The sequence below is a fragment of the Leptodactylus fuscus genome, chromosome 7 (genome assembly GCF_031893055.1).
Source record: "Leptodactylus fuscus isolate aLepFus1 chromosome 7, aLepFus1.hap2, whole genome shotgun sequence".
NCBI classification, from domain to species: Eukaryota; Metazoa; Chordata; class Amphibia; order Anura; family Leptodactylidae; genus Leptodactylus; species Leptodactylus fuscus.
In genome coordinates this window covers 128,293,003-128,365,091 of record NC_134271.1, presented here as the reverse complement: position 1 = coordinate 128,365,091, position 72,089 = coordinate 128,293,003, and the positions used below count along the sequence as shown (strand labels likewise).

At 44.7% G+C, this 72,089-nt stretch overlaps 1 protein-coding gene across 2 annotated transcripts; it reads right to left on the bottom strand.

Annotated features, from left to right (window-relative positions):
• Nucleotides 1-27,200: 27,200 nt before the first annotated feature.
• BMF (Bcl2 modifying factor) lies at nucleotides 27,201-64,383 on the bottom strand. Of its 2 annotated transcripts, none has more exons than XM_075283089.1 (4): nucleotides 64,211-64,383; nucleotides 48,214-48,515; nucleotides 46,426-46,580; nucleotides 27,201-28,151 (listed from the first exon to the last, which is right to left on the bottom strand). In XM_075283089.1, the coding sequence occupies exons 1-4, from the start codon at nucleotides 64,252-64,254 to the stop codon at nucleotides 28,053-28,055; spliced, it is 600 nt and encodes a 199-aa protein (XP_075139190.1). In that variant the 5' UTR covers nucleotides 64,255-64,383; the 3' UTR covers nucleotides 27,201-28,052. The 2 variants fall into 2 exon arrangements, with proteins under 2 accessions (XP_075139190.1, XP_075139191.1); XM_075283090.1 differs by having other exon boundaries at nucleotides 48,214-48,512.
• Between the last annotated feature and the right edge of the window lie 7,706 nt (nucleotides 64,384-72,089).

Here is a 72,089-nt window from a genome sequence, read left to right as displayed (position 1 = left end):
CAGCAGAGAATCTCGAGCTGTGTATCCACGACGGGATCAAGCAGGACGCTTGTTTTTTCAGCATCTTGCTGCAATCTCTGTCTCCCATTAAAAACAGAATCTGGGCAGAATCCACCCCCAAATCAGCGTCAAATTCCTATGAGTGAACGCCCCTTAAAGGAGTTATATCATGAAAATCATTTATCCCAGTGGCGGAACTAGGAATAGCGGGACCCCGTGGTGAAGTTTTGACATGGCCCCCCCTCGACCGATGCCAAAGACCCCAACCGACCCTCCCACCCCCTCTCTGCATTCCTGCACGTTCTAATATGCCCCATAGTGGCCGCTGCACACATTATTATTGCCCCATAGTGGCTCCTGCACACAGTATTATGCCCCATTGTGGACACACATGAACAATTATTATAGTCTAGGATCTTTTCAGACCTCTGAGTATAATAATCGGAGACCCAGGGGAGGATACAAACATACAAAACACTGTTACTTACCTCTCCTTGGCTCTGATGCAGTCCCTGCTGATGTTGGCAATCTTCAATGATGTACGGGACATCACTTGACCCAGGTCTGCGTCACGACACATAAGGACGTAGGCCCTGGCCATGTGACATCAGGGATGTCACTCAAGTAGGCTTGAAGCCTGCCTGGAACCCGGAGAGTTAAGTAACACTGTTTTTTATGTTCCCTCACCTCCCCTAGGCCTCCAATCATTATACTCGGGGTCTGAAAAGATTCTGTCTCCTGCTGACAGCGGCTTCTCAAAAGGAGAAGCGGAGGCAGCCGTGGCCAGGAACCAGGATGGGTATGTAAATAGGGCCCATTACTGGCCAAGCACCCTATTGTCCCGGGCCTTGTGGCAGCCGCTACTGCTGCTACCCCGGTAGTCACGCCCCTGATTTATCCCCTAGGATCCATAATAAATTGCTAATCTGCAGCAGTCTGACTGCTGAGATCCCCCCTAATCCCGAGAATTGGGGGGATTTTACCCCCATTGTCAATGTTACAACGGGTGCAGAATGATCCATTCAATATTTCCGTAGGGATGAGTATCCTGCACTCACTGCTACATTCACATTGGGATGAAGAATCCCTGTTCTTGGGATTAGCGGGGGTCTCAACAGTCAGACCCCCACTGATCAGTAATTTATTCCCTATCCCTTTAATTACTATGGCATAACCCCATGGAAATATAAAGATTTCCATAAAGACTATAAGACAAAGACGCACAGTGCATAGCAGCCTCCCCTCCCTCTCCTGCGCGCTCAGCTTCTCACTTCTCCATTATCCTGACTTCTCCAGATTGCAGTAAGTCCGGGATGACATGTGGTGATAGTGGTGTGGCAGGCAGCCATACCATTACTGTGGCTAAAAACCACTGCAAAAACTGTATATTCAATGCTGATTAATTCCTAAATGTATATTTATAGTGGTTGGAGCTCTGTGGCTCTGATACAGAATTTACAATTTACTGCAGATACATAATCCACTACTAGTTAGCTGAAGGATATATGATGTTGTGCAACAGGCACAGCGCCGTACATTGCATAGTGGCTGAAAACGGTATTCCTGCTCTCTCCTATTCATCTCCATGCTATCTTCTCTCATGGGTGGCACCAGTGGTGTAACTAGGAATGGCGGGGCCTCGTGGCGAACTTTTGACATGCCCCCCACACACACACACACACAACTGACACCGACGTTGAAGACTTCGACCGACCCCCTCCTCCGCACTCTATTATGTCCCTTAGTAAGCCCTGCACACAGTATTATGTCCCTTAGTGGCCCCTGCACACAGTATTATGTCCCTTAGTGGCCCCTGCACACAGTATAATGTCCCATAGTGGCCCCTGCACACAGTATTATGTCCCATAGTGGCCCCTGCACACAGTATAATGTCCCATAGTGGCCCCTGCACACAGTATTATGTCCCATAGTGGCCCTGCACACCGTATTATCCCCCATAGTGGCCCCTGCACACAGTATTATCCCCCATAGTGGCCCCTGCACACAGGATTATGTCCCTTATTGGCCCCTGCACACAGTATTATCCCCAATAGTGGCCCCTGCACACAGTATTATCCCCCATAGTGGCCCCTGCACACAATATTATGTCCCTTATTGGCCCCTGCACACAGTATTATCCTCCATAGTGGCCCCTGCACAAAGTATTATGTCCCTTATTGGCCCCTGCACACAGTATTATCCCCAATAGTGGCCCCTGCACACAGTATTATCCTCCATAGTGTCCTCTGCACACAGTATTATGCCCCATAGTGGCCCCTGCACACAGTATTATCCCCCATAGTGGCCCCTGCACACAGTATTATCCCCCATAGTGGCCCCTGCACACAGTATCATCCCCAATAGTGTCTCCTGCACACAGTATTATACCCCATAGTGGACACCCATAAACAATTATTATACTCTGGGGTCTTTTCAGACCCCAGAGTATAATAATTGGAGGCCCGGGTGAATAAAAACATAAAAAATTACTGTTTCTTACCTGTCCCCTGGCTCCCACGCTGTCTTCTCCACTGGCGTCCTTATGAAATGACGTCAGACGTCACATAACCCGGGACGCAGGCCAGATTCATGTGACGTCAGAGACGTCAGAAAGGAGGCCTGGCAGGATCGTGGAAAGGTAAGTAACACTGTTTGATACATTCCCTTACCTTTCCCGATCCGCCGATCATTATACTCGGGGGTCTGCAAAGACTCCCCGAGTATATTGATATTATTTGTGGGGCCCTTGTGTCACTTGCCGATCCCGGCCCAGCCATGACTGGATGCCGTTGCAGTGTATTTACTTTCCATTGCGGCATCCCACTCCTGATTAGGCCCGAATGAATGAGGAGTGCGTCTTGAGTCGCAGTCACTACGGCGGACTCAGCCATGGAATCCGCGGTAAGATAGGTCATGTTGCTTCTTTTTTCCGCTACTAGCTAGTGGGAAAAAAAAAAGCAAACGGCTCCCATTGAAGTCAATGGGAGCCATTTTTGCAGGCGGATATCCTGCACTAGATGCCAGTTATGTGCAGGTTAGGCATCTTTTCTTCTTTGATGAAATGACCCAAGATCAAAATGACGTCTTATCTACCTTGTTCCAGCCTCAATGGCCGAGTCACAAGTAAAAGGGCAGTGGTGATGTCCAAAGAGGACACGACCAGGTACTGCACACAGTATTATCCCTCATAGTGTCCCCTGCACACAGTATTATCCCCAATAGTGTCTCCTGCACACAGTATTATCCCCCATAGTGAGCCTGCACACAGTATTATTCCTCATAGTGGCCCCTGCACACAGTATTATCCCCAATAGTGGCCCCTGCACACAGTATTATCCCCAATAGTGTCCCCTGCACACAGTATTATTCCCCCATAGTGGCCCCTGCACACAGTATTATTCCTCATAGTGGCCCCTGCACACAGTATTATCCCCAATAGTGGCCCCCGCACACAGTATTATGCACCATAATGGCCCCTGCACACAGTATTATCCCCCATAGTGGCTCCTGCACACAGTACTATGTCCCACTGTGGACACCCATAAACAATTATTATACTCTGGGGTCTTTTCAGACCCCAGAGTATAATAATCGGAGACCCAGGGGGAAAAAAACATTAAAAAAACCCCTCTGTCACTCACCTATCTCCCGGCTCCTACGCTGTCGGCCTCCAAAGTAGTCCATCTTCAATGATGTCAGGCGTCACCTGACCCGGGCCTCCGATCATTATACTCGGGGGTCCGAAAAGACCCCCGAGTATAATGATAGCAGTGGTAGCGGCTGTCACCGGGCCCCTAATGTCCCGGGCCCTGTGGTAGCTGCCTCTGCTGCTACAGTGGTAGTTACCCCACTGCAACTACTGAAGACTTCTCTCAAAAATTTTTTATTGGAGGGGCTATAAATGGGCAGTCCTGGGCTACTTTAACAATAGGGCCCTATGGTAGCAGGACCTCCTTGGGACAGCAGAACAGTCCAGCATTTAGAGTGCCATCATTTGTGGTGGGGGCAAATAGGGCAATCTCTCAAGACCCTTGTCCTCAAAACACGTTCAGGAACCAGACTTTGCCTGATGACTGATCGGGGTCTCCACACCGACACTGTTGAAGGCTACGACAGAGGTTGTAAAGTCCCTGCTTTGACATAGAAGACTCAGAGTGATGTCTCTGCACCGTGGACAATATTATAAATAATAGTCCCCACTTATAATAGTTCCCCTACTTATAAAGAGGAGGCTGTTATAAGTGGGGACTTATTTAATAGGGGGAACTATTTATATAAGGGAGCACTTACGAATAAGTGGGGGCAATTCCATACAAGAGGGAACTAGGTAGAGAGTAGAGATGAGCGAACACTAAAATGTTCGAGGTTCGAAATTCGATTCGAACAGCCGCTCAATGTTCGTGTGTTCGAACGGGTTTCGAACCCCATTATAGTCTATGGGGAACAGATACTCGTTAAGGGGGAAACCCAAATCCGTGTCTGGAGGGTCACCAAGTCCACTATGACACCCCAGGAAATGATGCCAACACCTCTGGAATGACACTGGGACAGCAGGGGAAGCATGTCTGGGGGCATCTAACACACCAAAGACCCTCTATTACCCCAACATCACAGCCTAACAACTACACACTTTACACACTCAATACCACCTCTCTGACAGTAGGAAAACACCTTGAAACATGTGTATTTGGCACTTGCAGTGAGGAGAGCTTGTCACCAGCAGTGAATTTGGCCCTTGTAGTAAGTTGAGGTTGGCACCAACATTTGTTTTGAAAATCAGGGTGGATTGAGCCTCTAACCAGCAGAGTTTGGGCAAATTCATGGTGGAGGGAGCCTCTAAACACCCCAGTTTGGGCAAATTCATGGTGGAGGGAGCCTCTAAAAACCCCAGTTTGGACCAATTCATGGTGGAGGGAGCCTCTAACCAGCCCAGTGTGGGCAAATTCATGGTGGAGGGAGCCTCTAAAAAACCCAGTTTGGACCAATTCATGGTGGAGGGAGCCTCTAAACAGCCCAGTTTGGGCAAATTCATGGTGGAGGGAGCCTCTAACCAGCCCAGTTTGGACCAATTAATGGTGGAGGGAGCCTCTAAACAGCCAAGTTTGGACCAATTCATGGTGGAGGGAGCCTCTAAAAACCCCAGTTTGGACCAATTCATGGTGGAGGGAGCCTCTAACCAGCCCAGTTTGGGCAAATTCATGGTGGAGGGAGCCTCTAAACAGCCCAGTTTGGGCACATTCATGGTGGAGGGAGCCTCTAACCAGCCCAGTTTGGACCAATTAATGGTGGAGGGAGCCGCTAAACAGCCCAGTTTGGACCAATTCATGGTGGAGGGAGCCTCTAAAAACCCCAGTTTGGACCAATTCATGGTGGAGGGAGCCTCTAAAAAACCCAGTTTGGACCAATTCATGGTGGAGGGAGCCTCTAACCAGCCCAGTTTGGACCAATTAATGGTGGAGGGAGCCTCTAAACAGCCAAGTTTGGACCAATTCATGGTGGAGGGAGCCTCTAAAAACCCCAGTTTGGACCAATTCATGGTGGAGGGAGCCTCTAAACAGCCCAGTTTGGGCAAATTCATGGTGGAGGGAGCCTCTAACCAGCCCAGTTTGGACCAATTAATGGTGGAGGGAGCCTCTAAACAGCCAAGTTTGGACCAATTCATGGTGGAGGGAGCCTCTAACCAGCCCAGTTTGGACCAATTAATGGTGGAGGGAGCCTCTAAACAGCCAAGTTTTGGGAAATTCATGGTGGAGGGAGCCTCTAACCAGCCCAGTGTGGGCAAATTCATGGTGGAGGGAGCCTCTAAAAAACCCAGTTTGGACCAATTCATGGTGGAGGGAGCCTCTAACCAGCCCAGTGTGGGCAAATTCATGGTGGAGGGAGCCTCTAACCAGCCCAGTTTGGGCAAATTCATGGTGGAGGGAGCCTCTAACCAGCCCAGTTTGGACCAATTCATGGTGGAGGGAGCCTCTAAACAGCCCAGTTTGGGCAAATTCATGGTGGAGGGAGCCTCTAACCAGCCCAGTTTGGACCAATTAATGGTGGAGGGAGCCTCTAACCAGCCCAGTTTGGGCAAATTCATGGTGGAGGGAGCCTCTAAACAGCCCAGTTTGGACCAATTCATGGCGGAGGGAGCCTCTAAAAAACCCAGTTTGGACCAATTCATGGTGGAGGGAGCCTCTAAACAGCCCAGTTTGGGCAAATTCATGGTGGAGGGAGCCTCTAACCAGCCCAGTTTGGACCAATTCATGGTGGAGGGAGCCTCTAACCAGCCCAGTTTGGGCAAATTCATGGTGGAGGGAGCCTCTAAACAGCCCAGTTTGGACCAATTCATGGTGGAGGGAGCCTCTAAAAAACCCAGTTTGGACCAATTCATGGTGGAGGGAGCCTCTAAACAGCCCAGTTTGGGCAAATTCATGGTGGAGGGAGCCTCTAACCAGCCCAGTTTGGACCAATTAATGGTGGAGGGAGCCTCTAAACAGCCAAGTTTGGACCAATTCATGGTGGAGGGAGCCTCTAACCAGCCCAGTTTGGACCAATTAATGGTGGAGGGAGCCTCTAAACAGCCAAGTTTTGGGAAATTCATGGTGGAGGGAGCCTCTAACCAGCCCAGTGTGGGCAAATTCATGGTGGAGGGAGCCTCTAAAAAACCCAGTTTGGACCAATTCATGGTGGAGGGAGCCTCTAACCAGCCCAGTGTGGGCAAATTCATGGTGGAGGGAGCCTCTAAAAAACCCAGTTTGGACCAATTCATGGTGGAGGGAGCCTCTAAACAGCCCAGTTTGGGCAAATTCATGGTGGAGGGAGCCTCTAACCAGCCCAGTTTGGACCAATTAATGGTGGAGGGAGCCTCTAAACAGCCAAGTTTGGACCAATTCATGGTGGAGGGAGCCTGTAACCAGCCCAGTTTGGACCAATTAATGGTGGAGGGAGCCTCTAAACAGCCAAGTTTTGGGAAATTCATGGTGGAGGGAGCCTCTAACCAGCCCAGTGTGGGCAAATTCATGGTGGAGGGAGCCTCTAACCAGCCCAGTTTGGACCAATTAATGGTGGAGGGAGCCTGTAAACAGCCAAGTTTGGACCAATTCATGGTGGAGGGAGCCTCTAAAAACCCCAGTTTGGACCAATTCATGGTGGAGGGAGCCTCTAAACAGCCCAGTTTGGGCAAATTCATGGTGGAGGGAGCCTCTAACCAGCCCAGTTTGGACCAATTAATGGTGGAGGGAGCCTCTAAACAGCCAAGTTTGGACCAATTCATGGTGGAGGGAGCCTCTAACCAGCCCAGTTTGGACCAATTAATGGTGGAGGGAGCCTCTAAACAGCCAAGTTTTGGGAAATTCATGGTGGAGGGAGCCTCTGACCAGCCCAGTTTGGACCAATTCATGGTGGAGGGAGCCTCTAAACAGCCCAGTTTGGGCAAATTCATGGTGGAGGGAGCCTCTAAAAAACCCAGTTTGGACCAATTCATGGTGGAGGGAGCCTCTAACCAGCCCAGTTTGGACCAATTAATGGTGGAGGGAGCCTCTAAACAGCCAAGTTTGGACCAATTCATGGTGGAGGGAGCCTCTAAAAACCCCAGTTTGGACCAATTCATGGTGGAGGGAGCCTCTAACCAGCCCAGTTTGGGCAAATTCATGGTGGAGGGAGCCTCTAAACAGCCCAGTTTGGGCAAATTCATGGTGGAGGGAGCCTCTAACCAGCCCAGTTTGGACCAATTAATGGTGGAGGGAGCCTCTAAACAGCCAAGTTTGGACCAATTCATGGTGGAGGGAGCCTCTAACCAGCCCAGTTTGGACCAATTAATGGTGGAGGGAGCCTCTAAAAAACCCAGTTTGGACCAATTCATGGTGGAGGGAGCCTCTAAACAGCCCAGTTTGAGCAAATTCATGGTGGAGGGAGCCTCTAACCAGCCCAGTTTGGACCAATTCATGGTGGAGGGAGCCTCTAACCAGCCCAGTTTGGGCAAATTCATGGTGGAGGGAGCCTCTAAACAGCCAAGTTTGGACCAATTCATGGTGGAGGGAGCCTCTAAAAACCCCAGTTTGGACCAATTCATGGTGGAGGGAGCCTCTAAACAGCCCAGTTTGGGCAAATTCATGGTGGAGGGAGCCTCTAACCAGCCCAGTTTGGACCAATTAATGGTGGAGGGAGCCTCTAAACAGCCAAGTTTGGACCAATTCATGGTGGAGGGAGCCTCTAACCAGCCCAGTTTGGACCAATTAATGGTGGAGGGAGCCTCTAAACAGCCAAGTTTTGGGAAATTCATGGTGGAGGGAGCCTCTAACCAGCCCAGTTTGGACCAATTCATGGTGGAGGGAGCCTCTAAACAGCCCAGTTTGGGCAAATTCATGGTGGAGGGAGCCTCTAAAAAACCCAGTTTGGACCAATTCATGGTGGAGGGAGCCTCTAACCAGCCCAGTTTGGACCAATTAATGGTGGAGGGAGCCGCTAAACAGCCCAGTTTGGACCAATTCATGGTGGAGGGAGCCTCTAAAAACCCCAGTTTGGACCAATTCATGGTGGAGGGAGCCTCTAAACAGCCCAGTTTGGGCAAATTCATGGTGGAGGGAGCCTCTAACCAGCAGAGTTGGTGGAAATCAGGGTGGAGGGAGCCTAGTATTAGCAGAATTGTGCAACGCTTATGGTGGATGAGTATGAGGATGCGGAGGAATTGGAGAGGTTGAGTACAGACATGGAGTTTCATGTTGGGGTGCTTTACACAGGTGGGCACAAAAATGACGGCTCTACCCAGTGGTGGTTCATTTTTATCAAAGTGAGCCGGTCGGCACTCTCAGCTGACAGACGGGTGCGCTTGTCAGTGATGATGCCACCGGCTGCACTGAACACCCTCTCAGATAGGACGCTGGCGGCAGGACAGGACAGCACCTCCAAGGCATATAGGGCAAGTTCAAGCCACAGGTCCAACTTCGACACCCAATACGTGTAGGGCGCAGAGGGGTCGGAGAGGACAGGGCTGTGGTCGGAAAGGTATTCCCGCAACATGCGCCTATACTTCTCACGCCTGGTGACACTAGGACCCTCCGTGGCGGCACTTTGGCGAGGGGGTGCCATCAAGGTGTCCCAGACCTTAGACAGTGTGCCCCTTGTTTGTGTGGACCGGTGAGAACTTGGTTGCCTACTGGAGGAACTGCCCTCCCTGCCGCCAACGTCACATGCTGGAAACATCTCCATCATATTCTGCACCAATTGCCTGTGGCAAGCATTGATGCGATTGGCCCTCCCCTCTACCGGAATAAAAGACGAGATGTTGTTTTTATACCGGGGGTCAAGGATAGCAAAGATCCAGTACTGGTTGTCCTCCATGATTTTGACAATACGCTTGTCGGTTGTAAAGCACCCCAACATGAACTCAGCCATGTCTGCCACAGTGTTAGTTGGCATGACTCCTCTGGCCCCACCGGAAAGTTCAATCTCCATTTCCTCCTCATCCTCCATGTCTACCCATCCGCGCTGCAACAATGGGACGATTCGAAGTTGCCCGGAAGCCTCCTGTATCACCATCACATCATCGGACAACTCTTCTTCCTCCTCCTCCTCCTCCTCCTCCATTAAACGCAGTGAAGCGGACAGATGTGTGGACCTACTCTCCAGCTGTGACGGATCGGATGCTATCCCTAACTCCTCTGTGTGATCTGAGTTATCCCTGATGTCAATCAGGGATTCTCTCAGAACACACAAGAGCGGGATTGTAAGGCTCACCATCGCATCCTCAGAGCTCACCCTCCTTGTGGACTCCTCAAAGACCCGTAGGATGTCACAAAGGTCTCTCATCCATGGCCACTCATGGATGTGAAACTGAGGCAGCTGACTTTGTGGCACCCTAGGGTTTTGTAGCTGGTATTCCATCAAAGGTCTCTGCTGCTCAACCACTCTATTCAACATCTGAAACGTTGAGTTCAGATGTTGAATAGAGTGTGGGGACGTCGCACAAAAGCCGGTGTTGTGGCACATGCAGGCGTTGCTGGAGAGATTTTAAGCTAGCAGCGGCTACTGTCGACTTGCGAAAGTGGGCGCACATGCGCCGCACTTTCACCAGTAGCTCTGGAACATTGGGGTAGCTCTTTAGGAAACGTTGCACCACTAGGTTGAAGACGTGGGCCAGGCATGGAACATGTTGGAGTCCGGCAAGCTCCAGAGCTGCTACCAGGTTCCGGCCGTTATCACAAACGACCATGCCTGGGCCCAGGTGCAGCGGCTCAAACCATATTGCCGTCTCATCGAGGAGGGCATCCCTCACCTCGGAGGCAGTGTGCTGTCTGTCCCCCAAGCTGATCAGCTTCAGCACAGCCTGCTGACGTCTACCAACGCCAGTGCTGCAACGTTTCCAACTCGTAGCTGGGGTCAATCTAACAGCGGAGGAGGAGGCGGTGGCGGAGGAGGAGGCGGTAGAGGAGGAGGAGGAGGGGGGTGTTCTTCTCGTGTCCCTGCCAGGAATGTTAGGCGGGGAGACGAGGTACACCGGGCCAGTTTGGGAAGCAGTCCCAGCCTCAACTACATTCACCCAGTGTGCCGTCAGTGAAATGTAGCGTCCCTGTCCGCATGCACTTGTCCACGCGTCGGTGGTCAAGTGGACCTTTGTGCAAAGCGCGGAACTAAGGGCCCGCCTGATGTTGAGTGACACGTGCTGGTGCAAGGCGGGGACGGCACACCGGGAGAAGTAGTGACGGCTAGGGACGGCATAGCGAGGTGCCGCAGTTGCCATCAGGTCCAGGAAGGCGGGAGTTTCAACAAGCCGGAACGCCAACATCTCCTGGGCCAGCAGTTTAGCGATGTTGGCGTTCAAGGCTTGCGCGTGTGGGTGGTTAGCAGTGTATTTCTGCCGCCGCTCCAATGTCTGAGAGATGGTGGGTTGTTGTAAAGAAACGCCTGATGGTGCCTTTGATGGTGCAGGAGAAGGAGATAAGACAGGACCAGGGGAGGATGAGGTAGAAGTCAACAAAGTGGCGGAGGCAGATGAAGTGGTGTCCTGGCTCGTCCTCTGGAGTGCATCGCCAGCACAGTCAGCAGTGGCAGTGGCAGAGGCAGAGGCAGTGGCAGTGGCGTGAACGGCAGGCGGCCTTTGTCCTGCCGTTGCTGCCTGCCACTGATTCCAGTGCTTGGATTCCAAATGACGGCGCATTGAAGTGGTGGACAGGTTGCTCTTCTCAGAGCCCCTAATCAATTTCGAGAGGCAAATTGTGCAGACAACACTATATCTGTCCTCGGCGCATTCCTTGAAAAAACTCCACACCTTCGAGAAACGTGCCCTCGAGGTGGGAGTTTTTCGGGGCTGGGTACGAACTGGAACATCTTGGGAGATTCCGGGTGTGGCCTGGCTTCGCCTAAGCTGCTGACCTCTGCCTCTAGCTACCCTTTTTGGTGCTGCACCTGCCTCAACATCCACACTACTTTCCCCGCTTGACATCCCCCCTGTCCAGGTCGGGTCAGTGTCCTCATCATCCACCACTTCCTCTTCCAACTCCTGTCTCATCTCCTCCTCCCGCACAATGCGCCGGTCAACTGGATGCCCTGACGGCAACTGCGTCACATCATCGTCGATGAGGGTGGGTTGCTGGTCATCCACCACCAAATCGAACGGAGATGGAGGAGACTCTAGTGTTTGAGCATCTGGACACAGATGCTCCTCTGTTAGGTTCGTGGAATCGTGACGTGGAGAGGCAGGTTGAGGGACAATGAAAGGAGCGGAGAACAGCTCTGGGGAGCAGGGACAGTTTGGGTTATTGTTCTGTAAAGCTTCGGAATTTTGGGAGGAAGGAAGACAAGACTGTTGGGTAATAGGAGGAGAGGAGGCAGAGTCTGACTGGCTGCTGGACAATGTGCTGTAAGCGTTCTCTGACAGCCATTGCAAGACCTGTTCCTGGTTCTCGGGCCTACTAAGGTTTGTACCCTGCAGTTTAGTTAATGTGGCAAGCAACCCTGGCACTGTGGAGTGGCGCAATGCTTGCTGCCCCACAGGAGTAGGCACGGGACGCCCTGTGGCTTCACTGCTACCTTGCTCCCCAGAACCATTCCCCCGACCTCGCCCACGGCCTCGTCCACGTCCCTTTCCGGGAGCCTTGCGCATTTTGAATTCCTAGTTAGAAATTGGCACTGTATACCAGTAGTAAAAATTGTGGGTGCACGTAACCCCAATATATTCTTTGAATTCCCAGTCAGACACTGGCACTATATGGCAGTAGCAAGAAATGAGGGTATTTATAACCCCAATATATTCTTTGAATTCCCAGTCAGACAATGGCACTGTATACCAGTAGTAAAAATTGTGGGTGCACGTAACCCCAATATATTCTTTGAATTCCCAGTCAGAAACTGGCACTATATGGCAGTAGCAAGAAATGAGGGTATTTATAACCCCAATATATTCTTTGAATTCCCAGTCAGACAATGGCACTGTATACCAGTAGTAAAAATTGTGGGTGCACGTAACCCCAATATATTCTTTGAATTCCCAGTCAGACACTGGCACTATATGGCAGTAGCAAGAAATGAGGGTATTTGTATTCCCAATATATTCTTTGAATTCCCAGTCAGACAATGGCACTGTATACCAGTAGTAAAAATTGTGGGTGCACGTAACCACAATATATTCTTTGAATTACCAGTCAGAAACTGGCACTATATGGCAGTAGCAAGAAATGAGGGTATTTGTATTCCCAATATATTCTTTGAATTCCCAGTCAGACAATGGCACTGTATACCAGTAGTAAAAATTGTGGGTGCACGTAACCCCAATATATTCTTTGAATTCCCAGTCAGAAACTGGCACTATATGGCAGTAGCAAGAAATGAGGGTATTTGTATTCCCAATATATTCTTTGAATTCCCAGTCAGACAATGGCACTGTATACCAGTAGTAAAAATTGTGGGTGCACGTAACCACAATATATTCTTTGAATTACCAGTCAGAAACTGGCACTATATGGCAGTAGCAAGAAATGAGGGTATTTATAACCCCAATATATTCTTTGAATTCCCAGTCAGACAATGGCACTGTATACCAGTAGTAAAAATTGTGGGTGCACGTAACCCCAATATATTCTTTGAATTCCCAGTCAGAAACTGGCACTATATGGCAGTAGCAAGAAATGAGGGTATTTATAACCCCAATATATTCTTTGAATTCCCAGTCAGACAATGGCACTGTATACCAGTAGTAAAAATTGTGGGTGCACGTAACCCCAATATATTCTTTGAATTCCCAGTCAGAAACTGGCACTATATGGCAGTAGCAAGAAATGAGGGTATTTATAACCCCAATATATTCTTTGAATTCCCAGTCAGACAATGGCACTGTATACCAGTAGTAAAAATTGTGGGTGCACGTAACCACAATATATTCTTTGAATTACCAGTCAGAAACTGGCACTATATGGCAGTAGCAAGAAATGAGGGTATTTATAACCCCAATATATTCTTTGAATTCCCAGTCAGACAATGGCACTGTATACCAGTAGTAAAAATTGTGGGTGCACGTAACCCCAATATATTCTTTGAATTCCCAGTCAGAAACTGGCACTATATGGCAGTAGCAAGAAATGAGGGTATTTATAACCCCAATATATTCTTTGAATTCCCAGTCAGACAATGGCACTGTATACCAGTAGTAAAAATTGTGGGTGCACGTAACCACAATATATTCTTTGAATTACCAGTCAGAAACTGGCACTATATGGCAGTAGCAAGAAATGAGGGTATTTATAACCCCAATATATTCTTTGAATTCCCAGTCAGACAATGGCACTGTATACCAGTAGTAAAAATTGTGGGTGCACGTAACCACAATATATTCTTTGAATTCCCAGTCAGAAACTGGCACTATATGGCAGTAGCAAGAAATGAGGGTATTTATAACCCCAATATATTCTTTGAATTCCCAGTCAGACAATGGCACTGTATACCAGTAGTAAAAATTGTGGGTGCACGTAACCCCAATATATTCTTTGAATTCCCAGTCAGACACTGGCACTATATGGCAGTAGCAAGAAATGAGGGTATTTGTATTCCCAATATATTCTTTGAATTCCCAGTCAGACAATGGCACTGTATACCAGTAGTAAAAATTGTGGGTGCACGTAACCACAATATATTCTTTGAATTACCAGTCAGAAACTGGCACTATATGGCAGTAGCAAGAAATGAGGGTATTTATAACCCCAATATATTCTTTGAATTCCCAGTCAGACAATGGCACTGTATACCAGTAGTAAAAATTGTGGGTGCACGTAACCCCAATATATTCTTTGAATTCCCAGTCAGACACTGGCACTATATGGCAGTAGCAAGAAATGAGGGTATTTGTATTCCCAATATATTCTTTGAATTCCCAGTCAGACAATGGCACTGTATACCAGTAGTAAAAATTGTGGGTGCACGTAACCCCAATATATTCTTTGAATTACCAGTCAGAAACTGGCACTATATGGCAGTAGCAAGAAATGAGGGTATTTGTATTCCCAATATATTCTTTGAATTCCCAGTCAGACAATGGCACTGTATACCAGTAGTAAAAATTGTGGGTGTATATAGCCCCAATTCTATTGCTAGGGGACTTGCAGGGTATTTCTGGGGTGAAGGTGGGGGGGCACACCGTTGGAACGGGTATCGGGGTATATATCGGGTATACGGGAATACACTGACAGTGTATTCCATTCAGGATCCTGGGAAAGCTGGGTTGCGGCGATTGAGCCCGTTAGTGCCACGTTACACTGACAAGCTTCTCCCTGGAATTTAGCTCTTATAAGAGCTGTTGGTTGTCTTCTCCTTCCTATCCTAGCCTGTCCCTGCCTACCCAGAATCTAACCCCTAGCTAACTGGACGGAAACCTCCGTCCCCGATGAATTGCAAGCTCAGAATGACGCGAAGCTGGGCGGCGCTGTTCTTTTAAATTAGAGGTCACATGTTTTCGGCAGCCAATGGGTTTTGCCTACTTTTTTCAACGTCACCGGTGTCGTAGTTCCTGTCCCACCTACCCTGCGCTGTTATTGGAGCAAAAAAGGCGCCAGGGAAGGTGGGAGGGGAATCGAGTAATGGCGCACTTTACCACGCGGTGTTCGATTCGATTCGAACATGCCGAACAGCCTAATATCCGATCGAACATGAGTTCGATAGAACACTGTTCGCTCATCTCTAGTAGAGAGGATAGCACTATTATTTATACCTGAGAGGGGCACTATTATTTATAAGCATGGAATCTTAGCCTGCCCTTATAAATAATGGGCCTTATAAATATTACTGATAAAGGGATAGTTAGTTGTGAATAGGAGCCATTTATAAAGGGGAGACTTATTTATAAATGCAGAGCGAAAGAGCGGAACAAGGGAAAACAACTTTTGTCGGCCATCATGGCCCATCGCTTGGCATTAATATGGCCACCAATAACAACACAACCAGTAAGACATTAGGAAGAAAGCAAGAGTCAGACACCTCACAATTCACGTTTCCTTAAATTATGGTAAAGTGAAGACAGGACAGGCCGATGTAGTAATATGTAGTAATAGTCGCTCCTTAGCGACTGACTACAAACAATCCATCACATGGCACAAGGCCAATAATTGAGGCACAAGGACTGCCAGTAAATGAGCCTTCACCCAGGACCGCACCTCTAATGAGGCGAGGTGAGGCAGCCACTTCAGGCGGCACTTTCAGAGGGGGCGGCAGCCACAGGACATTTTTTTTTTTCCTAAATATTATTAAAGTTAAAGGACCTGTGATGATGTCATTAAAGGTCCTTTAAAGACTTGTAATTCGGCATCTATCTAGGGAACTGGAGGCAGATGTAGGGGCAGTTACACTGAAGGCAGATAGAGGGGTGACATTAAACTAGGGTCAACTGGATTAGGATATTAAACCATGGGGGGTAGCTGGAGGGGGACATGCTCGACAGCCGCTGTGGGGCATGATAGTGGCTGCAGGGGTCCGCTGTGGGACATAATATATATATATATATATATATATATATATATATATATATATGTGGCTGTTTATGTGAAAAGGGCCCACACTGTCGATATGGAGTTCTTGGTATCATTGTAACGGTTATGGTGTAACATTGTCCGAAACAGCAAAAAAATTTTTATTGAAAGCACAATTGACATATTTTTAAATAAAATTTTTGCATAAAACAAAATTGTGATTTTTTTACCCAAATATGTTTTGGACTATTTTCTCTATAATTAGTATCGACGATCTGGGCCCTTTTCACGTAAACAGCCACATATATATATATATATATATATATATATATATATATATATATATATATAGGAGTTGGGTGTGTGATCATCTGCCTCAGGCAGCAGAGGGGCTAGGTTCACCACTGAATGGGATGGAACTATAACCAGGCACAACCACTATGGAAGCTTCATATCGATGACCTATATGTATGTATGTATTAGATCGGTGAGAATCAGATCTAGCATTCCTAGTCGAATTCATTGGCACATGATCAAGACAAAAGACTGTTACCACTAAGGTGGTAGGACATGTCTCTGTCGCAAACTAAGCCAACTAAGACTATGTTTACATCTTCGCCAAGGTGTCTGGTGTTTCTGGTCCACTGACTACTACTGTGATCTGTCGGGCGTACGTGTTAACCTGAAATCGTAGAATAGAAAGGCAGACATGTAGCACTTTTTCATCCAGCGATTTTCAGCAGCCACTGTGATGAAATCTCCAAATGGAGGCTTCAGCGTAGGTGTAACTTAAGCCTTAGGCCCGGTTTATATCTGCATTCGGTATTCAGTTCGGGGATTCGCTTGGGGCCCCCCCCCCCCCCCGAATGGAATACCGAACACATTGAAAAGCGGTGTGCAATGAAAGCACACGGACTCCATAGACTATAATGGGGTCTGTGTGTTTTCCGCGCAGTGTCCACAAGTCATGCGGAGAGGAAAGTAGTTCATGAAGTACCTTTTTCTCCACATGTTCTTTGCAGACACCACATGGGAAACACACAGACCCCATTAGACCCCATGGGGTCCGTGTGCTTTCATTGCTCGCTGATTGTCAATGTGTTCGGTATTCCATTCGGGGGGGGGGGGGGGGGGGGGCCCAAGTGGATTCCCCGAATGGAATACCAAATGCAGATGTGAACCTGGCCCTAGAGAGTGACCTATTTATCATCCACCATTGGCCACTGTGATAAATCACATTTTAAGACTGTCTAAGAGACTCTACAAACACTATAGGAATAGGAAAAGCAGACAGCTCTGTACACTGTGTACATTGTGACCTAAAGATGGGGCATCAGTATTAAAACCCCTTCATCATAAAGCCCCAAACATTTCCGACTACAGTGTATCTCCCCCTCAGAATTGCATAGCGGAGCACTGGCCACCCCAGGCTACAGGTTGTCTTGAGTTTCGGGTACTGTTAGCAATCTAGTGTAGTGCTCTGGTTACACAATAACTGTGGCAATGTGTACACCGCCTGTTCCAGGACTGTTGCGTGTTGTGTAAGAAGATCTCGCAGCTTTGGACTCGCTCACTTGCTTCTAGTCAGTGAAACCGAAGCCATTGTAGTCTCTGGTTATGTATCCTTGGTGCACAGTTTGGCAGCCGAACGTCTAAACATCTTACATGATGATGGTGTCCGACTATGATATTTGAGGAGGGCTGTGCACACGTGTCGCTGTGTCTCACGGAGTCTTCACTACAGTTGCTATTATGATTTTTGTTGCAGACAATAACAAGGTCAGCTCAAACCACAAAGGGTGAAGCTGAGGTCTGCTACGTGACTGCTTGGAGGAGGGCACGCATGACGATAGCAGACAGGCAATACAAACACAGATGGCTTTGTGCTGCTTAAAGTAATGTCAGAAAAGCAAATGTGTATATATCTTGTCACCTGCACTGTGTTATTCACTATGCAACGTACAGTGATCCAAAAGTAACAATGTAGCACTATAGGAAGTGAATGCAACAGGTTCTGCAATAGCCTTATAAAAAATGGCGCCAGCATTTGCACATTTTTAATGCCCAGTAGCCCTGACATGGCATTGCACCCGTCCATGTGAGCCATCAACAGGCATCAACAGAGTTAAAGGGGTTGCCTGGGTTTGGAAAAAAATTGCCCATGGCCAGGGAATGTGTTAAAAAAAAACCAAGAAGCACAATGTACCTTCTGAATCCCCTGCTGCATTGGCGTTCGGTCTTCGCTGCTCTGCCCAGGGTTTGTTGTTGGGTGTCAGGTTTTTGCTATGTGACCTCTGCAGCCAGTCAATGGCCTGAGTGATGAGGCCATGTCAGTAACATAACATACATGTGCTCATTGCTGGCCTCACCCCTTAGACCACTGATTGGCCATGGCGGTCAACAGAGCACTACAGCAGCAAGGGGGTCAGGAGGCAGCTAGTGCTCTGTTTGTAGTTTTAATGCATCCCATGCCCATGGCCAAATTTTATCCGAAACCAGAAAATGCTTTTAAAAGCACTGTCCAAAACAAGAAACTGTATGTAATAATGAAATGCTCCCCCTTATAATGTTACTGTGCTCCAGTTTCCAATGGTCCTGCAGCAAAGGCGTGATGTTCATTATTCTGGCCTCAGCAGTCACGTGTTCATGTATAGCATGTCACTGCTGAGGCTGGTAATTGTGGTCATGTGATCGATAAATGTGACATCATGGCAGCAGGACTAACTGGACCCGGAACTGTCCGCCTTCATGAGAACAGTGAGGGTCCCAGCTGGTGGACCGATCTAGCCTTTATAACCTATCCAGCAGACAGATGATAATCTCTTCAGACTAGAACACCCCTTTAATGGTGAAATCCTGAAATACTTTGCATTCTGGTTCCTCACCTTTTTAAAGATCTTTACTTGCTCTCATTGGACAGAGTATCTAAGACCCATTAAGTGTATGCAGTAGTGAATCATAATATGGCCGTTATGGGCTTTCTGCGGCTCTGGGGACACATGGCCGCCCAAACCTCTCACCAATTTTAAAACACAGATGATAGTTCAGCCTTCCTCACTATGGTGACTCAACAGGAACGGGGTCAGCACTTGGCAAACCCAGGCAGATGCCGGGACACATTGAGGTCAAGGGGGTCCAGCACTCAACTGAGAACTGAAACATCATTTTTACCAACAAAACCTTTGCTAATCTTGTTGTTGTTGGTCTGCAACCCCCTGTATCCTAAAGTTTCCCTTCTTTGACCTCTGGCTCCTCTGTAGCTTCTGTCTTCTCCAAGTGATGTATAGTACTTCTGTAGCAGCCGGTATGTGAGTGGGGGGGGGGGGACTAAAGTGTATTGGGACTACAATGAATGTTGCACATGTATGATAATAGTACTGATATATACATATATACAGCCAGTCATTACAGTACCGTATGAGTAAGGCTAGGTTCACACTTCTCAGTTTGTTGTTCTGACAGACGCTGCACCCTCAGTTACCATCCACCAAAATTCACTGCAATGTTAAATAGACCAAAACTTTCTTTATTGACCAGAAAGAACAGATCTGATGTTGTGTACGACCTGCAGCGCTCACGGGATGTAACTGATAAACTTCTACCGTGACTGAAGGGAGGGCCGCTGAGACTCCGCCAAAACCTGGAGCCGGCCCTGTCTATCAGTGTATGTAATATAGAGGATAAGCAGGTACAGCCGGTACTGGCTCTAGCTCCTTAGTGGCATCATTGATAAACTTCTACCATGACTGAAGGGAGGGCCGCTGAGACTCCGCCAAAACCTGGAGCCGGCCCTGTCTATCAGTGTATGTAATATAGGGGATAAGAAGGTACAGCCGGTACTGGCTCTAGCTCCTTAGTGGCATCATTGATAAACTTCTACCATGACTGAAGGGAGGGCCGCTGAGACTCCGCCAAAACCTGGAGCCGGCCCTGTCTATCAGTGTATGTAATACAGAGGATAAGCAGGTACAGTCGGTACTGGCTCTAGCTCCATTGATTCATAGTATAGCACAGAGGAGGAGGACGGGAGGTGAAATCTAGATGGGAGTAACAGCCATGGAAAAACTCTTTCTTCTTCCTTAAATACAATAAAAACACTAGAAACAATACAGCAAATGTATTTATCATTTTTATTAAAAATGGTATCAGTTACAAATATCAAAAATAGGATAGTGTGAATGAAAATATACATATGAAACATAGAAAAAATATACACTGCAAGCCCTGAGGTCACACAGGATTAACTACTTCATTCTGCTCTCGTCCTACAAGAACAAAGCACTCAGGGGTTGTCTGGGTTTGGAGAAAAGAGTTGGGGGTTTTCAAGTAACAGCACCACTCTTGTTCGCGGGCCATGTGCGGTATTGCAACTCAGTGAAATGCAAGTGAATGGGTCTGAGCTGCAATAATAGATGCAACCTATGGTCCCAGGTGGCGCTGTTGCTGGAAATAAATGAGGGGTTTTTCTGATCTTAAACAGCCCCCTTAACTAGAATACATGAAATTCTCAGATTTACCTTGTGAATAGATTTATGATGTTACAATAAAGTCTATGGAGGAAATGTTTCATGAATATTGCATTTATTTGAACAATTTTGCTGTGCTGTGTTTGCATTTTTGGTTGTGGACACAAACAGGAAAAACAGGAGCATGAACGATTTTTGTCTTTTACTATAGAACACAATATTTCAATGGGGCAGATTTATTAAAGGTGTTGTCCTACAAGGTGAGGTCTGCCTGACATCCCTCCGCTCCACATTCAACCTGACTGGATGTTGGCGGGACTTATGGTGGTCAGTGCTCCCATTCACTTCAATCGGAGCACCAGCGGTATCCGACCTACAGCACATGGATGCACACGTGTTTTTCACGGACCAGATGCTCTTAAAATCTAAATTTTGCAGTCATGTGACCAGGGTCGTAGCTGTAAAGAATACATAGGTATCAATCTCTACCAGGCCCTGGAGTCTGGGGGGCCCAAAAGTCCACTCTAAAACACCAGTGTTATAGATAGTACATGGTAAGCCGAGACCCCATTTGAAGATTCATTGGAGCTGGGGCTTGTAGAGAGAAAAATTTTTGCAACATGTTTATCCCGTGCGGCCCTAGCTAAGGTGGATTTACATTTTAGTTTAAGAATTTTTTGGATTTTTAACTTAATCCCATTTATTTCAGTGAGGTTCTGCTGACATGCATGCAACAAAATCTAAGTGTGAATTCACCCTAGGACTCTTGAAACAGGACCTTTCACCAATTCCAATTTTTTGCATCCTTCAATGGGCGCTGCTCGACTAGTTCCAGCACATTTGCAATTTTTTTCCTCTAGCCCACACCGTTTCTGAGCAGTCAGTGCTGTTAATTTCAGTACCCAATACGCTAACCAAGCTCCCTACTGTCAATGGGTGGTCCTGAGCTGAAGCAGACTACTCAAGACTGCCCCCCAGTGACAGTAGAGAGCCTAATTAGCATATATGATGCTGAAACTAACAACATAAATTGCTCAGGAATGGTGGGGGCTAGACAAAAAATTCCAATTGCGCCTACTGAAGGAAGCAGATAGAGTTGGAGTTGGCTCAATACAATATATACACAGGTATACCAATTTTGGATATGTACATTTTTATTTTTTTGCCTGTATTTTTAGCATATGAACATATGTGCCTTGCCTTTTAGGTTCATGTGTTCATATGGCTATATGTCTTAGCTATGTCACAGCAGGTCATGTTACCCCATAGTTCATGTCTTATACATTCTATATAACAATATATCAGCGGACAAACCTGTAGGTCTTATATAGCAGAGGGTTATCAGAAGGATTCTTGGCCATTGGGTAAATGCTATAGATGGGGCCAGCGGGTTCTACAATGTGGGAATGACATCACTTTGCAATGCATCCATATATAATATAAAGATTTGCTGTCCATGTGTTCTATACCATAATTATTGAGGGTACTGCGACATTTTTGGGGAGTTTTCCATCAGAACCTAGCCCAGGAAGATAGATAGGTTATAGTCACCTGAATCAAACAGTGTGTTCCCATTCATGAAATATTCCTGGTTTTCTCTAAATTCGGTCTTTGGAGCAATGAGGGCGTTGCCCTATTTGGAGTAATGACAATCCCCTTGTGGCTCCAAATAACTATTTTGCATTGACGACAACAGGGATATCTTGGTAATGGAATTCACTATATGATTGAGGTGACCCTAACCTATCTATCTGCAGAGCGGGGTTGACATGCTGGGTTCTGGTGATGGACTCTCTTTAAGCTGATTATCCACTGCATTGGTGAAGGGTAAACAGTGATTTATTAAGTGTGTCGCCCCCTTAGCTCTACGGAACCACGAGGGTTCCAAGGGTCGGAATCCCATTAATCATACAGTGATGGCCAATCTTAAGGGCAGGTTATGTTATGGGCAGTTTATTGCATTTTATGTTGTGAAAACGCTATGTGGACAGTATTCTGGCTAATCCCATCCACTCATTGCAGAAAAAAATCTGCGGGGCAACACGGTGGCTCAGTGGTTAGCACTGCAGCCTTGCAGCGCTGGAGTCCTGGGTTCGAATATCACCAGGAACACAATCTGCAAGGAGTTTGTATGTTCTCCCCATGTTTTCATGGATTTCCTCCCATTATACAAAGACATACTGATAGGAAAAAAAATGTACATTGTGATCCCTATATGGGGCTCACAATCTACATTAAAAAAAAAATCAGCGGAAATGCTACGATTTTAAAAACGGTTACGTTTTTGTAAATCGCAGCATGTCAACTATACTTACGGAAATGCTGGTGTTTTTTGTATAGGTATAATAGATGCACGAAATCTGCAGAGGAAAACTCGGTGGACTTTCTATGAAAAACACTGCAAAAAAATGTGTTTCTACCGCAGCATTTTTCGGCTGCGGCTCTCTACATGGGGCCTTAACCCAGAGATCGAAGAAAATGAAGAGTAAGTTATTACACCTGTGTCAAAAAAAAAAAAAAAATCAAGTGAAGTTTTTAGCTAAGTATCTACACCCCCGCTGCCCTAATATGAAATGTAAACCCTCTTTTGGAAGAACATCCTTCTGTACCTCTCGCTAATGGAGTTTTCCAACCCAATGAACGGTGTAAAATACTGGAAGTAATACTGATCACCCTACCAATCCCCTGCCGCTTTTGTGCTGATGCTTCCCTGGTCCTTGTTTTCCAGGTTCTAGCGATGACGTTGCGTGTTAACATGTAACACATGCAGCCAATTCCTGGTTGTAGTGGAGAGGTGGCTTGTCGACAATGGGGGCTGCAGTCACTGGTGGCATGTCCATGTTGACACAACATTGATGGAGCTGTGTGAACAGAAACCGGTGGAAAGCCAGGGAAGTGTTGGCACAGGAGTGCCAGGGGGTTGTGGTGATGGGTAGTACTTCTTTTTGTTTGCAAAAATTTAACAGGGTTGGACAAATCCTTTAGATTATTTTTAGGGGGTAAAACTTTCAGCAGTGTGCTCACTACAGTGGATAGAGCACTACGATAAAAGCTGCTCCCCTATCTCACCGATTCTGAGCTTTGCATAGCATAGCTAGACGTCTTGCAGCTCGGCCTTCTTTCCTGTTGCTCTGACATTTTGTCACGTAATCGTCCCCGCTCTACTTCTGTTGTGAGGTATAGCAGGGATACTCACCTGATCAGTGGCGTAACTAGGAATGGCGGGGCCACGTGGCGAACTTTTGACATGGGCCCCCCAGAGTATAATGATAGTGTTTGTGGCCTCACTTACCGATCTCGGCTCCTGCTTACAGCTGCCTCCGCAGAAGGGAGAGTACGGGCGGCCATGAGCAGGAGCCAGGATCGGTAAGTAAATAGGGCCCGTTACCTGCTGGAGTTACTCCAGCAGGAAACGGCCTATTAAAAAAAAAATCTGCAATGGTAGCGGCCCCCTAATGTCCCGGGCCCTGTGGCCGCTGCTACCATGGCTATCCCAGTAGTTACGCCCCTGCTGAAGAGTTGGAAGGTAATCAAGGGAAACGGAGTAGAAAGCATCCGCCACCCCCCAACGGCTATGAAAATCAAAGAGGGGACCGGCGTGTACATTAGTATGTTTATTCACAACAGGGAGTACATTGCTCAAAGTTATTATCCCCACATAACCCCTTCAGATTTGTAATAGATCTCTGACGAACTACAGCGGGGTCCGCAACCTTTGGCACTTCGAGTCTTATGAAACTACAACTTGTAGCATGCTCCATTCACTTCTATGGGAGTTCCAAGGACAGCAGGGAAAGCGTACATGATGGGGGTTATAGTTTCACCATAGATGGAGTGACAAAAGTTGCTGACCCCTGAACTACAGTTCACTCATACTTATACCCAACCGCCAGACTACAATTACATTTCCAATCACACACGCCCAGCCATACGGACACTATAAACTCACATACAGTCAGCATACGGCAAATAAAACACAAACAGTGAAAAAATACTCAAACCCGCATTAATCTCTCATCCAAAACATTCCAAAAAACGACTTAGTAGTTGTTCTGTAATTTTTGACCATTGTTATTACTACATATGGTCGCAGACCTAAGCATTTAGGTCAATAACAAAATTTTGTTCCAGCGGACATTTTAGGTGTTGCCTCACAGACACACCCTCTAAGTGAAGTTCCACCTCGGATTCAAGAGGTTGTACCAAGTTTACAAATCATAGGAGATTAGTGTCTGATCGGGTAGGATCTGAAAAATGGGACCCTTTCCGATCATGGGGGATCCCTTGTACTCTCGTCTGCATAGAGCAGCGGTTGCATAGGCACGCTGCCATCCCATTCAATTCTATGAAACTGCCGGATGTAACCAAGAGCTGTACTCGGCTTCTCTTATGTAATCACAACAACAAAGAGAAGCCTGTGCAACTTCTGCCTCATGCTGACAGCTGTACAAGGGCCCCCTGTTTGTGAAGGTTAGGGGTCCGAGTTGGTACAACCCCTTGAACAATGCCTTTATTTCATTTTTACATATTTTAAATTTATTTTGTTTGTAAAAAAAAAAAAAAAAAAAGAAGTTACTTAAAGGGGTTTTTCACAAGTTAAATATGGATTTTCTGCAATGATCATTTCTGTCCCCACACAATGTACAGTGCTGTGCTCAATAGTCAGTGAAGAGGTCACGGCACTCACCCCAATGGTGGGTCTTTGCAAATTGTTGATCTGTACGGGGCCTGGGTGATGCCTTCCCCCATCACATATTAATGACCCTATCAATATGGAGCACTGCCTTAAAGGGGTATAACATCTCAGAAATGTATGGCATAAATGTCAGATAGATATAGGTGGACATTGATAATATATCCCAGAGAGATACCATCAATACCTGATGTGAAGTGACCCCTTATCTAAACCATACCAGATAACCCCCACACATTTTCGATGGCTTTGATTGATCGTACCTTATTATTTTGGTACCATAGAAGGGACATAACACAGGACAATCATCTCATAGTTTTCTCATTCAACTCAAGAATAGGCAAGAAATATATTTTACAAATACCCAGTACATATGATAGTGGCTTACTGGAAGTTCAATGCAACCATAATTGGTTAAGTTGCAATTTTATTCCTTTAAATGGGTCATCCATATTCCAAAAATTATCTGCAAATACATCCACAGCAGCGCAAAATCCTCACTGTTCCCTTGTGCAGCCTTCCATGTGCTGCTCCTTGTATCTCTGTTATTTACATACATTGAATCTGTGAACAAACTACATTTCCCAGGATACATCTGCCTGCTCTCACTCTCTGTGCTTGCTTGGGGGGCATCAGCTTGCAAATGAAACATCACAGCATCATGTGACCTCAGATGTGGGAGTGATTTATCAGTGATTTCACTGCAGCAGAGAGCGGAAAAGGGAGGAGTGCACAGAGAGTGAGAGCAGGCAGATGAATCATGGGAAATGTAGTTTGTCCACAGATTAACAGCATGTAAATAACACTGATACAAGGAGAAGCAAGTAAAATAAAGCTAAGAACAGGGTGCCGAAGGGAACAGTGAGGATTTATCACTGCTGTGAATGTATTTGCAGATAATTTTGGAAGCTGGATAACCCCTTTAAGTATCATAAAACTGCAACAATTAATGCCACAAAACCTATACATGTATATACATACATAGTGAAACCTCTCCTACAGGCCACCGCCTTGAGAAGATAGCAGATTTCTTATGGTAGGTTTCCAATTCTACCATATATCATGTATACAGACCACCCCACCCCTTATCAATGCAATTTTAGGTGGTCGTTTCGAAAAGGTTTCACTGCATGTAAAAAGATGAAGTTGTATGATGAGGGTATATACAAGTCCCAACATTTCATTATCATGGTGGCAGAGTGTTCTCATAGAGCAGTAAGAGCAGTGCTTCCTTAACATAGGAAGGGCTTTCTATGTGTAACGTGCTGCAGACCAGAGGGAGAGTAATGCGCCCCACGCTCTGGCAGACCTGGCACGTCCATGTATTACATGGACAGCTACTCATATAATTGTCTGGTATGTAATATACAGCAATGTATGGTCAATTTCTCTTGTCAATCTCAACTTATTTCTATGGATTTCCGTCCAGTGGCGACCAGCAATTTTTTTTAAGTAGCTACATGTAATGGGGAAGACATGAAAATTAATTTATTTAATTCAATGTCACCTTCTCGCCCAAATGTCCCTCATTGAACTTGCAACTAAATTAAAGGGATTGACCAATAATCCTGTTTGACGGTATAGGCTCTTCGAGCAACTTACTCATATAAAACATTATTAAAACCTATGTGCCATTGACTTCTATGCAGAAATGCCACCTTCTCCCGGGCAATGCGGTTTCTTTGGATTGCACGGACATCCCATCCCACCTGGACACTAAGGGAGGGTGATGTGACCAGACCAGACCTCTTTCACATGTACAATGCCGACAACGCTGGTCTTGACAATCCCTACGTAATATATGACAAAGGAACATGTCACATCATAAATTAGGCGTATCCTTTGGGGTCCATGTGCTTAAACAGAAGTCTATCCTAGCTCCTTGCTGGCAAAAATTTCTGGTCACATGGTCCTGTGGCTCGCTATGGTGACTATTGCTCAGTTTGTTATTTTATAGAGATTTAAGTTCTTTGTAAAAACTCATGGGGCTGGAGACCCTTTCAAAGCGCATAGACAATAAAAATCTAAGTCAACAAACTATTAGCATAAGAAAAAGACACCCCCTTCTGATACGGTGAGAATCTGCAACCCACATGGTAGTGGTGTTCACACAACCTAGGGAGCTCTATAGTAAAAATCAGATAAGGGTCCGGTACTGTCCCAGATTCATGTCTGCACCCCTAGACACCTGGCACTTGCTGTTCTTCCCCACCACCATCCAATGGTGTCTATGGCCTTATAGACATTCACACAGCTCAGGGAATGAAAGAGAAGGCAAACCTAAGTTGGGGCCCATGCGTCACGTGTTGGTATGTAATTCCCTTATCTTCTAATAAATTATCTTTATGTTGTATCCTATGGTTATATGTGACTATCACAAAGGGATCATCCTCTACCAAACTCTTAGATATTATAAACTATTCTCCATTGTGTACAACGTTATCGACAAAATATCTCTGTATGTGACATAGAAAGATATAAGGTGTAAAGACAATTTTATATACACTTTATCCGTTTTTGTTCTCCTTTCTCCTAAAAACATCAGATATTTGGTAACGGACGTGTTATTTAGGCTCTACCTGCATTGCCCTCGTGAACATCTGATATTGCCCATGCAGAGAAGGTATAGACAAGTTCTGATTGTATGTAGATATTCAGAGGTAGCTCCTGAAATATATCCTTTTCTCCTCCCTTGTACCTGCTGAGTAAATGAAAATCCTCATTTTCCATAGATTTAGGTTTTGGTTGTGTCACCTTCAAGGATCGGCTGCAGGAACAAAACATGTCAGTGACCCATAGTGTTACTCACTTCCGGATAAGTCCACAGATGTCAACACAAGTCTTAGTCCCAACAGTGTTTGACCCGAAATCCCTGATGAAGCTGGAACATCCTCTTCTGTAACCAACACAGAATGGTCCAGTGATGTGATAGTTAGGTGGATATTGACTCGTGGATAAGGTTCACCTCTGGAAATGAAACCTGTTCCTCTCACGGTGTATCACCAAGTTACGAAAGAAGACCAATATTTGGAACCAGATATGATTTCGGTTTTGTTGTAACTGCAAAGTGAAAGAGAAAAGTAAACATAGTTAAATCCCATCCCAAAGACCACCTTTTTGGGAAGACCAACCCCATATGCAGACTAGACAACCATTCCAGGTTTTCAGATCCAACATATATAATGCATTCTGGCCATGTTCTTTGAAAAGACCATCTCTAGAAGTGGGGTGGTTGTCTAATTTACTGATATACAGTCCTATGAAAAAGTTTGGGCACCCCTATTAATCTTAATCATTTTTAGTTCTAAATATTTTGGTATTTGCAGCAGCCATTTCAGTTTGATATATCTAATAACTGATGGACACAGTAATATTTCAGGATTGAAATGAGGTTTATTGTACTAACAGAAAATGCGCAATATGCATTAAACCAAAATTTGACCGGTGCAAAAGTATGGGCACCTCAACAGAAAAGTGACATTAATATTTAGTAGATCCTCCTTTTGCAAAGATAACAGCCTCTAGTCGCTTCCTGTAGCTTTTAATCAGTTCCTGGATCCTGGATAAAGGTATTTTGGACAAACAATTCAAGTTCAGTTAAGTTAGATGGTCGCCGAGCATGGACAGCCCGCTTCAAATCATCCCACAGATGTTCAATGATATTCAGGTCTGGGGACTGGGATGGCCATTCCAGAACATTGTAATTGTTCCTCTGCATGAATGCCTGAGGATTTGGAGCGGTGTTTTGGATCATTGTCTTGCTGAAATATCCATCCCCGGCGTAACTTCAACTTCGTCACTGATTCTTGAACATTATTCTCAAGAATCTGCTGATACTGAGTGGAATCCATGCGACTCTCAACTTTAACAAGATTCCCGATGCCGGCATTGGCCACACAGCCCCAAAGCATGATGGAACCTCCACCAAATTTTACAGTGGGTAGCATGTGTTTTTCTTGGAATGCTGTTTCTTTTTGGACGCCATGCATAACGCCTTTTTTTATAACCAAACAACTCAATTTTTGTTTCCAAAATGAAGCTGCCTTGTCCAAATGTGCTTTTTCATACCTCAGGCAACTCTATTTGTGGCGTACGTGCAGAAACGGCTTCTTTCTCATCAATCTCCCATACAGCTTCTATTTGTGCAAAGTGCGCTGTATAGTTGACCGATGCACAGTGACACCATCTGCAGCAAGATGATGCTGCAGCTCTTTGGAGGTGGTCTGTGGATTGTCCTTGACTGTTCTCACCATTCTTCTTCTCTGCCTTTCTGATATTTTTCTTGGCCTGCCACTTCTGGGCTTAACAAGAACTGTCCCTGTGGTCTTCCATTTCCTTACTATGTTCCTCAAAGTGGAAACTGACAGGTTAAATCTCTGAGACAACTTTTTGTATCCTTCCCCTGAACAACTATGTTGAACAATCTTTGTTTTCAGATCATTTGAGAGTTGTTTTGAGTAGCCCATGATGCCACTCTTCAGAGGAGATTCAAATAGGAGATCAACTTGCAATTGGCCACCTTAAATACCTTTTCTTATGATTGGATACATCTGGCTATGAAGTTCAAAGCTCAGAGGTTACAAAACCAATTTTGTGCTTCAGTAAGTCAGTAAAAAGTAGTTAGGGGAATTCAAATCAATAAAATGATAAGGGTGCCCATACTTTTGCATCGGTCAAATTTTGGTTTAATGCATATTGCACATTTTCTGTTAGTACAATAAACCTCATTTCAATCCTGAAATATTACTGTGTCCATCAGTTATTAGATATATCAAACTGAAATGGCTGTTGCAAACACCAAAATATTTAGAACAAAAAATGATTAAGATTAATAGGGGTGCCCAAACTTTTTCATAGGACTGTATATAGTTAAACTCTATAAAAACTTCCATCCAAGTAGTGGATCTGCAGAAATGGCCTTCCTATTGGTCATCTGCATTACATTGATCTAATAAATGAAACAGAACATGACATATATATTGGTATTACTTCTCGGCTGTGCCAACCAGCCAATGTGAGCACCACATTGCTGTACCAACCAATACTGGTGGCAAATTTAACAGGCTTGTCTGAATATCTATTGGGCTGACTCTAGCCTAATGTCTTGCTCCATTACTGACTATATTTGGCTCACTTTGCCTTCCTGGATCTTCTAGTTTGCTAAGGAATTAATTCACACTTTTTCACCCTTCTGAGTATCTTCCTGGTTTTGACTCCAAGTCTGGGCTTTGGCTCTTCATTTTTAGTTTCTGGTTTTCTCACCATTCTGACCCATGGCTCATTCTTACTAGATTCCAGTTACATTGTTGTTGCTTCCCACTGCTAGTTGATGACTATTCTGAAGTCCAAGAAATCCATTTCAGACTTTCTTGGAGGGTCCCTGGTCAAGAAAGGAGAATCCCTTAGACTTCACATCTCACATCAGTCAACACCAGACCAAACACAACCTCAAGGTTCAACTTTCTAATAAAACCCTTGTAGGGTTAATGAAGCTTACTTATGACTTACACCTGGCATACTTTACAAGTCTGACATGTATGCCTCTACTGTCCATCTCGTGAGCTCCACTTACATAACCATTCTCTGCTTTCAGTATATGAGACATATGCCAAGGTGTTTAGAAACCGAGACAAAACCAAACTAAATGATATGAGACGTTTTAGATCATATCATAGTTTCACCTCTTGTTGTGTAAAAGAATGTAAAAAAAAAAATAAGCCTCATGTTGCCAACAAACGTCCAGACCCATTGATCTGGCTTGGGACTAAACTGGGGTTCCGAATCTAAAGGACTGTCCATTCTCCACCTCCCTTATGAAGACATGAGCTACACTGGAGGTTTTCCAGAGTAGTCTCCAATTGCAACAACCAAACACAAGCAAATAGGAATTTACAGGTCGAGATACAAAAAGGTATTATACATGTTTTTGTCTTTATGGATCGCTGTCATGTCCACACAGCATGGACAGTGGTCCCCCAGGATCCCTTGCAAGCAAGGTAATTGATCATCATCCCGTTGCATCCAATATGTGTCAAATGTATGACAGAATTTTGGAAGTAAGCATGAGGATTTCTGCAATCCTGAGTCAAATGAATGGCACAGTGCCAAAAATTTCTGGAAAATAAATAAATAAAATTGCCATGCGTACATGTACACCTACATGAAAAAGCCAACAACCTGAAATGTGTACTGGGTAAGTACAACCTATAAGAAGAAATGAAGGCCGTATAAGTCTATCTCCTATATATGTCAATTCTTTAGTGGAACTCTTGCCATCAGGCTTCTGCAAACCACAAATGTTGTCATCTTGCTCTGCTGATCCATAGCAGGAAATCTCTTGAGTTTAGGAAATTGTATTCTGGAACCCAAGCCAATTTTTCTCTATTTTGTTATTTATGTTGTCCAAAATGATCAATTTTTTTATGATGAACATTCCCATTTTACTGCGCTTAGATGCCTTGTTGAAAAGACATATATTCCATAAAGCTTCATCATTTTCATGTGTGCTTTACCACATTGGTGGACCGCCATCAAAACTCAACATCTGTTTCACTAATATATCATTCCAGTGAAGTTTATTCTGGACATGTTATGGAAGGACCCAGCTCACTGGAAAAGACACTTATGATTAGAAGAATCAAGGGGAAAATTGAAATAGGATGGCCGCCACCGTATACCCTAAATGTGATGTAAACATAGACTTAGGCTACATTCACATCTGTGTCGGAGTCTCTGATTGGTTCCTCTGGTGCAGAATCCATCAGAAATCCTGGATGATAAAGCAAGGCAAGCCCAGCTTTTTCATCCGGCATAATGAAAACTCGACAGACCCCATTAGAGTCAATGTGATCCCTCGGGATCAGACAGACTCTTTTCCCATTCTTCAGTTCCTGTGATGGAATAGAAGAATGGAAATGTAAACATGCCCTTAGACCATATTCACATGACCGTGCCCTTTCTTGAAAATGGCAGGGCCACTGTATAGCACGAGGCACATTCTTTACAATGGAACCCTATTGAGAGGAATACTTCCATCAGAAGTATGCAAATCTTCCCAATACAAACTAGCCCATATGCAGTGTACGCAGAACCTTACAGCTCTGTATAATCTCTGAGTTATATGGCACCCATAGATGGCACCCATAGATGGAACCGATAGACACACAAGGCACATAAGGCCCTGTTTCATTGCATGGAACTGGCTCAACTGCACTCCCATCTACCTGCTTTTATCATTTTACCACAGCTAAAAACTCCTCTATAGTACCTGCTACTCAAGGCAATTGAGGCCAATCCAAGCTTTACTATAAGGTCACTGCCACCATACAGACTCCATGCCTACGGCCTTGCCAAGAGGTCTTAAAGGGATTGAAAATGTGCACCAAATACATGCAAAAAATAAAAAATAAACCCGTCAGCTGCATGTTCGTAGAGCTTTTACCGTCCGCGCTCAAACATCTTGTCAACACTAAGCCGAGTAGTCTAAAGTAAAACACTCTTTTATTAGATAAATCAGGGAATATCTCAGATCTGCAGCTGCAGACTTCTCCAAAAATCCCAGGCTGAAGGGCTGGAGGGTGAGCAGTGATCCATCTGTAAGTGATTTTACACTGTGCAGGTCACAGGGTTAAGCTGTAACTCAAACCACATTGCTGAGGCAGCAAAACCGGGTTTTCTACAGAATGAAAACATAACCATCCTCCTCCCCCTCACGCCAGCGTCACCCTGATAATACAATGTCTTCATGTACAGTACTTGTGACACCAGACTATAAATTACAATGCATGTGGGATATGGAAATTGCCTATATAGACTTAGCAGTGCTGTAAATGAAGTAAAAAAAGTACCAAGAAATCAAAAAGTTGCTTGGAATTACTCAACTCATGTGAACACGTATCTAGTCTATTTTTCAACATAATCACCTTCTCCAAGCAGCAGACCAAGGAAGCAAACCCCTACGGGTAAAAAAGATTTATCCTGCCCACAGCCATTATATGAATTATGGCGTCATCGGTCAGAAGGTGTAAGCTTCATAGGACGGGGCCAAAGGGGTGTAGGATGGATGGTCTAAAATTTCCAATGTTTATCGTTACAATATTTCCAGCGTTGACAGCAGGGGTGTAACTAAATACTCATGAGCCCTGCTGCCAAAGCTAAACTTGGGCCCCCCTAAACTGTACAGCTTTTCCTCACAACCGCCTACTGCATCCCATCCATACGTTTTTGCAGCATTTACACATCCCTTTCTGTCTCTTTCTGGGCCTACCATGAAGACTTCACATGAAGGCTTCCCATCACCCCATCCCCTGTCGGTTCGCTCCATATAGTAATCATGCCCCCTTTTGTGCCACAGGGTATCTCCATGTGTATGTGCCGTTGCCCAACAGCAATTATTTGCGATGACAAGGTTCATGTTCTCCGTTCTAGCTGTGTATATGTTCTCACTCCACTGCACCAGAGGACAGGGATTTAGAGTATACAGACTGCCAGCCATTAAAGGAAACCAGAAAGAACATCAAAGCAGTTTATCTAGTTCTTGTGTATTGAGTGTAACCCTTGGCTTCAGGGCCCAGGCACATTTGACACCACTGCACCACCACAGTTACCGCCAGTTGTGTGCAGGTGGCATTGTCATGTTAAGTCAGCAACTCATGGAAGCAATTCCCATCTGCCATATACCTCTGATACTGCAAACACTTAGGACATAGATCCCATATTCTGCTATGACAATACGCAATGGGTTACTCCAATCTTATAAAGTGAGGACACTTTATGGCAAGTGGGGTTCTAACTTCTGGGACCACCACCGATCCTGGAAATGAAGGGAGTGCTGATGCAGCCATTCACGGTCTTTCTCTGTGCAGCAGAGACCCAGCCATTCACCATCCAAGTGAAGGAGGCCGGCTGCAGTTCCCCATGCACCCAGTCTGCCAGAAACCCCGCTGTGCAGGAATGAGGGGAGAAGATCGGTGGGGGTCCAAAAGGATGAAGACATATCGTAGCAATATGATATGATTTTATGAAATGTGAATATTCCTGTAAGCATCTGCTCTGCTTGCCTATTGATCATGCTCAGATGGCATGGCTGGACACATTTGTATTTGTCATATGGGTTCATATATACTATAGCGCATTGCGCAAATCCCCACAGTTTTGCAAAATTTACAAAGTGTTATACCTGGGTATAGAAGAACACCATTAGGGCCCCTTCACACGGCGTAAGCGCTCGGCTCATTCCGAGCCGTACACGCGAGCGCTTCTAAACACTTCCCATTCACTTCAATGGGAGCGCTTATAAAGCCGGCTTTACGCGCGCTCCCATTGAAGTGAATGGGAAGTGTTTAGAAGCGCTCGCGTGTACGGCTCGGAATGAGCCGAGCGCTTACGCCGTGTGAAGGGGCCCTTAGAAAGTCCTTGTGCCAGCCAATGAACTAGACATTACACAGTGTATTCGCTATGGCTGAATTGTATATTACAGGCCCATAGTCAGGCCTCATTTATCAAAACCGTCTAACAGTAAGCCTATCTGTGCTGGGCCGCAGAGACAGTCATGACAAATGAGGCCCATGTGCCGTGAGGCGGAGTATTCACCCCTAACAGCAACGTGCAAAGAGTAAGGCCTTAAACATATGACAGTGAAAAATGGCCGTGTGACATCTGTTTTTTGAACAGCTTTAATGAGGCCATCTTAAAAACCATGAAAGTCTACGGGTGAACTCACATATCCGATGTTGTAATGGACCATAAAAACACCCGGTCAAAAAACCTATTTTTGCCTGTTTTGATGCTTATACGGACTCAATTAATGGGGAAGATTTGTGAAAATTGGTCTTTTCAATGTCAGTCTTCATATCCCCTGCAGCGGTAGAGGGGACATCTCAATTATGAGTAGGTGCACGCCTTGTCCCATATCAGGTGCACCCTCCCTCGGGCCGTGCACCTGCACTGAACTCTATCCCAGTGTGTAGCTGGCGTAGATATCAGGGATCATATATGCCAGTAATCTGGAGAAATTTAGTGGGGCTGGTCATCCATATCATGACCCTTACCATGCCTGGAAAGTGGCAAGGCCAGTGCAAAACAAAAAGGTTGCAATTTTTAGCACAAAAAAAAAAAATTGTGCAAAAAAAATTGGCGTCTTTTTGCCCTGTACCCCATAAAACTAGCATACAAGGCATAATAAATCAGCCCCAATGGGTCCATTTTTCGGTGACCATTAAATACTGATCTATTAAATACTGACCTATATGGCTGTTTTTTATGGATATTTGGAATGTGAGAAACTGACTGGTCGTGTGAATAAGGCCTAACAGGTACCATAGACAGACTTGGTCATGTGAATAAGGCCTAACAGGTACCATAGACAGACCTGGTTGTGTGAATAAGGCCTAACAGGTACCATAGACAGACTTGGTCGTGTGAATAAGGCCTAACACGTACCATAGACAGACTTGGTCATGTGAATAAGGCCTAACAGGTACCATAGACAGACTTGGTCGTGTGAATAAGGCCTAACAGGTACCGTAGACAGACTTGGTCGTGTGAATAAGGCCTAACAGGTACCGTAGACAGACTTGGTCGTGTGAATAAGGCCTAACAGGTACCGTAGACAGACTTGGTCGTGTGAATAAGGCCTAACAGGTACCATAGACAGACTTGGTCGTGTGAATAAGGCCTAACAGGTACCGTAGACAGACTTGGTCGTGTGAATAAGGCCTAACAGGTACCGTAGACAGACTTGGTCGTGTGAATAAGGCCTAACAGGTACCATAGACAGACTTGGTCGTGTGAATAAGGCCTAACAGGTACCGTAGACAGACTTGGTCGTGTGAATAAGGCCTAACAGGTACCGTAGACAGACTTGGTCGTGTGAATAAGGCCTAACAGGTACCGTAGACAGACTTGGTCGTGTGAATAAGGTCTAACAGGTACCGTAGACAGACTTGGTCGTGTGAATAAGGTCTAACAGGTACCATAGACAGACTTGGTCGTGTGAATAAGGCCTAACAGGTACCGTAGACAGACTTGGTCGTGTGAATAAGGCCTAACAGGTACCGTAGACAGACTTGGTCGTGTGAATAAGGCCTAACAGGTACCATAGACAGACTTGGTCGTGTGAATAAGGCCTAACAGGTACCATAGACAGACTTGGTCATGTGAATAAGGTCTAACAGGTACCGAAGACAAATTTGGTCGTGTGTATAAGACCTAACAGTTACCATAGACAGACTTGGTCATGTGAATAAGGCCTAACAGGAACCATAGAGGGCTTTTAATTCCAGAACTATGGTGATAGCCAAACCTGCCTACGTTTTAGGCTCTATTTTTGAGGCGAGCCACTCAGCATCACTTTATAAGACCCCAGACATTAGGTTTTTGTCAGCCCACTAGCACCATTTAAGGGGCCATTCACACATATGAATTTGACGCTGATTTGGGGGACGGATTCCACCCAGATTCTGCCTCCCTTTGCGCCTTTCTCGATCCTGACACGAATGCCGTGTCTGATTTAGTCGCCGAGTCCTCGGGTAGCCAGCGGCCAGAAAATGAAGACTAATTTCTCTTCATTTTCCGTAGTGTGAACAGCCCTCAACAATCTCATACCTAACAACGTCATTTGGCAAAATGATGGGATTTAATTGCCACGTAATGAAGACGATCATAAGATCATCGACTACTTTTCATGTTACCGATCTGTTCATGGGACATCTGGGATGTTATTCCCTGTCATGGGGTCCTATTGGGGTCCCTGCCTATTTTTTTGTGATGTTCAGATACATGTTTATTCCTACTACCACATTATTATGTAAACTAGTTGTTTATTGGGAGAAGGGTTAGGACATTGCCAGAGGTCACAACATAAACATGCTTTGTCACGATGGCACCAGACAGGAAATCCGCCAGTTCCCAAGCAACCAGATCACACATTGGGCAAGACCTCTAGACTTGTGTTATGCAATGGAAGGACACGTGACATGTAGTATCTTCCTGTAAACAGATAGTGAAGTATTAGCGTATATCCCAGTCATCTAACACTAGGAATATTTAAAGGGTTTCAGCAAACAAAGAACATTTTTTGGTGCACAATGAGAAGTTGTCATATACATTTTGGAGGAGCCCATAGCAATTGTTTGAGGTCCCCGCTTGCTGCCATTTAATAGGAACTTTAAGGGGTTATCCTCAGAGTAGGTCGGACCGGTACCAGTATTGAGATAGCACGGCGCCCGGTAATGTTTACATACTGTGAGTCGCATCATACAAACTCTAGTGGTGAGTGTAGGTACTGCAGCGTGAGGTCTACGTAGAAACCGGATAACCCCTTTAACTTTAAGAGGCTAAAAATCAGGTCAGGCCCATGTAGTTGTTGATATAGGACATTGCTCCGTCCACAATTGCCCTGAGCTACAACACCAGACAGAGCCTGTGGACAAATAAGAAAGACAAACCTTGTCTTGTGATCGCTAAGGCCAAAGCCACACACAGCATGAGCCTCACAATATCAGCAAACCCAATAAGGTCTACAATGGCAGCATTGTAATGCGTCCACCGCCCCTTAGAAGTGAAAGGAGCACTGGGCACGCTAGCGCATAGGTGTTACAGTCACAAGGAGGCCTTAAGGGGACTTTCCTTTCCCCGTCCTCTTGAGCACTGGGAGACTCGGCAATTGGGCCCCCAGTGATCGGACACTCAGGGTGCGTTCACACAATGTAAAATGGAGCATGATCTGGCATGTATACGGCGTGTCAGCAGTTTGTGCGCTCAAAAAGATCCCATTGATTTCAATGGTAGTTACGAGTGTATACGCCTTGTTATTTTGCGCAAAATTACGCGGCGTATACGCTCGTAACTCCCATTGAAATCAATAGGATCTTTTTGAGAGTGCAAAATGTTGACACGCGTATACGTGCCAGCTTGCGCTCCATTTTACATTGTGTGAACGCACCCTTATCCTGTGGATAGAGGATAAGTGTCCATAGCGGCACAACCCCTTTAAGTTCCATCCTGCCCAGTTATTCAGCAGAGATTTCCCAGGATGGGAATAACTCTTTAAATTGTTTGTACGAGACCTAGGCATAATATGACATCTAGTCAGTATAGGTCACCAGTATTAGACTAGTGGAGTTCCCGAAACCTAGACCCAGAACTGATTGGCACATATGGCTTCTAGAAGCCATATACAGGGCATATGGCAGAAAGCAACTCCGTTCTTATTGACATGAATGGGAGCAGGGTTGCAGTTCCTTGAATGCACACTACAGTGTACAGAGATGGAAACTGTATACAGGGTAGGGAGATGTACACCATTGCGGTGGAACGGCAGCTTAGATTTTTTTTTTTTTTTGGTATTCAATAGAAACTATATAATTCAGCTTCTGGCAGTTGTTGGACCCCCACCAATCTGATATTGATGACCGATCCCCTGGATAGTTTTCGCTTAGGCCTTCAAGAAATTTTGAGTTTTCATATAAAAAATGGGGGAAATACCAGCATATTGTGTTCCAATTTTATTACCCTGACCATTGGCCTCTTAATTCTGGTGTACCAGAAATCTATGTCAGCCAAGAGCTACTATAGATCTTAGGCCTGGTTCACATCTGCATTCGGTATTCCGTTTGGGGAGCCCGCTTGGGAACCCCCCCAAATGGAATACCGAATGCATTGACAAGCGGTGAACTTATGAAAGCACACGGACCCCATAGACTATAATGGGGTCCGTGTGTTGTCCGCACGGTGTCCGCACGAGTCAAGAGCTACTTTCCTCTCCGCGTGACGTGTGTGGAGACCGCACGGAAAGCACATGGACCCCATCATAGTCTATAGGGTCCATGTGCTTTCATAAGCTCACCGCTTGTCAATGCGTTCAGTATTCTGTTCAGGGGGTCCCTATGCGGACTCCCTGAACAGAATACCGAACACAGATTTGAACCGGGCCTTACCTATAACTTGTTTTCTTATGTTTTCTGACATAAATTATAGTTAATCTGTTGGGCCAAGATGTTCCCCACTGATAGGCCTATATTTTTCCAAAGTGGTGACAAAAAAGTGAAAAAAGTCACAATTTTTTGGACTTGCACAAAAATATACAACTTTTTCCTGCTTTATATACCAGAAAACCTCCATACAATGTAGGATCAATGTCTCCCATTGTTTCCATTCACTGACAGCGATGGAAAATAAACATGTTATGGAGGTGAAGACCTTTTCATGACACAATACCACGAATTTCCAAGACATTAAACCATAACGTTACAGTCGCGGCAGACAGCTGTGTTTTTGTTGCAGTGTATCCTATTCTTTGTAACTATCTCGATGTGCTGCACATGTTTACATAAGAGGCCGAGCACCAAAAGTTCAACTCAAAAAAAAAAAGAGGCCATGAAACCAATTGAATGTCCTCAGGGTATCTTTAATGCAGCCTGCTGGAATTGCATAAAAAGGCAGTAGTCAGGTGCTGGCGGAGCATTGTGGGTAGTGAAATATCTCATGACTCACAAGCTAAATATAGAAAGCGATATAAACAGGGAGGGGACTGCTGCCACAAAACACACACAGCCCTGCTGTCCGCTGTCTCCTCACGCAATGTCTCGTCCTCCCCCTCCTCGCCCCCAGCCCTCTTCACTTGTGTCACTTGCAACCTCCTAAAAAAGTTACTAGACTGATAGAAGGAGAAAAACACTGTCCAGGCGTGCGGCCTTCTGTCCCTGCAATAGCTAAAGTATAAGGCCTACCAAAAATCTGTGACCTGGGGGACCTAATGCAATAAAAAAAACTAGTAGAAAATGTCACTGTGTATGTAATACAGCCTCGAGCGCCAGATAAAGAGTGACTATACCATATGTGAAGATACACAGGGGCCCACCATCATAAATCTATCTATCTATCTCCTATCTATCTATCTATCTATCTATCTATCTATCTATCTATCTATCTATCTATCATCTATCATCTATTTTTATACATAAACTCATATGTCTGTCTGTCTTCTGAATATTTGCCTATTGCCTCTTTCCATCTATTGTCTATCTATCTCCTATCTATCTATCTATCTATCTATCTATCTATCTATCTATCTATCTATCTATCTATCTCTCATCTATCTATCTATCTATCTATCTATCGCCTATCTATCTATCTATCTATCTATCTATTTATTTATCTCTCGAGCTAAGGACTACTTTATACTTATTTCCCGACATCGGACTTCGAGGCGGGTTCCAACCCCAGATCAAGTGTTTAGAACCTGCACCCAGCACCCTCCTTCCTGTACAGTGTATATGGGGCAGGCTTTGCTATAACAATGATGAAGTCTGTCACCCCCTTGTACAGAGAGGACATGGAGAAGAGGGAGTTGGTTGTCAGGTGCTGGTTCTGATCATGTAACCTGGTACCAGAACTAGCTCTGAAGCCTAAAGCCCAATTCACATCTGCATTCGGTATTCTATTTGGAGAGTCCACTTGGGGACCCCCCGAACAGAATACCGAACGCATTAAAAAGTGGTGAGCAATGAAAGCACATGGACCCCATAGACTATAATGGGGTCCGTGTGTTTTCCACGCGGTGTCCGTGCAAATCATGCGGACAGGAAAACAGTTCTTGAAGTACTTTTCTCTCCGCATGACTCATGTGGACACCGCACGGAAAACACACGGACCCCATTATAGTCTATAGGAGTCCATGTAGTTTCATTGCTCACTGCTTTTTAATGCGTTCAGTCTCCAACCGGACTCCCGGAACGGAATACTTAACACAGATGTGACCCGGGCCTAACACTCAACACATTACAACCCAGACAGGAAGTATAAAACAGACCCCAGATAACCCCTTTAACTTCTAGTGTGCACTGTATTTCATACAAAAGACTTTGTTGGACCGAGCCTGTTTTGTTGTTGAGGACTGGACCAAAGAATCCACCACATTGATAGAGCCATAATAACTTTTTATTTTTTCCATCAGTGTAGTTGCTTACGGCCTTATTTTTGCGGTATGAGTTGTACTTTTTTTCAATTGGGTATACATTTTGGGTTACATATACCTATAACTTATTGATTTATTTTTATTAGCTTGTCTTGCTTCTAGTTTTCTATTCTATGGTTTTATTTATGTAATTTTTACTCTGAATACTTCAAAATAAAGCTTGTAAAACTTTTTTTCAACTATTTTTTACTCCTTCTCGGGGCCAAAGCACTAGTACCTGTCAAGCAAACTGAGTATCAGTCTAAAGCCCTAATAGGTATTTAGCAGTGACATGCCTAGTCTGACACCTGAAAACCCACCGATCAGCTGTTCTCAGATAATGGAGTAGGAAACAGATAGCGCTGTTCTCTATGTAGTGGCCAGAACTGGTATTGCAGATCAACTCTACAGATGGAACCTAAGCTGCAGTGACTCAGTTTCGCCACTATACAGAGAACAGCGCTGTCTTCTCCATGTTCTATTCTCTATGTATCAGTTACTGAAAATGGGGGTGGCATTTGTCAGACCCCTACTGATCTGATATTAGTGAAAAACCCCTTAATGATAATCTTGTAATGATACCAGTTGGATTTACACAAGTGTGATACATTTACTCACCTTCAAAAGGAGCTTTTATAGGTTTTTCCTACTTTTTGGACAATTGAAACCCCTATGCCAAACAGTCCAACTGTGCGTGACAAAAACTGCCTAGTCACTTACGACCAAGACACTCTGGTTGTTAAGTGGTTAACGCTTTTTGTTATGTATAGATGTTGTGTAACGTCTTGAGTAATATTACGCCTGTTTTCCAGCAATCACCAGTGGAAAAAGCAAAAGAGAAACTTTAGATGGGTTTTCTGTCACTTGTTGTCCTGTCTTTAGGATAGACCATAAATGTTGGCTTGTGGTGGTCTGATCCACACAACCAGAAAAATGAAGAGGGTGCGGCACAGAGCCCCTTCATTGCACAGCAGCTCCTCTATATGGATGACTATGTCTAGTATGCTTGTTTGGCTTCAGAGACAGGTCACACTAGAATGTACAGGGCTGTGCAGCTGCCCCATCGTTTTGCTGATCGGTAGCGGTCCCAGGTGTCACATTGATTCTGGATAGGCCAAGAGTGTTTACATCCCAGAAAACCACTCTACGTGAGTGCTTACCTGCCCCCAAGGGCTTTCTACAATGTACTAGATGCCTAGACAGAAGTGACAATGTGTACATGAGTCAAAATATAGAATAACTAGCTGGGGGCAATGGCAGGTTCAGAGAAAAGTTCAGAAGCAGGTGCAAGGATTAATCACTCAAGCATGGATGACAGCAGGTAAACATTCTAAGAAGTGACATCACGGGTGATGCTCGACTAACCCAATAACAGGTGCCTGATGGGTTCAAGCTTGGGTTCATATGATGGATGTGCGTAGTTCTGCGTAAGTGAGGGAGGGGGATATACATGTAATGTATAAGTATGCATGCTCAAATGCTTCAGTACAACCTGCTGACATGTCTTTACATAAGGCTCGAAATCTATATAAAGGGTGCATTCACACTGAGTAAACGCTAGCTTATTCTGAACGTAAAACACGTTCAGAATAAGCGGCGTCTAAAGCAGCTCCATTCATTTCTATGGGAGCGGGGATACGAGCGCTCCCCATAGAAATGAATGGTCTGCTTCTTTCACTCCGTGCAGTCCCATTGAAGTGAATGGGGAGTGCCGGCGTGTACGCTCCGGCATGAGCAGAGCTTGCCGTATACGCTGGCACTCCCCATTCACTTCAATGGGACTGCACGGAGTGAAAGAAGCAGCCCATTCATTTCTATGGGGAGCGCTCGTATCCCCGCTCCCATAGAAATGAATGGAGCTGCTTTAGACGCCGCTTATTCTGAACGTGTTTTACGTTCAGAATAAGCTAGCGTTTACTCAGTGTGAATTCACCCAAAGACTGAGACACTTGTGAAGGATTGGTTGTGGAGAGGAGGAATATTTGGCCCAGATTTCTCTCCTATGTGAAGTAGCAGATACAGGCCCCCGCCTGCCAATTAATTAATTAGTTAATTGAACGAGGGCAAGTATTTAAGAGAGTATAAGAGGGCAGCTCTTTCTCTCTCTGCCTAGGGACACAAAGAGCCTGTCTGTGTAAGAGACACATGTGAACAAGTGGTTGCTGGACATTGCTTGGTTTTTAGATGGACAAGGAGAAGCTCTCCAGCTGCTAGCTAGGGATGATTAATATTTAGTAATTGCTAGACAGGCAAGGATTTTCTTTTGTTGCTGTTTTGTTTTATTTTCTGGATGTTCACAACCAAATCAATAAAACCTGACCTAGTGTCAGCTTACCCCAATCTGCTGCTGTTTGGCCTGGTTTTGATGAAGCAAGCATGTGTCCTTTGACCCCCAACAAAGACGATCTCGAAATCTCAAAAGATCTTAAGCCAGTTGCAAATGACCATGTGCTGCCAGCTGTGAATTAAAGGCAAGAGTGGTGCACTGGGAACATGTGGATATCACCCATGTGCCGCTCGTGCACGGGCCATGCTTCCGCGACCCCTTTCATTAAATGAATAGGAGCCACAGAAGCAAGGGCCGCAACATCAATAGGACCTGTTCTATATTTTCACGGTTTCACGGCAATTCACGGTCATGTGTACAGGCCCTTAGAAATGAATTGGTCAGTGTGCTATCTGTGAAATACCTCTATTTTTTTTGTCTTACCCATGCAATCTATGAAAAAAACCCAGACGTCATCCCTATGCAGTCTGTGTTACATGTTTATCAGAGATTCATTGCTAAGTGATAATGGTAATAAGGAAGCATATTACAATAAGAAGACGGCATCCTATTTTCCGTGGGCGTCCCAAAAAAAAATGGACGACAGACGAAATGGACACAGTAAGTAAGCAAGCGGCCATTTTCTTGTGACCTGTGGGCATGTGCAGTCGGCTCTGCCCGAGGCCTACAAGTTTGTCCGCCATCGCCGGAAGAAGATGCGTGAAGAGGACGTTCTTGAAGAAGATGGAGGCATCACTGGAGAGTTCTCTTGTAGCATTGGGGACACCCCCAGTGCTGTTTGAGTGCTGGAGACGCCCCCAGTGTGGAGAGAGAACTCGTTTGCATACCGACGAAAACCGGGATTTCTACCGAATGGCAGCGCGGAGAAGACATCTAAAGGTAGGAGAAGAATAGCCTTTCTTACGGCTATTCCTACGTGTCAACGAGAAAAAAAATGTGTTTTAATGGTACAATCCCTTTAATATTAATTTAAAGCAGAGAAAAACTCAGTAAAAATTCAGTACGTTTCGGCTGTTTTTTTTTATTCTGCATTGCTTTTTTATATGGGTTTCGCTATGTAGGGCCTTAGCCTAAAGGGTATAATCTCATCAGAGAGAACTGCATTGGAGCCCACCCCTTTAAGACACTGATAGTGCAGGGTTAGGATACATCATAACTGATCGATCGGTAGAGGATCTACTTCTGTGATCTCTATCATTTGCTAGTGTGGATTATGTGTATATGTGTGGTCCCGCCGAAGCCCCACCAAGCGTCTAAAAAAATTCTATTTTATGTGCAACACCAGCAAAAGTCTTATTCCTAGGGCAGTTTCCTTCTGTTTGTTCTTCTCTTACATGAGCTCATTGATACCGATGCCTGAACAAACACAGAAACCGCACAATATGGAGGCTTCACTATCTCTATTATCATTTTTACCTTTTTTTCCATAAATTGGACATGTTCCATTCTCTGTGCTCTGGTATTATTGCAAAACCAGTTCTACAACTTCTTCCTGCACCTGAACTGACAAGGCCTTTGACATGAGTTGGTTATCCAGCTCTTACTGATTTCTCCAGTTATCCCTCTTGCTGTATTTTCATAGGGACGCCATTGTATTATTACCCCTATTATTATACCACTGCATTATGTACTCAAGCTATTATCTTCTGGCTTGGGTTGTGATTGTAAGACACATTGTGATTCCAGGGCATAGAGGTCTTTTGGTTTGGGTTGCACAGTTTTGGGCATTCAAGGGGTTTCTGGTTCCTGGGACGGTTTTCATACTTGATCTCTCCATAATATAGCCTTCAGTATCTGACAGGTGAGGCTGAAACACAGACCCCGCGCCTATCAGCTGGATTCCAGGTGCTGGAAGATACAGCAATGGACAGAGCCAGAAGGAGCTCTGCTCTTATTCAAGTTATAGTAACAAAGCTGCAGTACCCCTGCGCCTCCTATATACAATGGAGGGAGCAGCAGTACCCCTGCACCTCCTATATACAATGGAAGGAGCTGCAGTACCCCTGCGGCTCCTATATACAATGGAGGGAGCTGCAGTACCCCTGAGCCTCCTATATACAATGGAGGGAGCTACAGTACCCCTGCGCCTCCTATATACAATGGGGGGAGCTGCAGTACCTCTGCGCCTCCTATATACAATGGAGGGAGCTGCAGTACCCCTGCGCCTCCTATATACAATGGAGGGAGCTGCAGTACCCCTCTGCCTCCTATATACAATGGAGGGAGCTGCAGTACCCCTGCGCCTCCTATATACAATGGAGGGAGCTGCAGTACCCCTCTGCCTCCTATATACAATGGAGGGAGCTGCAGCTGGTCTGTTGATCGGTGCAGGGTTTAAAGTCAGACCCTCCACTGATCAGATACCAATGACCTATCCTGTGGATGTCCTATCCTTGGGGAGGTCAGAAAACCCTTTTAAATCTCACCCATGTCTGAAAATTTTTCCTTTACTAATACTTACAGTCCATGCACTTTCTGAATGTTATCCACATCTTCATGGCTAATCTATTGTCATCCTTAGACACTTACTTTGCACAGTTTTAGCACTTAGTTCACACGGAGTAACGTGCCGCATGATGTGGCACGTACACGCCGTGTGAGATTTTGCGGGCCGTATACGCTCCTATTGATTTCAATGGGAGCGTGGATCGTATACGCCGCGTTATTTTGCGGCCGCAAAATCACGGCCGCAAAATAACACGGCGTTTACGATCCACGCTCCCATTGAAATCAATCATTGAAATCAATGGGAGCGTATATGGCCCGCAAAATCTCACACGGCGTATACGTGCCACATCACGCGGCACATTACTCCGTGTGAACTCCCCATTACATGTAACCAGGGCAGAAGACACTCCCTCCTCCGGACTAGACCCATTCATTTGGGCCTACTCCAGAGCGGAGTGCGCGGAGAGAAAGGTCCTGCAACCAGGACCTTTCTCTCCACATGTTTCAAGCAAATAGGAGGCGGAATCCCCGAAAATGTTAAAAAGTTTATGTTTTACTACCTTAAAAACTTATTAGTGGTATTTTGATGTACACTGGCAAATGATCATTCTCATGAGTATTAATGTACAGAAACACGATTTTACCCTTTGTAGATGAATTCTGTGGAACTGATCCCCAATGCACTGTAGTTTTCGAGCAATCCGGCGATCAGAGCTCTGCTCCTGCCTCGGATGACCTGTCCTGTTTCCAAATCGCATGGTTAAGTTTGTAGACTGGTGCAAAAGATATCCCGCATTACCTATAACACAGAGATGCCAATAAAGATCACGTATGTAAGAAAGACATCATCTAATATTAATGCATATATAGGAACGCAACAACAAAATCCAAAAATTTATCGGTGTAAAAGAATACAACTTTACAGAAAAGCTTTTCTGCCTATTCTAACAATGACTTAAAGGGGCCTGAAACTGATTCTTCATACAGATGACTTGTCCACAGGATAAGTCAACAATAGCATGTGATCTATGGGGTCCAATGCCCAGAGTCTGCACAGATCAGCTGTTCTGGCAACCTCCAGGTCCAAAAGTCAACCTGTGCTCACATACTGTGTTCAGTTTGATTCCTTTCTTAGGATTTTTTTGTTGTTGTTTCTGAATACTGCTCTATTACCTCTGCTTTGTCATTGAATTTCCACCACACCCATCTCCTGCACCTTGTTTCCCTCTGTCCATCAAATAGTTAATCTTAGCCTTTCCTCTGTGATTGACAGTCTGTCTACCAATCAATTCTGGGGCGGGTCCTGGCCTTGCTATATACAAGTCATCAGCCCACACATGTTTGCTGGCTGTTTTGACTCTGTCCTTTGTCCTGTATTCATAATCCTGACCTCTGGCTTTATCTTTGACTATTCTCTTGGATTTCGATTCTGTACTGCATTGCTCAACTGTTACCAACCCCTTGGCTAGCTGACCTCCCTTTTGTTGTTGTTTGTCTTGTCTGCATTCTGTGTCATCGCCTATATCTAGATAGGGATTGCGCCAAGTTGTCGTCTGTCATCTGGGGCAGTGAGCCCAGGGTTCACCAGCAGCTACTGAAGAATTGCTCCTATAGCAATCCCCATACAACACGTAGATTTTCCTAACATGATCAGATCCTTTTAGACCTAAAGAATAACGTGCCCACTGACTATTTCAGGAGCAGCGATAGATGGCTTTATAGAAGATTATGGGAACCTCCTATTCTGCATAACATACATACAATGTAAAAAAGCCTAAAAAAATACACAAAAATTATATTAAATAAATAAATATATAGATAACACGTAAAATGTCAAAGGGGATAGTCTCTTGGCTGCTACGGATGATCAATGACCATCCATCATTTTTAATGAGTGCTCTGTAGTCCTAGACATGGCTTTTGGCTCGGGGATATAATTCTATCAATTCTCTAATGCCTGGGAACACTAACCCATCAGTAAGTGGCTTCCATATGTTGTGTATCTTAATATTTGTAGACATGTGGGCAACAAATTCCTCTAGATACTAAAAGACCCATAGCAAGCACTGACCTTGGCACAGAGCCACTGTCTAATAAGAACCACATTATTTTCCATTTCTATGTTGTGTGAGCAGCCTGTGCCAAAGATAATTTTACAGACTTGTTTCTGAAATTTATTGTCAGAAAAATTAATCTAGAATTTTGTGGTTTAACATCTCGGCTAATCTGGAATCAAACAAAAAAGTCCATAGATACTAAAGAGGGTGTATAAGAAGCTACTGCGGGAAAAGGAAAAAGGGGATGACAATTCTGGTTATTAGGTACTGGGCTCTATATCCCTCCTCAGAATATTCATTAAAGGGATCCTGACCCCCTTTTAGGCGTTAACATGACCACTGGTAAACCATATCCAAGACCATATTGCCTCTTACCATAGAAAAGTCTCTGTGGAGATTCTGAAACGCCACACGGTAACATGATGTCCCCATTAAGAGGTGACGGTTCTAAGGTCTGAGTAGCTTTGTCTTTGCACTCTGTTATCCTGCATCCCGGACCACAGCAGTGAGATACGGAGAAGAGATGGAACCGGCCCAGAAGACTGTTGTATGGTGGACTCTGAGCAAACAGGGAAGATGATGACGTTAAGGGTCCCCTGGAGAAGTCAAACTCATCGGGATAAAACACGTCGTCGTCCAATTCATCTGGAGTCAAGAAGATATCAGGCTCCATCCTGCTGGAAACATAGAACATATATGTATTACTGCTTTATATGGCAGACTGTAATATAGGCTTATAAGACTACCTTTACAGTTTTATGTTATGATTTGATGAAGATTGCAGGAATTTCATGAGTCCTGGTAACACCAGATAACCTGGAGGACTCGGATGTCTGGGTAAACATTATTAAAAATTCAGTTGCACAATGTTGCGCAATATACAGGGTGGTGTACAAACTGTCCCCAGGCTAGAGTCTACCACGGAAACATTGGTGGGATCAGTGATATACTGTACATTACAGTGGTTTTCAGATCACTTTTACCGGGCACTTAGTTTCCACCGATCCTCAATATGAAGCAGTTAGATCAGAGCTGTACTGGGCAGAGTATATGTTAAATGTTCCTTACTGTATAGGGTTGACTGTGGACCACTCCTTCAAAGAGGAAAAAACCCACATATAGTAACTTCACCTATCTGAATGTCAGGGATCCCTTGATCCTTGTTTGCTAACCCACAGCACCTACACTTCCCATAGTATAGGAGTACCATATTCTAGTTCTCTTAGTGAAGCAATTTTTTTTTTCCATATTAAAGCACTTTATAAGGGGCACAATATTTTGGTATTTTTTTCTTCGAATTTTATTATATTATTGAACACTTTATTTAACATTTTTTCTTAGTCCTATTTGAAGACTTTGAAGATGCCATTGTTTGAAGGCTTATATAATTCCCTCCTGTATTGCAGTTTATTAAGTCCTGCCTTTAGTAGCCTTTAGCTACTGCCTTTAGCAGTAAGTGACGCCGCGGGCCCCACAAACAATATTATTATACTCTGAGGTCTTTCAGACCCCCGATTATAATGATTGGAGGCCCGGGAGAGGTAAGGGAACATAAAAAACAGCGTTACTTACCTCTCCAGGCTCCAAGAAGGCTTCAGGCCTACTTCTGTGAAGTCCCTGACATCACATGATCGGTGCCTGCATCATTAAAGATGACAGACACCTGCATCCTGGGTCATATGACGTCCCGGACATCATTGAAGATGGCTGACACCACCAAGGAGTGTAGTGGAGACAGGGATAAGTAAGTAGCAGTGTTTTTTTATGTTAGTATTCTTCCCCCTGGGTCTCTGATTATTATACTCTGGGGTCTGAAAAGACCCCAGAGTATAATAATTTATCATGGGTGTTCACTATGAGGCATAATACTGTGTGCAGGGGGCACTATAGGGTATAATACTGTGTGCAGGGTCCACTAAGGGACATAATACTGTGTGCAGGGGCCACTATGAGGTATAATACTGTGTGCAGGGGCCACTATGGGGCATAATACTGTGTACAGGGGCCACTATGGGGCATAATACTGTGTGCAGGGGCCACTATGGGGCATAATACTGTGTGCAGGGGCCACTATGGGGGATAATACTGTGTGCAGAGGCCACTATGGAGCATAATACTGTGTGCAGGGGCCACTATGGGACATAATACTGTGTGCAGGGGCCACTATGAGGTATAATACTGTGTGCAGGGGCCACTATGGGGCATAATACTGTGTGCAGGGGCCACTATGGGGGATAATACTGTGTGCAGGGGCCACTATGGGGCATAGTAGTGCAGTTGTAGCACAGTGTGTAGGATAAGGGATACAAAGTTTTTTATTCTGGAAAAGAATGATGTTATCCCCCTAAGTATGTATAAAAAGTAAAAAAAATTAAACTCAAGATGGAGAATGGGAGGTGCAAAGACCAAGTAGCTTTAACCATTTGTCGTTGTATGGGGTCTACTACTCAAGGCATCCTCGACTAGATGATAAAAGTAGGTTCTGCTATGATAAGCCTAACTACCTAATATAGCAGGGTAACCCTGGGTAAGGGTGGGGACGTAAGCAGAGGACCCCCTAAATCAATTGAGCACACCCTAAATAATCCAATGATGTGTACCATATAGGACAATGATTTACAATAGTAAAATCCCATAGTAATCTTATAGAATAACAATCTATCCTAGCGTTTCTATTCTGTATAGTCGTAGCAGTGAATTCAGTTTTATTGCTATCTGCCATGATGTTTACAGTGGAAATATACATTATAAATCTAATATAAACTACCTAAAGTACTATGATATAGGACATTAGGAAGTGGTATCACGAACTCTAATATATGGTAAACTATTTGCATTGCATTCATATCAATAAAGGCTATATTCCTATACTTTTTACACATGGTGACGCTCTGCAGTAGGTTTCTATATAATACTACCCGCACCTACCTAGTAATCCCAGCCAGATTGCCGACACTGATGCTTGTCTTGCTACAGGCCTGTGTTTCTGCTCACATGACTGGCCCTGTACATGTACATCAGTGACAAGAGGAAGTGAACTCGAGATTGCAATCTGCTGCAACGTCTTTGATATGCTTTCGGTAAGGAAGATTACACGTGGTATTCTTGAAAGGGGAAAAATCATTTTGGCAAAATTTATATTTACAGTGCAAAATGGAGAAATGTTTTGGATAACGGTAATTCACTATATATGGGATGTCTCATTCTATAAACTGTTGTCCACAATGATGTGTTGGGGGGACCCATTGGGAGAGAAGCCAGAAGCTCCGCATCCATGTATTCCATGGTCCGAGCCCGGGATGTAATGCTACATTTACCCTAAGGTTGGCTGCAGGTGAAATGTATAGTCAGATATGGCTCCTCCATGTTATAACAGATGACCATCTGGGGGTTAAGCTGCCCATAAGTGAAGACATTTGCACACCAGGACTAGTAGACGGACAGGGGCATGCTGACTCTTCTTTAACAGATGACGGGGGGAAAAAATCAGGCATGCTAAATTTCAATCTGCTTGATCCTTGGCTCGAGTAGAAGATAAAGCACCACAATAGGTCTCCTCTACCTATTGCGAACGCATGAGTGCATGGACAAATTGAGCTTTCATGTGCACGGGGATCACAAGGAATAGTTATAGACCAACAGCCATTGAAAACAGATGCCCCTTGGATGCAAAACGGCTGTAAAAACATCCACTTTTCATGGCCAATCCATGGTTGTGTGGATGTAGCTTTAGAGCAGCCAGGCCCATACCCATCAGCTGATAAGCAGGTTGGCATTATTAAATAAGGGAGTGGGTTGAGGGGCAAACATGAACATGATGTCGTCTCCTGTGAACAGAAAGTGGAGTTCTCTAAGCACCACAGCCTCTTCAAACACCTATTGGCATGGGTGCCAGGTGTCGGACCTCCAACAATCTGGTATTGATGACCGAATCTAAGGATTGGTCAACAATATTAAACTCTTTATGTTTATGGCAGACCAACACTCATCCACCTGAAGCTCCATGATCACTGTAGGTTGAGTATCTCCATATGATCTACCTTTGGTCTAAAAGAATTGTCCAAACTGTCCAAACATGTGTCAGAAAGAAGCTGCCCAATGATTCGTGGCTGTGTCTCACGGATGGTGGAGACCACGCTATGATGTCCATATTTCCAGAGGTGACGAGCCATTTCGTGTTAAGAGCTACCTTATTTTTTGCTGTTGTTGGAAGGTAAGTCATAAAACAGTGAAGACAAGCTTTTATGTTAGATTGTGAAAGATGTGAAGTAATTTATCATGGCTGGAGCCAAGGCGCCAACTCTGTGCAATATCAGGCCGTGTGACTGAGCAACGCTATATGACTCACTGTCTGTGAGAGCACGGTGGTTCAGACAGTGGGTTATATATGATGTCTATATATGATGACTATTTATTAAAATTGAAAGAGTAAAATCAGGACAGAAGTTTACTTAACCTTAATACTACCACCACACCTTCAACCAGCACAGCTTCCATAGACATTTCATATTTGGGTCAGTACACCTACCCCTACAGAATACCATACTTATCTACAATCATCATAATGTATGGAAATTAATATACAAAGAGATTACATTTCAATGACATGTTAAATGTCATCATACATATTAGGTAGTCTTGAGGAAAAAGCCAATTCGAGCTACAGTTGCCAAGATGTGTGTCGTATCCATTAGAAGACTATGGATTGGACTGTGCCAACACTTGGAGGGTGCCACTTGTTTATTTTGGATGACTTGAGGCTCCTTTACTTGAATTCAGGCCATTTTACACTGGTGATGGATATAATGAAAGCCTTTGTCTATTATGTAGTAAGCTCATTTTATATATATACCCATTTGCACACCAGTATCTGTCGTAGTGGGGCCGTTTTTTAATGTTTTATGTCCAGGGATGACTTTAGGGCTTCTGTCCCAAGTATGGGTTATGGCATTACCTCGCCTCTATCCTCCATTAACCCCTGGCTTCTCCTTTGACTCTTGACTTCAGAAAGGATTGAGTGGACAGACACTGGTTTGCGATATCACCAGCTATGCCCACTTGTTCTACTTACTTATACTGGCCATCAAAATTAGAGAGCTACTCCTTCCTACCTCTTAGAAACATGTATACTTGGCTATTATGTGTGTCCTTGTGTTCTGGAAAGGAACAGAGAACAACAGAATCGAACATGTTGAAATCCAACAACCCCATCCTTCTCCCCGCAGATATCTGCCATCAGGGAGGAGTTGGGAGGCCTCAATAAACCCAATAGATGGTTGGCCTGTCTTACCGGAATGAATGGGCTGGGCCAATATATATATATATATATATATATATATATATATATATATATATATATATTTTGTACAACCACCATTGCCCTTTGCTGTCTTTAGTTAAGGGTAAGCACAATGTAAGGAGTGTCTAAGACTACCACTTCCCCTATACGGTCAATGAAGGACAGCAGTAGTTTAATCCTATGGTAGCAGTGAATCCAGCTGGCATCATGGTAGAAGCTAAAATCCACTGCTGCAATCCTTTGCAGGCAAGAATATCAGGGCTGAATATTAGCTGTACAGCCATAAAAATAGATATAACAAAGCAGATTATCAATATTTAGCAGGTTATTGAGTTGAACGTCCAACACGAAGTAGATAAGAGGTTATAACCTGAACTCAGCCTCAGGTGTCTCTGTTATTGTAGGTGGTTTATCTTAGAAGAATATAACAGGGGGTTTTCCAGTTTTATGTAAATAAATAGAAATCATTGTGTGACGGAACGTTATGCAACTTACTAATGTTCTTTAACTTTCCGTTCTCCTCACTATGTACAAGGTCTGTTTACTTTTAGTGGGAGCAACTGAGGTTCTTACGAGAGCAGGATGAAGTCCTCAAGAGAACTTTAAAGGTAGAAAATATACAAATAACAATTTTTTTTAATATTCAACTCTATTTTATCGCTATCGAACTATCTACCAAGCTATCTATTCAAAACTGTAAATGTATATACAGAATTCCTATGGATCATGGGAGATCAGCCATCTTTCCTATTCTCCTTCTCACAAACCTAAGGCAACTTCCTCCAATGTTCATTATCCAATAACACAACAGGAATACTAAGCTCCACCCCTGAGGAGCTACAGAAATCCTGATAAACTTCCTATTATCATGTAATTCTAGGTTTAGTGAGCATATAAATGTTTCGTACTATCAGAGTTCCCGTAGCTTATATACAGGAATAGCTGATGCAATGGAGATAGTAAATTTGGGCAAGTTGTAGTAAGATGATAGGAGATTTAGTATACAGTGTGTATGCTTATAAAAGTAATATGTAATTTTTTAAGAGGCATTTGAGAGACTGGAAATTTTTTTCCATAAAGAAGGGGAATTATTGAGAAAACCTACAAAGCATACATATGGAAGCTTGAGCCTAAGTGCAAAAATACTAAATTACATGTGTAAATATATGGAAGAATATAATTGCTTGTGTTATTAATACTGGGTACTGGAATGGGCATTGAGCTATTGACCTGTTAGTCTAGGGACAAGGTCCCCAGGACCACTTCTGTTGGGGAATCATAGTAGATCAGATCAGGCCTGGTCATGTGCTTGCCTACTGTAATTTCCCCTATCTTTTCCACAATATCACCCTCACGTTACCACAATAGACTTTAGACTTTCACATTACATCACAATTACCTTTTACAACATCCCCAGTCCATAGAAAAGTGCTAATGTCATGTCCATAACCCTGACAGGACAGAGATAAGTCAGTGATAGATTATGTGATGGAGAACAAAAATAATAACATTATCACTAGAAGGATATACTCTGGATACAGTGCGAATACCACCATTGTAAGTAGGTATAGCACAAATACAGTACTTGACAGCGGCCATACACATTAAGGGGGTTGTTATGGCTTATTCTTAGGCTAGGCCGTAACTATCTGATCGGTAGGGGACAGCATAGATCAGCTGTTCAGGACCACATCTGGTGACCATACTATACAGTGTACAGAGCCAGAAGCTGATTGTTCTGTACCCTGTATGCAGGCTAGACGCCATTACTAAGAATGAGCTCCCATGTCAATGAGAGGTAAGTTGCAGTACATTACCCGGCCACTACACAGGGCATGAAGCTATATACCTTTTGCTCTGTACACTGTGTAAGACAGGTACCATCCCACTGATCAGATATCTATTACCTATACTATCCTTTAGATCATATCCCACTAATATTAACAGGACAGGCCAACCATCTAATATATATGGGGTCTTCAGTGCCGCACCTCCCATGAGGCGACCTGAAGCGACCGCTTTAGGCGGCGCTATGCCAGGGCCACGGGGAGGGCAGCATTTTTGCTGACCTAAGCCAGTCCAGGACTGGCTTAGGGTCACCGTCACTGAGCGGTGGATTGGGGAGGCCGCTGGAGCAGCGCTGCTCCAGCGGCCGCCCCTCACGCTCAGGCAGAGAGCAGGTCCTCTCCCTGCCTGCTAAAGACGGTCGCTCCGCTCAGCCCCCGACTCCGGGGGGGGGGGTTGGGGGGCAGCTTTCTGACGTCCGCTTCAGGCAGCAGAAAGCCATGGTTCACCCCTGGGGATCTCCCTCAATTGCATACAGAATGGAACTGGAAGGTCCAAGTATGTTAAATTTTAACACATTCAATTATATTCTCCTCTATAGAAATAAGTCCCCACCAGAGGTTTCCAGTATTGGATTACTGCCCTCTTCCATTGAGAACACATGCACACTTGCTGGATTTGGAATCGAGAAGGAATTTTTCCCCTAACCTGGGGCAATTGGTATCCGCCTTATTGTTTTTTTTTGTCCTTCTCTGGATCAACACAGTAGGGTTAAAGGTTGGGCTTGATGGACCTATGTCTTCTTCCAACCCCATTTACTATGGCCGAGCATGCATGTGGTTGGGAGGATTGGAGGATTGAATAGCGTTAAAGTTAAAGAACAGCATAAAAAAAAACAGCATAAAATATTATTTCTTAGGTGTATATAGTATACAGCTTAATGTACGGAGGCACAGGATCACCTCTAATGCCAGTAAGAGGCCTAAGGACGTGCACAACATTTTCTGGGAAGCATTTTATAGGGTACTAATAAGCATCTAATGTAAACTTCCCCCGGTGTTAATTGGTAGGCCAAAGCCATGGCTCCATCACACCTCATTTCTTTACAAGGTCACCAGTAAAACAGCCACTTTCCATGTCGCTATGCAGAGATTTTAGGAAGATTAGAAGACTCCTGTTCTTCCAAATAACAGATAAACCTGCAGCCCCAGTCTCCAGCAGGGTCACAACTTAGCATGTGTCACTTATATTACTGGTGTCTTAAGTGCCACAGGGGTCATTGGCTCCCGACTCTGCACCCCCTATAGCTTTGCTCATAAACTAAGACAACAAAAAAACCCTAAATGTACTTCCCCTTCACAGTCATTAGATTCTGCTGATCAGTCATGTTCACTTGCAGACTTGTCGGGACCAAAGATGTGTCACTGAGTCTCCCGTTCAAGACAGGGCTAAGGAGTAGTGGCTGCAATTTTATTAGAAAATCCATAAAATACATCCAACAGCTTCCAGCAAGTCAACGTTACCATTACACATGTCAGTGTCATCACATAGATCAGCTTTAAAGGGAGTCTGTCAGCAGTACATTGGCTATAAACCTAATCCAGTACCTCGTACAAGGGATTCTACAGTTTCCAAATATGCCTCTGCTATTCAGATTTGGAACCCCATTGTCATGTAAATTGTGGTTATATTCATATGCAAATGAGTGGAAAAGTGCTTTGGGGGTGTCTTAGCTTGCCAGGGCTTGATCTTAGCTTGCCAGGGCTGTATAAAGTGCAGAGCTACCTTTCACATTATATTCTTTGACACTTGCATATCTTCCAAGACCCTATTGGGCTTACTCCCTCCCTTTGGACTCCACCAGCCCACCAACAAGACAGGACTGGAGCCGGCGGACCACTTCTCAGACTACACAGCGACCAGTATCTCACTATCCAGTGGTTACTCTCTCCGAGCTGAAGTCTCACACATCTCCCGTAGACTGTACTAGGGGCTTTTCTCAATACAGAAGTCTCACACATCCCACACAGTCTCTTGTGACTCCTCTCTGAGTTAAGAGCACATAGTCTCTACTATAATGTCCCTTGGGGCTCAGACAGTCTGCACAGTCTCTAATATGGCTTACCTCAGGGCTGATGTCTCATACAGCTCAAGCAGTCTCTACTATGGGTCCCCTCAGGGCTGAAGTCTCACACAGCCCACACAGTCTCTATTATGGGACTCCTTCGGGTTTAAGTGTCAAATAGCCCACACAGTCTCTACTATGAATCCCCCTGATGCTGAAATCTCACACAGCTCAAGCAGTCTCTACTATAGTTCTCCTTGGGGTTGATGTCTCACACAGCTCAACCAGTCTCTACTATGGTTCCCCTTGAGGCTGATGTCTCACACAGCTCAAGCAGTCTCTACTATGGTTCTCCTTGGGGCTGATGTCTCACACAGCTCAAGCAGTCTCTACTATGTTTCCCCTTGGGGCTGATGTCTCACACAGCTCAAGCAGTCTCTACTATGGTCCCCCTCGGGGCTGATGTCTCACACAGCTCAAGCAGTCTCTACTATGGTCCCCCTCGGGGCTGATGTCTCACACAGCTCAACCAGTCTCTAGTACGGTTCCCTTTGGGGCTGATGCCTCACAGCTCAAGCAGTCTCTACTATGGTTCCCCTCGGGGCTGATGTCTCACACAGCTCAAGCAGTCTCTACTATGGGTCTCCTCCAAGCCTGAAGCCACTAGGACACTCTATCCACCAGCTCACCTACTTCCCATTTGTGACACCATTTTGACCTTGCAGTAGGTTATGTCTCTGGCACTCCTGGACCTCGGGATCTTTAATAAGGGACCCACTGTATAGCTTCAACACCGGCTCACAATGACGTGGTCCGGGCTGACCTCTGCTTCCAGTCCTCGCCTCAGTGATAAATTTTCCATCAACGTTAGGCCAATAGTTGGCATCAGATTCTATTCTATCAGTGTTTCCATTGCTTTGTGAAGTAGTACTGAACTGGATCTCATTAATTCAACCAAATCTGGTGGGATCTATTAGGCATCCATAAACAGTGTGAAAATAACCAATGAACACGAGTCTGCACCGGACCTGCCAAAATAACGGCTCAGATCAGTGCCCTTAGGGCTGCGGGGAATAACTTTTATTGTGCTCGCTGTACATTTTCCTTTTTTCACTATATGCAGTAAAAGTATATTGTATGCTTAGAATACACTTATTGCTTTATTAAATGAGATTTATGTCATACTTTTCATTGCATGTAAGAAGACCTATAATAAAAAACTGTATTAAAGACACTAAGTGTTGCGGTCAAATTTCAATGCACCGAAGACCACAGTGTTGGTGGCTGGGGAGCTGCAAATATTTCAAAGCGTAAGTTTATTACATGATGTACTTGCTTTGTAGCCTGTTGAGAGTTATTTTTGGAGTTGGTGGAAAGCCCCTTTAATATGATAGAGGTCTCATGTGATTATACATGTGGACAGATCCATACAAAACATCATGTCAGGTTGTATGTTATACATGTGAATTCTGCTGAAAGATGCACTATGGGTAAATGTAATAGAATAAATTCAAACCTTACATCAGTATAAGGGATTACGTATACAATAGCCCTGTCCAACCTCTATCTGTACGATCCCTTACCATACCTTAGCGTGGTAAAATCATGGCATACTTTATTGATATGTCATCAATGTTCTGATCCTATAAACCCCATTAAGTTGTATGCAGTTTTGTGGACTGCAGCAGTCACTCGATAGTTAAAGTCCATCAGCAGTGTTGTAGAAAGTCTCCTTGTTGTACAGCACTTAAAGGGGACTTACACATCGATGACCTGTCCACTCCCCTGATCACTGTGGTCTCTTCAACCAGATGATCTGTAGAGGTCCTGAGTATTGAACTCCTTCTTATCACATAGTGATGACCTATCGTGACCTGTAAGTTCTGGAATATCCCTTTAAAAGGGTAACCCCATCTTAGACCTGTATAGCAGACTGACATGGATGTATTCAGAACTCCCATAGAAGTGTCCACCAACCCATTCATAGCAGCAGAGCAACATCACACTAGGAGATAAAGCGGTTTTATGCCTTGGCATGGGTCTTAAAGGAGCTTCATCTACCAGACATGAATGATGTATCCTGGGAAAAATGCCAAAAATGCCTATAATCGGAATGTCCCTTTAAAGGAATTTTCCAGGATTTAGATATTGATGACCTATCTATAGGATTCAAGTAAACAGAACGCTGTGTTCTTATGGTTCTGTACACTGTGTATCGTCTGCTGCCACGGCTCAAGTGCCAGGGGCCACTTCTTCCATGTGGTAGCATCAGCCATCTTCTTCATAGTGGCCTGCTGGGGGAGCAGTATACCAGCCATGGACAGATATAGACTTGAAAGGCTGATCAGAAGGGTCAGCTCTGTCCTGGGTAGCCCCCTGGACCGAGTACAGGTGGTGGGTGACAGAAGGATACTGTCCGTGGTGACCTCCATGCTGGAGAATAACTCCCATAACATGTATGAGAATGTGTCTGCACTGGGCAGTACTATCAGTGACCGAATGCTTCACCCCAAGTGTGAGAAGGAGCTATTGGAGGTCCTTCCTCCCAACCGTGGTCAGGCTGTATAATCAACACCGAGCTAAGCAGAGATCACTCTGCACAGAAAACTAAATGATCCTGAAGTCTTTCTTTTTCTTCTAGTATCTTTTCTCCATCTGCTATGAGCTTGTATGTGTCTTTCTTGTAATATATGACTGTTTTATCCCTGCTGCTGTAACTATTAAAGGACTATTAAAGGATTATCTTATCGTATCTTATCTACATCAGCTAATCTACTGAAGTGGTATTCATGATCTATCCTAAATCCTGGAAGACTCCTTTAAATCTCCTAGATCAACAATCCACCACCCATAGCACTGTTCCTGTTATGAGTAAGGATAAATGCGTCCCTATGCCATCCATGCATTCCACGTCCCCAAGAATGAGGCCGAGCTGCAAATACAGACCTTAATAGGACATGTCCTGAGTATTTGAGGTCCAGCCTCATGACCCTATAACATGGTCCTGAGAGCATCATCGTCGTGTGTATGAGGCCATAGAAATGAATAGGTTCTGTGTGCTATATGGATAGCACACATGCCACAATTTATAGTCATGTGCATTGTGCCTAAATTTGGGGTGAGGGCTTATATAATCTGATGCTGGGTTCACACTAGCGCTGACCTTTCCGTTGTTCTGGTCCATCTGAGGATCAAAACAATGACTAGGCGGACTGCTACAACATGGTCACATATGGTGTCCATTCTATAAAACTGAAAAAGTTGAACTTGCAAGACTTTTCAGTCCAGCAATTTTGGACACAACCTGTGATGGAGTCTCCAGCTTAGATGTGAACGTAGCCCTAATAATGTAGCCTTAATATTACGAGTTCCATTGAATATAAGTGATACAACACTGGATACAAAGTAACAACAACCAACACCTTTGGCATTGTTAACTCATAAGCGAGCACAGAGGAAGAAAACATATCTACGTTTCCCAGAACTCACTTCTACGTTGCCGCTCGCTTGTTATTTTACTACTTCCTTCTTTCGTTATGCAGATCCCCCCCCAACCACCACCAAATGTTGTTATTTCTGGTTATTTACTTCCCCAAGTTCTGATCAGCACGCTTCCTGCAAGCTAGAACAATGTTGTGAAAGTAGTGGAAGGGCATTGTGGGAGTGAACATGTCAGCCTGGCGCTGCTGAGTCATGTTTGGAAACTGAGAGCAGAACACGCTTGTGGGAGCAGCTGATCACCAGCAAGAACATGAGATGAACTCCAGCAATGAGGCCAGCTCCTCCGCCTCCATTTCCTTTGATGTTTGTCTACAATCTGCAGAAATCAGCTTTGCGTTTCAGTAAAGAAGGCAGCATATTTTAACAAGGAAAAGTCTTAAAAGGGTCTCCATTTAGGATATGGCGTTTCTATTAGAAAGGCATATTGGAGAGTTTAACACAGGGTAGTCAATTTCCCTGTAACGCCTCTACAGGTGAAATAAGGCATTACATATTTCTCATTGATATCATCCAAGTAATGGAAGAAAATTCTGAGTCCTCCAGAGTAACAGTCTCTCCATTCCAGCTATGGGGACAAATCTCCCTGTATTATCTATGAATAACCTACCTAACCGACAGCTAAGGGTTGGTTCACATCTGCTTTTGTATTGGGGACCCCCCTCGAACGGAATACAAACGCAATTGCAAGCGCTGTGCTGTAAAAGCACACGGACCCCATAGACTATAATGGGGTCCATGTACTTGCCGCGCGCTGCCCAGACGAATAATGGGGACAGGAAAGTAGATTGGGAACTATTTTCCTGTCCACACGATCCCTGCGGACATCTGCCGGTAAGCACACAGACCCCATTATAGTCTATGGGGTCAGTGCGCTTTTACAGCACAACACTTTGCACTTGCGTTTGGTATTCCTTTCCTTTCCTCATGAGGACTCCCCCGCATGGAATCCAAACACTGATGTGAACAAGGGGTAATTCTACCCCTCTCATATACATGCACACTTGGCTCAGAAGAACATGCATGAATTTCATGTGTGGAGATAAGTGAGCAATTTGCTGCAAGACACCTTTAGCGGAAGAATATATCCCCTTAGAACAAAGGGACTGGGCAATGCCTGATCCTCCTTCGACCCAATGTAATATGTGCAGATAGAGTCGGGAGGCCCCATACACTTAACATAGTTGACTGGTCCAACACTTCGCCACTTTCATGTCAGAACCTCATATAGAACTGGAATCTTTGCAGGGTGCAAGTTGAAGTCCATTTCCCTAATTACCATAAAGATTTTAATAGGGGCTGCCCAATATAAGAAGAATATGGTTTTGTACAGATTGCAGTTCAGCCTGGCCTTGAGTTGCAATACCAAACTCAACTTGTGTACAGGTATGGCGCTGTTTATGAGTGTCCCGTACAACCCCTTTAACCATATCCTCTGTAAGACATCTATGCCCATATTTGCTCATGTGTATTAGTCCATTCAGAACCAGTTTTTACTTTTTCAACACCTGAGTAAAAACCATCTGTCAGGCAGCCAAGTCTAACAAGGTCAATAAACCCGTTTCTACGATTGTACCTTGGCTTTACAATCACATTTGGCACCAACAGCTCCACCTTGAGGCCGTTTACATATAAAGTTCACTAATAGTAACTGAAAAAGTAGAGAATGTCATTTTGTATTTACAAGACATTCCACACTTTAAATTTTTCTAGGCATTTTACCTATTTTGCTATTTCCTTTATGCCACAAATAGCCATAGATGGGTACAGAAATGGTGTAGCTTTGGTTCATGACTGCCATTTGCACCAAAGATGTACCAGGTTGTTGGTTCTCCGTCCACGTCCATACTTTTTACAACAGTGGACAGAGCAAGGTAGGAACTAAGATGGGCCAGGGAAACTTTGGCCTGACAAATTTACTATATTGCAGCATGGCTGCCTGAATAGGGTTGTACCAAATGTTGAAGTCAACCCTATTGATAGGATAGGATGGGGTCACCAATCCTGAAAACGGGTCCGGTTCTTCCATCCAGCCCTGGCGTTCCATTCATTCTCTATGGAAGTGTTGGAGATAGTCCATTACTGGACTATTGATAGGGAGTTACTTAAAACTTGGTACAACATGTGAACGCAATACCATACTCAACCTTTGGACAGATGTGGTGCTGTTTCAGAAGAAAGCAATCCTGGACAAACCTTCTAAACTATAGGGCATATGTTACAATAGTAAACTCTAAGTTTAAGCTGATGCTAATACATAATGATTTATGCCATAGGAAGTGGGTTCCTTATTTCTAGCAATCATGGGGTTCCCTGTAACCGTATGGCTCTCGTGTTATTAGTAGCACTGCTGAGTTTTTGCGATCCCCCTTCACCTGTGTTATATTACTGTGCATTATGGTCATATAATCCCCATTGACTGCCGGTATTCAGTATACGGCAAATCATGAAAATCAGCTGCTACGAGCTGTAAAACAGATGTGCGGTTAACAGCTGCCCGGTGCGGAGCGAGCACAGCTGATTCAAGCCTGACATCTGCTGCCGGCGTATCCTGAATCAACCCGAGGCAGCGGGTCACTTTTCCTGGCGTTATGTTTGACAAAACAGACCCCGGTCTCGTGAAAGATCAAAACCCAACAATAAGTTTATAGTAAAACCGAAAATCTGCAAAATATCTCACAATATAATAAATCCCTTACTCTGTGTTATGACCACTTACATTGTTATATCCTGCTTTCCCATCCTGATAGGCATAAAAAACCCTTGTTGTGTTTTATAGGAGAACTGCGAATACTATGGGCTGGGATTAATGACATCATCATTTCCATGTGATGACATCACTTAGCAGATGAGGATCAATTAAAAACTTGCTAATATAAAAGAACTACAGGTTACATATGGGATAATACAACCATTCTGTGTTCCATAGGTGGAGAGGACTGTGAATACTTTGGGATGGGATTCATGACATCATTATTTCTGTGTGATGTCATCACTTAACAGTAGGTGAGGGTCAAAAAAGGTCCAAAAAGACCACTGTCCAATAATCCAACCGCTCTATAGTAATAGAAGTCCAACAACAGGTTATACAGAGGTGCTTTATAGTGATCCTATCTAACAAACCAATCTATTCAATGTGTCCTTACTGGACATACTGCGCATTGCTTTCCCATCATGGTAAGTATAACAACTCCAGAGGTGGCAAGGACTGATAATAAGATAAGATAAGATAAAATAATCCTTTAATAGTCCCACCATGGGGAAATTCAATTTAATCAGATTATGACATCATTATTTCCAGAATGATGACATCACTTAATAAAAGATGTCTAATAATTACAATCCAACAACAGGTTAACAGATCCTTGTAAGTGCCATATACCTGATCTAACAAAACCCCCTTAATGAATAAACCGTGCCAACTCCAATAATATATCAACAGCCCCAAGCAGTGGGCTATATCCTTCCAAGATGCTGTAAATCACAGCAAGTCAACAGAGGTGACTAGAGAAGAGAAGATGCAGGTATAGGATGAGACTGAGAGCGCTCAGCACTTGTGACAACTCTATCATCCCTCTACATAGTCATTGAGTTGTCACAATGACCAATACCTTGTCTTAAGTCACGACATGGTTAAAGAGTTTGCATTAAGTATCATTCCAAGATTATATAGCAGATCCATTCCTATACAGGTGGAAAGAATAAAGGCTGCACAGAGTACTCACTCCTGAGAGTCTCCCTCCTGGTGGTAGCTGAGGATTGTGTTCATTACAGTGCATGGAAGTGCAGAGAGCAGTGTCTGCTGCGGCTGCTGCGGGGAGGGACAGGCTGTGATTGGCAGGAGGAGTAGTCACATCAACACATATCCCCCACTGTGTCCTCGCCGCCTTCTCTCCAGTCATTGTGTCCTGTACAATGTGTATGTAGCAAGCCTTATCCAATAACAATGTGCTTTACAGTGCTGATGTCCTGGCCACTGCCTCCTGTGTGCAGTAATATGAGGATACTCTCCTGCTCTATGTCTCGCCTATAGTCCCTCTGTCCAATCTTATACACTGTTTATCTGGTCACTTCCCTTCCTACTTAGCATTCGATACACTAAGTGTATCATTCACGTAACTACCAATGTAGCAGAGTTGTGATAGATAACACTACGCCAGATGGGAAGTCACCGTCAGCAGTGTCAGATGACAAACTCAGCTGTGCTACACAGTGACTTGGTAAATCTCAGTACTCTGCTTCCGAAGGTTCTGGATTTGCGAGAGAAAGTAGTTATAAAGTTGGCGTAGAACCAAGTATAGAGCAAGAGGAGTACACAGGTGCCTCGCTTGTACAATCCGCAGGGCAAACATCCAGCAATGGAGGGGTTAACCCACAAAGTAGACTGTTCCAGTAACCGTGAAATTGATCCAAAAAGTACAGGGAGTACGCTGAAGGTGACTAAGGGTTGGATCAGAGAGGTAGTCTAGTTATACCGGTGCAGGAACCAGTCTCAACATAAGCTTCCCAACTTGTATAGTATAGATATATTAAAGCGGAGGGCTAGAACTATACAGTGGATAGAGTTAGAAGCAAACGGCTCCGTCCACTGTGTGGTGGCGGTGATGTGTTACTGCAACTTAACTCCCATTCATGGCCACTACACAGTGGTAGAGTCATCAGCTTCCAGCTATGTCTACCGTATACTTCTGAAACTGGCCACATCCTGTGGTGGGGGTACCAGGTGTAGGAACCCACCCGACTGATATTGATGGCTTAGGCTAGGGAGCATGTAAACCCCTTTAATAAATGTACGATACTGGCTACCTTTCTGTCATCATGGAGAAATCCGACCTAAGATAATAAAGCTGGCCATGCGCATCCGATGAATATTCGCCAAAGTGGCCAACTTTGGTGGAACCATCTAATATGTATGGGGGTCTAGGTTTTCCCCGACAGATGATGTTGAATCTCAACATGCTGATCCTTTGTCCTCAGGGGAGAAAAAGTGCTATCAGAGGTCTCCATCATGAGGACATAGGTGTCCTCAGTATGGGCAAGCATGCCTGTGTATGGGGAAGTAGCGAGGAATAGCTGTTGACTAAATGATTGATAGTCAACAGGTTTTGAAGTATTGACTACAACCATATTTGTATCCAAAGGACAGTTCCCACTTGGGACAACCTTCTATTACCATAAAGAATTGCATCTTATTGGGCTTTGGTCAAACCAATGGAGGATTAAAGTTGCCCTTTTAAACTATATACATTTTATCATGAGGACAGAATGCAACGTTGTATCCAGAATGGGCAAGAGGAATTATTGGATGAACAGTGAAGCCTGGAGACAAGTGACTTCCCATAGTCAATTTTACTTCCCCGGTATTCATATATACAAGGACTGAGCTTCTGAAGGATTGGGCCAATGACTTGGAGAAGATCTGTACCCCCACCAAAAGGGACAATGGTAGTCAAGAAATGATGAAAGGAATTGGGCCAGATGGCTGACTGTAATGAATAGTGGGTTGTTGGCCCCACTGTACTATCTAACCGGTGGCCAATCCCAAAAGTATTATCTGAGTATCCTCCCCTCCCTCTCAGAGTGGATCTGGTGTAAGCCTGGGACCAAAGAGACACCAATCCGCAGGACCAAAATGTTAGGGAAGATCAGGATGACCAGACTGAAGTGGAGACGGGACAAGCCAAAGTCAGCAACAGATATCAGGCAGATTAGGATCAGCAGGGCGGAGTGGAGTCCGGACATGCCAAATTTGGAATCAGGTATCAGTTGGATCAGGATGAGCGGACTGGAGTCGAGTCAGGACATGTCAAAGTTGGTAACAGGTATCAAGCAGATAAGGATGAGAAGACTGGAGCAGAGTCAGGAAACAGGTCATAGGTCAATTCACAGAAAAACAGTCAGTATGGAGGGAAAAAACAGCAGAAATCCTCACAGGAACATGCTAAGTTGTCATCCTACACTGCTGGGGCAAGATAAGGCTGGTGAAACAGACCTTTATACACACAGGGAGACAGTGATTGGCCAGGGAAGGCTCACTACTGCACACTAGTATTAGTGGAAGGGCGTGCATAGCGGCAGCAGTAGCAGGAGGAAGTACAAGGCAACATGGAGGGGAACCGCACAGTTTGGAGAAGAGGTCACCTGGCACCTGTGTCTGCTGGGAGAGATAGTACGCCAATGAAAGCAGAGTGTCGGCATTACATTTATAAAAGGGGTTGCATAGGGGGTCCAAAAATATGTCACCTGTATACTGTGGGCCCCCATTATCTCAGAATCGAACATGTTATACAAACCCATGTATAAAGTTATTGATCATCTTTTACACCCTCTAGTGGAAATTTGCATTTCAGCTGCTGACCTGTGTCAAACCAATGCATGTTCATTACACTAGGTTCGCACTAGAAGGATGGCCAGAACCTGGGCCTGGATAGTAAGCTATATGAATTCTCTCTGGAAGTTATAGAAGTTGCACATACATACAATTTCTTTCTGTTTAGGGAATTCTTCCAACTACAGGTCCAGGGGGCTGCAATGGGGTATCTCGTGCACCCTCTGATGCAAATCTCTTCCTCGGACTCCCGGACTCTGTCTAATCTGGCCCGGTGGACCCAATAATAGAGAACACTCATATTGGTGATGTTCAGATTATATAGTAGTGTCCAGTGAATGACCTTCACCCATTTAAGGAAACCATGGATGCCAATCATCTAAATTTCAGTTTCACATTTATGGCAGGTCATGCTAATATGGATTTTTGGGACATCCTATTTGAGGTTGACATTCAGGCAGGGGCGTAACTACCACCACAGCAGCGGAGGCAGCTGCCACAGGGCCTGGGACATTAGGGGCCCGGTGACAGCCGCTACCGCTGCTATCATTATACTCGGGGGTCTTTGCAGACCCCCGAGTATAATGAGTGGCGGACCAGGAGAGGTAAGGGAACGTAACTAACACAGTTACTTACCTCTCCACGATCCTGCCAAGCCTCCTTCCTTCTTGTCTGACGTCTCTGACGTCACATGAACCCGGCCTGCTTCCCGGGTCATGTGATGTCCAACGTCATAGAACAAGGACGGCAGCAGAGAAGACAGCGTAGGAGCCAGGGACAGGTAAGAAACAATAATTTTTTATATTTTTATTCCCCCGGGTCTCCGATTAAAGACCCCAGAGTATAATAATTGTTTATGGGTGTCCACTATGGGCTATAATACTGTGTGCAGGGGCCACTATGGGGGATAATACTGTGTGCAGGGGCCACTATGGGGGATAATACTGTGTACTGGGGCCACTATGGGACATAATACTGTGTGCAGGGGCCACTATGGGGGATAATACTGTGTGCAGGAGCCACTACGGGGAATAATACTGTGTGCAGGGGCCAATATGGGGGATAATACTGTGTACTGGGGCCACTATGGGACATAATACTGTGTGCAGGGGCCACTATGGGGGATAATACTGTGTGAAGGAGCCACTACGGGGAATAATACTGTGTGCAGGGGCCACTATGGGACATAATAGTGTGTGCAGGGACCACTATGGGGCATAATACTGTGTGCTGGGGCCACTATGGGGGATAATACTGTGTGCTGGGGCCACTATGGGGGATAATACTGTGTGCAGGGGCCATTAATGGACATAATACCGTGTGCAGGGCTTACTAAGGGACATAATAGAGTGCGGAGGAGGGGGTCGCTCGAGGTCTTCGTCGACGTTGTCGGTTGGGGGGGGGCCCCATGTCAAAAGTTCGCCACGGGGCCCCGCCATTCCTAGTTACGTCACTGCATTCAGGGATACATACATTCAGACATGTTTAATAAGATCACTCTGACTAGATCCCTTTTGCATGTGGAAGTTTCAATGACAACATCCCAGAGGGCATATTTTTCTTAAAATATGGATTTGCTCAAATTAGGTATTTCAGAGAGCGAGGTTACAGTAACCGATCCAGTAAGAAAGGGTAGTTACTCGGAATGTGTCACCAGAAATTAACCTATTTTTTTACACCAAGTTTTTATGTTAAACATATTTTTGATTTTTTTTTTTAAATTTTCTATGTCAAAATAGTAAATCCTGCAATTTTCACTCTGGTCACTAAGTCTAATAATAGATTGCTAGTTGCCAATTTAGTAGAGGTTTCTTTTCAGCAGTCGTCTCATCTTACATCATAAAAAATACATACAAGATTACAATAGAAGATAACACCTCTATAGATAACACCACATGACCTTCACCATTGCATCCACTCCTAACAATACATGATGTCATAGCTTATCCACTCCTCCCTGCATAGAGCAGGTCTAGTAAACTCTCTCATAGACCTCAATGACTTGGCTCCAGTCTATAGCATCTATAGGTCATCTATATCAAATATTACCTGTCACTTGTTTGCCAATTCCTAAAAGCATAAAAGTATTTTTCAGCGGTCTAGTACCTGGTTCTTGCCTTGGACCAGCTCTCTGAGCCAAGAATATGTGTCCATAGAGTAAGATGGTGATCGGGGCCCATGCATAGTTGTTTTCCATATATTGTCCACTATATACATGGACCCATTTATTTCTATGGCCCCATACACATGTCCATAGTTTATATTCATCATTCTCGAGGACATATAAATTATGGAGCAGGTCCTCACAGATACAAGTGTATGGATCATACAAGTCTTTTTGTGGATCCACAATTGCAGATGACATACTGATGCAAGGTGGACATGTTTTTGTGGATTGCAGATCAGTATTTGCGGATGGTAAAACCACTACGGTCGCGTGTATGTAGCCTAAGATGGTGGTCAGATTGAAACATTTATGGGCCATGATGTGAAAGCAGTCCTTGTGGACTAAGCCGGTATACTAGCCCATGACCTTACGTCCTACCAGATACTTCCAGATCATTGACCTCCGATTGTATATTATTGACACACTCACCCCATCTTTTTCTAAAGACAAATCTAAAGTCATCTGATGTTCTTCCCTAAAACCTAGTCTCACATTTGGGAACAAGCCAGAAAATGATCCATCTGTACTCGAAAAACAAGCTAGTAAAAATAATATGGCATTACATGCCTGTACATGTACCGCATATCTTTCATATGGCTACAAGGGCTCCTCTATCCATGTCTGGTGGACATGCTCCAAATCAGGCACTCCACAAAGAGTAGGAAAACAAATGTCTTCTTTCCTTCACAATTATTGTTGAACGCTTTAAATCCATAAGACAAAACATTGCTGTATCTGTATTTAAGGGTTTGGGTTACTCATGTACCGCAGATCTTACATGCGAGCAGACCACATATGTAACCTTCTGCAAAATAATGGCTGAACGCAGAAGAGATACTACTGACACCCCAGTCTACGGTTGTAACGGATTAGTAAGATCGGTGTTGGCCAAAAGTGTAGGAGGTAAAGATATACCCGGTGCCAGTTACCTACTGAGGAAACCAGAATACATACTCCCGATATATCAAATTTTAAAGAGAACCTATAACCACCAACAACTACAGATCTTAGCATATGTTACTAGGTGTCCCTCCACTGATTCTGACGTACTTGGAATTTTCTCTTTAGTCCCCCACCATTCCTGAGCAATCAATGCTTTAGTTTTGTTGCCTGATGTTCTTGTTAGGAACCTCATGCAACAAATAACTTTGTAAGTCCTGGGCAACCAGGATCCCCAGGTGCTGAGGCAAAAACAGTCCTGGGTGTGCTACGCTGTCCTAACCAGATGGGAACCAGGCCCGGGAGTTGTTCACCAGAGCTCCTGATGGTGGATTTGGACTTGGTAACAGTCTGAGACCCAGATACGCAACTGCCTAGACAGCAACGCACACCCAGTGAACGCCAAGTAAGAGGACCTAGAGGAACCCAGACACTAACCTGAGAGTGAAGTCCAAGAGAGCAGGATGGATTGAGTGCAGATGAGCAGGAAGATAATATAGCAAATCCGTGGTCAAACAAGCCAAGTTGATAACTGGAGGTCATGTGGTAGCAGAAGGCAGAGGCAGAAGCGAAGTCAGGAAAGCTGGGACATACATTGGAGATAAACGGAATAGCCAACAGGATCCAAAAAGGAAGTCAGGTGGAAGCCAAAGGTCATACACAGGAGGTCAGGAAGGTGCCAAATCAGGATCATGGAGGAGAGGTCTGAAAAGCAAGCCAGGCCAGCACATCCAGAGAATCCAAGTTTCAGGGACAGGAGGCAGGAGACAGGGAGAAAAAGAGAAAAACAGGAGGACTCATCACTAGGGGATCTGATGCCATTGGTAAATGAGTAACCAGCGGCCGGCCAAAACCAGAATGAGGCCTAAATAGCCCCAGGCCCGCCACTGACCCCCCTGACCCCTGAAATGCTGGTCCCGACGCTAGGGAGAAACCGGAACCTCTGCACACTCAAGCGGAGGCCTCCGGCTTCCCTTTGCGCCGGAACCAACAGTGACTCTGGCACTGTACAGGGATCCACAGGGATCGGGTCGGGCACCTCCACGCAGCACAGGGAAGGACCTGGCCCATCTTAACAGTTCTACATAGGATCTGTTCTTTCAGGTGGCGGTGTCAGGCAGGAACAGACAAGAGGGTGTAATTTAGAGCCCCAATCAGAGGCAGCCAGTGCAGAGCTCACAATCACACCCCTTGATCGATGGGAGTCTCAGCAGTCAAACACCACCAATCACCAATTCATCCTCTATCATATGTTTTTATTTTATTTTTTTTTATTTTATTTTATGGTAGAGTTGGAAGGGACCTCAAGGGCCATCGGGTCCAACCCCCTGCGAGTGCAGGTTTTCCTAAATCATCCCAGCTATATGTTTATCCAGATTCCGCTTGAAGATTTCCATTGATGGAGCGCCCACCACCTCCCGTGGCAGCCTATTCCACTCTCTCACTCCCCTCACTGTCAGAAAGTTTTTCCTAATGTCTAATCTGTATCTCTTTCCCTTTAGTTTCATCCCATTGCTTCTTGTACTTCCTTGTGCTAATGAGAATAGGGGAGATCCCTCTGCACTGTGACTACCTTTCAGATATTTGTAGACTGCTATTAAATCTCCCCTCAGCCTTCTCTTCTGCAAACTAAACAATCCCAGTTCTTTTAGCCGCTCCTCATAGGACATGGTTTGCAGACCTTCCACCATTTTGGTTGCTCTTCTCTGGACTTGCTCCAATATATCGATGTCTTTCTTGAATTGAGGCGCCCAGAACTGTACACAGTATTCCAGGTGTGATCTGACCAGGGAAGAGTACAGCGGAATAATGACCTCTCTTGATCTAGATTCAATGCTTGTCTTAATACAACCCAGAATTTTATTAGCCTGTTTTGCAGCAGCACCGCACTGTTGGCTCATGTTGAATTTGTGATCTACTATTATGCCCAAGTCCTTTTCCCCTATGCTATCACTTAGTTCTATTCCTCCCATACTATATACTATATGTATAGAGAGTAACCATGTTTTGGCATAACACCTTTAGGCTCCAAGCACACAACTGTGTTTTCCGATTTGTGGACAATTTTGCAATGGAATGCACTGATCTCTATGGGGGGTTCCTCCATGTTCTATTCCGATGTCATGGAGCAAAATAGGACCTGCTCTCTGTTCATTGGAATGGAAAGGAC

Bases quoted from the DNA above. Each gene is read 5' to 3' on its own strand.
- BMF (XM_075283089.1), bottom strand. From the start codon at position 64,254: ATGAACACAATCCTCAGCTACCACCAGGAGGGAGACTCTCAGGA. The intron at 48,516-64,210 runs GTGAGTACTCTG...CTATGTTTCCAG, and splicing joins CAGGAGGGAGACTCTCAGGA to CAGGATGGAGCCTGATATCT. The intron at 28,152-46,425 runs GTAAAATCGTGT...TTCACTTTGCAG, and splicing joins ACAGAATTCATCTACAAAGG to TTACAACAAAACCGAAATCA.